At 46.9% G+C, this 71,333-nt stretch overlaps 5 protein-coding genes across 7 annotated transcripts in view; 1 reads left to right on the top strand and 4 right to left on the bottom strand.

Annotated features, from left to right (window-relative positions):
• The window catches only part of LOC147985123 (uncharacterized), a 22,291-nt gene extending 18,770 nt beyond the window's left edge, over positions 1 to 3,521 (bottom strand). The window contains exon 1 of the mRNA XM_087539842.1: positions 3,298 to 3,521. Coding sequence (XP_087395968.1) covers positions 3,298 to 3,521 — 224 coding nt within the window. The remainder of the gene's footprint in view (positions 1 to 3,297) is intronic.
• Positions 3,522 to 30,718: 27,197 nt separating this feature from the next.
• LOC125537379 (indole-3-acetaldehyde oxidase) lies at positions 30,719 to 46,503 on the top strand. 3 transcript variants are annotated; one of them, XM_048700684.2, is made up of 12 exons: positions 30,719 to 31,094; positions 31,583 to 31,732; positions 35,615 to 36,718; positions 36,825 to 38,591; positions 40,349 to 40,608; positions 40,761 to 40,970; positions 43,126 to 43,344; positions 43,946 to 44,911; positions 45,097 to 45,189; positions 45,320 to 45,418; positions 45,722 to 45,911; positions 46,092 to 46,503. In XM_048700684.2, exons 3-12 carry the CDS (start codon positions 36,559 to 36,561, stop codon positions 46,307 to 46,309), a joined length of 4,182 nt encoding a protein of 1,393 aa, XP_048556641.1. In that variant the 5' UTR covers positions 30,719 to 31,094; positions 31,583 to 31,732; positions 35,615 to 36,558; the 3' UTR covers positions 46,310 to 46,503. The 3 variants fall into 3 exon arrangements, with proteins under 3 accessions (XP_048556641.1, XP_048556642.1, XP_048556643.1); XM_048700685.2 differs by having other exon boundaries at positions 35,612 to 36,718; XM_048700686.2 differs by lacking the exon at positions 31,583 to 31,732.
• On the bottom strand, positions 33,010 to 33,813 carry LOC147985122 (protein FAR1-RELATED SEQUENCE 9-like). Its single transcript, XM_087541416.1, has one exon. The coding sequence runs from the start codon at positions 33,811 to 33,813 to the stop codon at positions 33,010 to 33,012; it is 804 nt and encodes a 267-aa protein (XP_087397542.1).
• A 1,224-nt stretch (positions 46,504 to 47,727) lies between the features above and the next one.
• Positions 47,728 to 49,968, bottom strand: LOC125537381 (uncharacterized). The gene is made up of 2 exons (XM_048700687.2): positions 49,677 to 49,968; positions 47,728 to 49,178 (listed from the first exon to the last, which is right to left on the bottom strand). Exon 2 carries the CDS (start codon positions 49,129 to 49,131, stop codon positions 47,908 to 47,910), a length of 1,224 nt encoding a protein of 407 aa, XP_048556644.1. The 5' UTR covers positions 49,132 to 49,178; positions 49,677 to 49,968; the 3' UTR covers positions 47,728 to 47,907.
• A 4,335-nt stretch (positions 49,969 to 54,303) lies between these two features.
• LOC147985121 (uncharacterized) lies at positions 54,304 to 59,026 on the bottom strand. Its single transcript, XM_087539840.1, has 2 exons — positions 58,724 to 59,026; positions 54,304 to 54,564 (listed from the first exon to the last, which is right to left on the bottom strand). The coding sequence occupies exons 1-2, from the start codon at positions 59,024 to 59,026 to the stop codon at positions 54,304 to 54,306; spliced, it is 564 nt and encodes a 187-aa protein (XP_087395966.1).
• Between the last annotated feature and the right edge of the window lie 12,307 nt (positions 59,027 to 71,333).

Below are 71,333 nucleotides of genomic sequence, written 5' to 3'. Positions count from 1 at the left end.
GAATAGGTCCCTGTTTAAAGAATTCCTCATATATTTCCCTTCTTTCATTCATGAACAGATCATTTTCATGGTCTAGCAAATATTGTTCTAAAGGATCAGTAGGAGGCACATCAATAGAAGCAAGAGTAATAATTTCAAATTTACTAGGCAATTCCTCATCACGGGGTTGTCTACGAAACTTAGCAAAATTAAACTCATGAGACATATCCCCTAAACCAACAGAAATAATATCCTTATTGCAGTCTATCTTAGCATTAACAATGTTCAAGAAGGGTCTACCAAATATAATGCGACAAAAGCTATCTTGTGGGGAACCAAGAACAAGAAAATCAGCAGGATATTTAACCTTCCCACACAAGACTTCAACATCACTAACAATCCCAATTGGTGAAATAGTATCTATATTGGCAAGCTTAATGGTAACATCGATATCTTCTATCTCAGCAGGTGCAATATCATGCATAATTTCTTTGTATAAGTAATGAGGTATTGCACTTGCACTAGCACACATATCACATAAGCCATGATAGCAATGATCTCCTATTTTAACATAAATAACAGGCATGCCTACAACAGGTCTATGTTTATTTTTAGTATCAGGTCTAGCAATTCTAGCAGTCTCATCACAGAAGTAAATAACATGCCCATCAATATTATCGGCCAAGAGATCTTTAACCATAGCAATATTAGGTTCAACTTTAACTTGCTCAGGGGGTTTGTGTGTCCTAATATTACTTTTGTTGACTACAATTGGAACTTTAGCATGCTCCTTTATTCTAACAGGGAAAGGTTGTTTCTCAACCGGAACAACAGGATCATTATAACTGATAGTCTTTTCTTCAACTTTAGTAGGTGCAACTACTTTTACTTCAATGGGAGGATTATATTTAAACCACTTCTCCTTAGGGAAATCAACATGCGTAGCGAAGGATTCACGAAAGGAAGCTACTATCTCAGAGTTAAGTCCATATTTAGTGCTAAATTCACGAAAATCATCGGTATCCATAAAAGATTTAACACAATCAAAATTAGGTGTTACCCGACTCCTTACATTCGTCGAGGTCCCAATCTTCAGAGTTGTGTTTATTTCTCTCCAATAAATCCCATTTGAATTCAATAGTCTTCATCATAAAATATCCATTACAAGAGGTATCGAGCATGGAGCGATTACTGAGAGAAAGCCGATCATAAATTTTTTGAATAATCATTTCTCCTGAGAGCTCATGATTGGGGCATTAATATAACATTGACATAAGCCTCCCCCATGCTTGAGCGATGCTTTATCCTTCATGAGGCCAAAAATTATATATATAATTACGATCACGATGAACAAGATGCATAGGATAAAACTTCTGGTGAAATTGCAATTTCAATCGCTTATAGTCCCATGATCCCATATCATTAGCCTATACCATGTCAATGCATATCCCTTCAAAGATAAAGGGAAAACCTTCTTCTTGATGACATCCTCGGGCATACCTGCAAGATTAAATATTCCACAAACCTCATCCACATAGATTAAGTGTAAATCGGGATGCAATGTTCCATCTCCTGCAAAAGGATTAGCTAGCAGTTTCTCTATCATACCCGAAGGAATTTCAAAGTAAACATTTTCAGTAGGTTGAGGAGCAACTCTTTGCTCTACTGGTTGGGGTGAAGATACCTCGAACAAGCCCCTCAAAGGATTATGTTCCATAGTAACAAGTGACAGTAAATTTCAACACACTATATAATTTTTTCCTTACCAAATTCCACCTACCAAAGGTGCTTCACTCCCTAGCAACGGCGCCAGATAAGAGTCTTGATGACCCACAAGTGTAGGGGATCTATCTTAGCCTTTTCGATAAGTAAGAGTGTCGAACCCAACGATGAGCAGAAGGAAATGATAAGTAGTTTTCAGTAAGGTATTCTCTGCAAGCACTGAAATTATCGGTGACAGATAGTTTTGTGATAAGGTAATTTGTAACGAGTAGCAAGTAATAAAAGTAAATAAGGTGCATCAAGATGGACCAATCCCTTTTGTAGCAAAGGACAAGCCTGGACAAACTCTTATATGAAGGAAAGCGCTCCCGAGGACACATGGGAATTATCGTCAAGCTAGTTTTCATCATGTTCATATGATTCGCGTTCGGTACTTTGATAATTTGATATGTGGGTGGACCGGTGCTTGGGTACTGCCCTTACTTGGACAAGCATCCCACTTATGATTAACCCCTATTGCAAGCATCTGCAACTACAACAGAAGTATTAAGGTAAACCTAACCATAGCATGAAACATATGGATCCAAATCAACCCCTAACGAAGCAACGCATAGACTAGGGTTTAAGCTTCTGTCACTCTAGCAACCCATCATCTAATTATTACTTCCCAATGCCTCCCTCTAGGCCCAAAAAATGGTGAAGTGTCATGTAGTCGACGTTCACATGACACCACTAGAGGGATGATAACATACATCTCATCAAAGTATCGAACGAATACCAAATTCACATGACTACTAATAGCAAGGCTTCTCCCATGTCCTCAGGAACAAACGTAACTACTCACAAAGCATATTCATGTTCATAATCAGAGGGGTATTAATATGCATAATGGATCTGAACATATGATCTTCCACCAAGTAAACCAACTAGCATCAACTACAAGGAGTAATCAACACTACTAGCGACCCACAGGTACCAATCAGAGGTTTGGATACAAAGATTGGATACAAGAGATGAACTAGGGTTTGAGATGAGATGGTGCTGGTGAAGATGTTGATGGAGATTGACCCCCCCCCCCCCCAATGAGAGGATCGTTGGTGATGACGATGGTGATGATTTCCCCCTCCCGGAGGGAGGTTTCCCCAGCAGAATAGCTCTGCTGGAGCCCTAGATTGGTTCCGCCTTGTGGCGGCGGAGTTTCGTCCCGTGAGCTAGCTTATGATTTTTTCTCGGACGAAAGACCTCATATAACAGAAGATGGGCATCAGAGGGCCACCAGGGGGCCCACGAGGTAGGGGGGCGCGCCCCCACCCTCGTGGACGGTGAGTGGCCCCCCTGTGGTACTTCTTTCGCCCAATATTTTTTATATATTCTGAAACGTACTCCTGTGAAGTTTCAAGACTTTTGGAGATGTGCAGAATAGGTCTCTAATATTTGCTCCTTTTCCAGCCCAGAATTCCAGCTGCCGGCATTCCCCCTCTTCATGCAAACCTTGTAAAATAAGAGAGAATAGGCATAAGTATTGTGACATAATGTGTAATAATAACCCATAATGCAATAAATATCGATATAAAAGCATGATGCAAAATGGATGTATCAGTCTTGCCGACGGAGAGTTGGCAGAGGGCGGGTTTCTGCGTCGCTTTAGGATCGTTGTTGTACTCGAGATCAATGCCGACGATCTTGTGGCGCTGGAGGCTGAGGTGGCGCTCGTACTGCATGAGGGAGATCGCCATCTGCTTCTTGTCGTTGGTGTGGATGACGTGCAACTTGGTGTTGCCGTGGGCCTCCACACCATTGTACTCGTCGGTGAACGCCATCGCCGGTAGTAGGGCTTGGTGTTTTCTATGGAGATCGATGTGATGGAGCGATTTGGTGTCAGCGCAATGGATACTTGTGTTGTTGTGGATGAGAAGGCCTTTGGCAGGGGTCTGAATTTAAGGGGAGGGCGCGGGGTGGGATGGCCGCATCGGATGAACTGCACAATCTCGCTGACGATGCGGTTGTGCAGATCGTGGGTTGGTGTTGTGTCTGTGATCGTGGGTTTGTGGCGATGGAACCGCTCGGATTGGGTGGTTGTATGTGAACGTGGTTTTATTTTATTTTTTATCAGTAAATTTTTTAACCACCACTTTCTGTGCGAATGGGCATTTGTCACGTTTATATGTATCCTACATGTTAACAGAACTGCATTGGTTATCATTCTGCACTGCATCGTCTATCAAAGAGAACTGCATTTTGTCTACAGGTGTGTACTTCACCGTTTTTTGCGTGTCCTTGCTGCAGCCCCTGAAAAAAGTACAATGTATTCCGCAATTTTACGAGTTTTTCACTGTGAACTAGACCATGTATTTATTCATGTAGGTAATCCGGAACTGAATTGCTATACCGTACTACTTCATCTAACCAAATGCACTACATTTTTCTAGAGCTGCGTACTGCATCTGTTTTTGCGTGTACTTGTTGCATTCCCTGGCATGGGAGGGGTAGGGATGGGGGTTGGGGGCCCCCTTTTTTATTGTTGTGGCACTTATTTGAAGGTAGACTTTTTTCGGATGCGTTTCTTAACACACGCATTGTTTTTTATTTGAACTTTTTTTACGAACTGCATGTATTTTATTTTGTTTTACCGTCTGAACTTCATCGTTCTTCATAGAGAATTGCATCATGTGCGTTTTGATGTAGTCTGTCTTATTTAGTCGGGCCATTTTTGGGCCGACCAGTTTTATGTGACCCTTTGCCACGCGGGCCTCCTACGTGTCCCTCCCAGGCGATCCCACCGCTCCGCTGACAAGGAGAGAGAGCGAGAAGAATCCCCTCTCCTCTCTTGCAGTTTCTCCCGAGGCATCTCTCCCTCGAGCAAATCCGTCGTCGCCCGCAGCAACTGTCGTCGCCCGAGGAACCGCCGCCCTCAAGAGGTCCTTATTCCTACATTCCGCATCGCTGTCCGCTCCGCAAGCCCTTGTCGCTGCGCTCCCGCAGCCCTTTCCTGTCCGTTACCATCACCGCCCCTCCCCCCCTCCGCCGCCGCTCATCCCCTTTTTTGTGGTACATTCCCCTTGGCCTCGGCCTTGACCGTCCCCTCGCCTAGTTTTGTGATTCTCGTAGTTGCTGTTGCTATTTTTGCTTGTGTAGTTTTTCCATAGGCAGGCGATTTTATCTCGATTTGAAGTCGATGCTCGTGTGTGCTCTGTAGGCAGAGCAAGGTGGATCTAGGGTTTCGTCAGATTTTGGCAATTTTGTTGCTTATATCTGTCGCTTCGTCCATGTGCTGTAGGTAAATTCCATGTCTTCACTGAGCAGAGTGGGAGGAGGAGTTCAGGGTATGTGGAGTGCTTATTTTTGGCTTTTGTTTATTTTGTTTGATGTTTATCTAGTTTCCTAATTCATCATGCATATTTGTTTTATGCTCTGTTAGTTGTCAGCGTTCGTTTGCATTATTTTGTCATGTGATGTTTTGCAATTTCTGTTTCTGGTTTTTTTGAATCTAGTAGGTGATTGCAGTGCTCATAATGATACACCAATTGGCTCTTGTTGTCCTGGTGGTAAGGATGATGGTGGTGAGGGAGGACATCAAGTGAATTCGCCAATTGAATCTTCTCCCATAAGTGTGACCCCTCCTTCTAGTATGTGAATGCTTTGTTTATTTTGTGCATGCTGCTTACTTGATGTTGTACAAATTGGCGTTGCCTTGCTGTATCTAGTCCGGCATTTTGTTCGGAACAAACATTAAGTTAGTGTATGCAACACTTGATTTGTTTGTATATGTGAACTCCACTATATGTATGTGTGAACTGCATTGTTGTTTTATTCAAGTTTTTTGTACAATGCATTATTTTTTATTTTAGCTTATGTATGACGCCCCCGATTTAATCGTACACTAATCATACACGCAAACGTGTACGATCAAGATCAGGGACTCACGGGAAGATATCACAACACAACTCTACAAATAAAATAAGTCATACAAGCATCATATTACAAGCCAGGGGCCTTGAGGGCTCGAATACAAGAGCTCGATCATAGACGAGTCAGCGGAAGCAACAATATCTGAGTACAGACATAAGTTAAACAAGTTGCCATAAGATGGCTAGCACAAACTGGGATACAGATCGAAAGAGGCGCAGGCCTCCTGCCTGGGATCCTCCTAACTACTCCTGGTCGTCATCAGTGGGCATCACGTAGTAGTAGGCACCTCCGGTGTAGTAGGAGTCATCGTCGAAGGTGGCGTCTGGCTCCTGGGCTCCAATATCTGGTTGCGACAACCAGGTAGAAGGGATAGGGGAAAAGAGGGAGAAAGCAACCGTGAGTACTCATCCAAAGTACTCGCAAGCAAGGAGCTATACTACATATGCATGGGTAAATGTGTAAAGGGCCATATCGGTGGACTGAACTGCAGAAAGCCAGAATAAGAGGGGGGATAGCTAATCCTTTCGAAGACTATGCTTCTGGCAGCCTCCGTCTTGCAGCATGTAGAAGAGAGTAGACTGAAGTCCTCCAAGTATCATCGCATAGCATAATCCTAACCGATGATCCTCCCCTCGTCGCCCTGTGAGAGAGTGATCATCGGTTGTATCTGGCACTTGGAAGGGTGTGTTTTATTAAGTATCCGGTTCTAGTTGTCATAAGGTCAAGGTACAACTCCAAGTCGTCCTGTTACCGAAGATCACGGCTATTCGAATAGATTAACTTCCCTGCAGGGGTGCACCACATAACCCAACACGCTCGATCCCATTTGGCCGGACACACTTTCCTGGGTCATGCCCGGCCTCGGAAGATCAACACGTCGCAGCCCTACCTAGGCACAATAGAGAGGTCAGCACGCCGGTCTAAATCCTATGGAGCAGGGGTCTGGGCCCATCGCCCTTTGCACACCTGCACGTTGCGAACGCGGCCGGAAGCAGACCTAGCCTAGTGGCGTTCCAGTCCAATCCGGCGCGCGCCGCTCAGTCGCTGACGTCATGAAGGCTTCGGCTGATACCACGACGCCGAGTGCCCATAACTGTCCCCGCGTAGATGGTTAGTGCGTATAAGCCAGTGGCCAGACTCAGATCAAATACCAAGATCTCGTTAAACGTGTTAAGTATCCGCGAACGCCGACCAGGGCCAGGCCCACCTCTCTCCTAGGTGGTCTCATCCTGCCCTGTCGCTTCGCCACAAAGATCCACACAGGGGGCCGTCGGGAAAGTATGTCCTTCCAGCCCCCAATTCGTGAATCAACTGCGGGTACTCCTTGAGCCAACCCGACTTTGGTCATCACATGTATCATGTATAAAGTATATAGTATATATCCGTGATCACCTCCCGAGTGATCACAGCCCGATAGTATAGCATGGCAGACGGACAAGAATGTAGGGCCACTGATGGAACACTAGCATCCTATACTAAGCAGTAGGATAGCAGGTAATGGTAACAACAGTAGTAGCAAGGACAGGCTATGCATCAGGATAGGAATAAAGGAAAGCAGTAACATGCTACACTATTCTAATGCAAGCAGTATAGAGAAGAGTAGGCGATATCTGGTGATCAAAAGGGGGGGGCTTGCCTGGTTGCTCTGGCAAGTAGGAGGGGTCGTCAACACTGTAGTCGAACTGGGCAGCAGCAGCGTCGGTCTCGGTGTCTAGCGGAAGAAGAGGGGGGGAAGAAACAATGAATATAATGCAAACAGATGCATAACGATGCATGACAAGACAAGTAACAGTGCTAGGGGTGCCCTAACATGGTATTAGGTGATACCGGTGAAGGGGGATAACATCCGGGAAAGTATCCCCGGTGTTTCGCATTTTCGGACAGACGAACCGGAGGGGGAAAGTTGCGTGTTCGCTATGCTAGGGATGCGTGGCGGATGAACGGGCTGCGTATTCGAATTCGTCTCGTCGTTCTGAGCAACTTTCATGTACAAAGTTTTTCCACCCGAGCTACGGTTTATTTTATATTATTTTTCAAAGTTTTAATTTAATTTTAGAATTATCAGAATTAATTTAATTAGGAAATGCCATTATGATGTCAGCATGACATCAGGGTGATGTCAGCAGTCAACAGTCAGTTGACTTGGTCAATCTGACGCATGGGTCCCACTGTCATTGTCTAACTAACTAATTGTTTAGTTAGATTAATTTGCAGGTTAATTAGGTTTATTAGTTAGTTAACAGAATTAATTAAGTTAACTAATTAAGTTAATTAATTAATTATTTATTTTATTTATTTAATCATTACTTTTTAATTATTTTTAATTTAATTTTTTTATTAAATTAAACGTTCTGGGCCATGGGCCCCACATGTCATTGGCCCCTGGCCTTAGCAGGCACAGGGTGCCGCGGGCGGGTTACGGGCGCTAGCGCCAAGCGCCCAACGGGGCGAGCCCGGGCGCACCAGCGACGGCCGACAGGGCGCCGGACTTGCCCGCGGGGAGGGGTGGTCGGCGCGAGCCCGGACCGGAGCAGGGCGAGAGGAACGGGAGCGTGCGTGCGCGGAGGCAGCAGCAGCGACGGAGGCGGGGCGGGAGCTAGCGCGAGCGGGGAGCGCGGGCGCGCCGGTGGTCAGAAGTAGCAGCGTGGCAGTGGCTGCAGGGGGCGGTGGCGGCGTTGAGAGAAGCGGGTTGCGGTGGCGCGCGACCGGACGGAGCAGGACGGGGGCGGCCTCGGCCCGGAGAGGCATTGCAGGGGCACGACGGCGAGGTTAGGCGCGCGGGCCGCGGCCAGGGGAAAGGCGAGCGCGTGTGCGGGCGGCGACGTGTGTGCGCGTGCTCACCGCAAGCACGAGCACCGGGCGGCGCGAGTCGCCGCGGGGGCGGGCGCGCGCGAGCTGGGCACGACCAGCGCGGGGCGACCGCAGGCAGGGCTCGGGCAGACGTGCGTGTGGCGATGGAGAGAGGCGTGCCGAGCGGGGTAGCAAGGAGAGGAGGGGGGCTCATGGCAGGGAGCAGGGTTCGTGGCAACGGGGGTCGGGGTGGTGGTCGGAGACGATGGCGTCGACGTAGACGAGGCAGACCGACGAGGGAGCGCTCCGGGGAGGAGCTTCGGCGGCGGCAACGTTCGGTCGCGAGGCGGCGGTTGGCGCCGCGAGCCCCGATCCGATCTGGATCGGGGGGAGGGGGCGCATCGTGGGGAGGCGAGTGGGGGGGAGCGAGTGGGGATGGGGATTAGGGTTTCTGGGGTGTGGGGTGGCCTATAGGCCAGGGGGCGGCCGGCTGGGCCATGGCCCAGTTGGGCCAAGGGGTCCAGTGGGGGGGTCTCTTTTGTTTTAGTTTAGTTTTCTGTTAGTTTGTTTTTATTTTATTTTATTTCTTTTCTTCTTTTCTGTTTTATTAAATTTCGGTGTCTATGAAAAACCCAAGTTGCACCTAAAATATTTTTAATACTTATGCCGCTACCGCAATTAACTTGGCACCTAATATAAAATCATTTGTAATTGTTTATTATTTTATAATCATTTAACTAATTGTTTTTGCTACTATTTTATTCATTTTGAGTATTTACATATTTTATACAAGTGTGGTTTCTCCACCATAATTACCTACGCATTATTTGGCACAACCAGAACATTTTAGTTTTATTATTTGAAAACTTTTATTGTTTGCCTAATTTTGAATTTGAATTTGAATCGGTTTCGAACTAACTGGAGATTAGCAACTATAAACGAGGTCACGTGGCATCATTAGCAGAGGATCACTGTAGCTTAATTACCCGGGCGTCACAATTCTCCTCTACTACAAGAAATCTCGTCCCGAGATTTAGGAGGTAGAAGGAAACAGTGCAGGGTATTCATCGCGAAGACGATCCTCGCGTTCCCAGGTGGCTTCGTCTTCAGAGTGATTCGACCACTGGACCTTGAGGAACTTGATCGCCTTCTGACGGGTGCGGCATTCAGCCTGGTCGAGAATGCGGACCGGATGCTCTTTATAGGAGAGGTCCTGTTGCAATTCGAGCACTTCATGGTCCACTGCTCGGATTGGGTCCTTGAAGCAGCGTCAAAGTTGCGACACGTGGAACACATCGTGAACCTGAGAAAGGTTGACGGAAGCTCCAGTTGATATGCCACTTTTCCACGCCTTTCGAGAATAGTGAAAGGACCAATATAGCGGGGAGCTAACTTTCCTTTGATCCCGAAGCGATGTGCACCCTTCATTGGTGTAACTCGAAGATAAGCCTTTTCGCCAGGTTGATAGACCATGTCTTGGTGATGATGGTCATACTGACTTTTCTGACGTGACTGAGCAGCCTTGAGATTCTCGCGAATAATGCGAACTTGTTCTTCGGCCTGTTGGATAATATCCGGACCGAAGAGTGGACGTTCCCCAGTTTCTGACCAGTTCAGAGGGGTTCGACACTTTCGTCCATATAGCACTTCGTAGGGGGACATCTTCAGACTAGCTTGATAGCTATTATTATAAGAGAACTCGGCATATGGAAGAGATTCCTCCCATTTCTTGCCGAATGAGATTACACAAGCTCGAAGCATGTCTTCGAGAACTTGGTTGACACGTTCAACTTGCCCTTGTGACTGCGGATGAAACGCAGTACTGAAAGATAAGTGAGTCCCCATAGCTTCTTGGAAACTTGCCCAGAATCTTGAAGTGAATAAGCTGCCATGGTCCGAACTGATAACCAGTGGAATACCGTGAAGTGAAACAATTCTGGACATGTAGAGAGTAGCAAGCTGACTAGCAGTGATTGTCTCTTTGACCGCCAGAAAATGGGCAACTTTGGAAAGCCGGTCAATGATGACAAGGATAGCATCATTACCTTTATGCGATTTGGGAAATCCAGTGATGAAGTCCATTTCAACATGGTCCCATTTCCATTCAGGAATAGAGATAGGTTGCAGAGTTCCGGCAGGCCTTTGATGCTCTACTTTGATTCGGCGACAAACGTCACACTCAGCAACATAACGAGCGATGTCCTGCTTCATATTAGACCACCAGAATCTTTGACGAATATCCTGGTACATCTTTGTACTACCAGGATGGATGGACAGAGGCGTATCATGAGCTTCTTGCATAACCCTTTTAGTCTTATCCAGGTTTTTCTTCGAACATGGTACCACTAGGCGGCCTTTGAAATACAAGGCGCCATCGTCGGCGACAGTGAAGAATGAGGGCTTTCCTTCTGCTAGATGGCGTTTAATCTTAAGGACTTCAGAGTCATAACCTTGAATAGTCTTTATACCAGCTACGAGATCTGGTATGACAGCCAGGGTATTTAGAGAACCCTTAGCAACAACAAGATTCATCTTGCGGAATTCCGGGGGAGGGGGAGCAAGTGCTCCAGGAGGAACAATATGGAGGTTCAGCTTTCTAAATTCTTCGACAAGCGAGGGCTGAACTTTATGAACCTGGAGGTGGTTGCAGTAAGACTTGCGGCTCAAGGCATCAGCCATTACATTAGCCTTGCCGGGGGTATAGGATATACCCACGTCAAAGTCTGCAACAGTCTCCATCCATCTCTGCTGACGGAGGTTCAGATCTGGCTGAGTAAACAGATACTTCAGACTTTGATGGTCAGTGAAGATCTCGCAACGATTACCGAGAAGGTAATGTCGCCACTGCTTCAGTGCATGAATGACAGCAGCCAGTTCGAGGTCGTGAACTGGGTAGTTTTCTTCGTGAGGGCGCAGTTGACGAGAGGCATAAGCAATCACTCTGCGCTCCTGCATTAGGACACAGCCTAATCCTTGACGGGAAGCGTCGCAGTAAATGACGAAGTCCTTCTTAGTATCAGGTGGAGCAAGCACGGGGGCAGAGGTCAACTTGTCTTTGAGCGCCTGAAAACTTTCCTGACACTTGCCTGTCCATTCGAACTTGACACCCTTATGCAACAGATTAGTCAGAGGCCTGGCAATCTTGGAGAAGTTCTCGACGAATCGACGGCAATAGCTGGCAAGACCGAGAAAACTTCGGACTTGCTTGACGTTCTTCGGAGGAGTCCAATCGAGAATAGCCTGAACTCGTTCAGGGTTGACGGCAATACCATCCTTGGAGATGACATGCCCAAGATAGGTTACTTCGGGGAGCCAGAATTCACACTTGGAATACTTAGCATACAGTTGATGTTCTCGAAGCTTCTCCAGCACAAGACGCAAATGTCCAGCATGTTCTTCCTCGTTCTTGGAAAATACAAGGATATCGTCCAGATAAACCACGACGAACTTGTCGAGGTAATCCATGAATATATAATTCATCAGACGAGAGAAGGTGGCTGGAGCATTCGTTAAGCCGAATGACATGACGGTGTACTCGTATGATCCATACCGAGTCACGAAGGCGGTTTTTGGGATGTCCTCTTCACGAACACGGATCTGGTGGTAACCCAACCTCAAGTCGAGTTTGGAGAACACTGATGAGCCAGCCAGTTGATCATAAAGATCATTGATTCGAGGAAGAGGATATTTATTCTGAATGGTAGCTTGGTTTATAGGACGGTAGTCTTGGACTAATCGGTTTGTCCCATCCTTCTTCTTAGCAAAGAGAGAAGGTGCTCCCCAAGGAGAGCAACTTGGGCGAATGAAACCTTTGACAAGAGATTTGTCGATTTCCTCCTTAAGCTCAATGAGTTCATGCGGCGGCATCTTGTAGGGTCGTTTAGCTATAGGGGTAGTGCCGGGTTTCAAGTCGATGATGAATTCGACAGCTTTAGCAGGGGGAATCCCCGGAAGTTCTTCTGGGAAGACATCTTGGAATTCACGAACGACGGGAATGTTTTCAATGCCCTCGAGTGGTGCAGCGTTCAATGCATTCAAGGCATAAAGACGTGCCTCGGCGTTCTGAACTAGATGAGCTTGGTAAGCAATTATTTCATCAGAAGGGTGTAGCAGATGGACGACCTTAGTGGCGCAAACTATAGAAGCAGTATGCGCTTTCAACCAATCCATTCCCAGAATGAGGTCAATGCTACAGGACTTTAGTACGATGGGGGAGGCAAGGAATTCCAGTCCTTCAATTTCAACGGGAACGTTGTGACTAACCATAGAGGTTTGACACTGGCCCGCGGGAGTGTGTACCACAATCGCAGTGTTCATCTCTTCGTATTTAATGCCATGCATGAATGCAAACTCAGCTGATAAGAATGAATGTGATGCTCCTGTATCAAATAAAACAGATGCTGGTATGGAATTTACGAGGAGTGTACCCATCACGGTAGCAGGCTGGTCTAGAACTTCATTGAGATCAACGTGGTTGGCATGAACACGACCATAAGACTTGGTACTGTTGTTGCGGGGCTGGTTGCTTCCACGGCCAGTTGCTGGAAGGGCCAGTTGATTCTGGTTCTGGTTGCATTCCCTAGCACGGTGCCCTGGTTGCCCACACCTGAAGCACAATCCATTATTGGGAGTGGGAACAGGAGCTTGTGGTGGTGGAGCTGGAAGTCTTGGCTGCCTAGTTGGAGGAGCAGGCAGACGAGGTGCAGCATAGGTCTGCCTTGGGGTGGGTGCATTCGGCTGGTACATGCTGTTGGGAATCCATATCTTGCGCTTCTGCGAGGACGGGCCCGAAGAAGAGCCCGTGTCACGGTTGCGCCTGTGAGAGCCCTGGTATTCCTGCAGACCAGTTTCGACATTGATGGCCTTGTTCACCAGGGTGGCGAAATCAGCAAAGTCATGCACTAGAAGTGCGAGCTTGATGTCAGCTTGAAGGCCATCACAGAACTTCTCCTGTCTGCGTGCATCAGTTGCAATGTCCTCTTCAGCATAGCGGGACAAGTCCAGAAACTCCCGCTGATAAGCTTCAACAGTCTTGTTGCCTTGGGTGAGGTTGCGAAACTCACGCTTCTTCCGGTCCATGACTCCCTGAGGAATGAAGCGAGCACGGAAGGCAGCTTGGAAGTCTGGCCAGGTGATGATTGTTCCAGCTGGCAGAGTACGCCTGTGGCTGTCCCACCATTGAGCCGCGGGTCCTTTTAGGAAGAAGGAAGCAAAGGTGACATAGCTGGCAGGGGCTACATCAGCAGACTCCATCTCATAGGTGATGTCACGGAGCCAGTCGTCAGCATCCAGAGGCTGAGTTGAGCTACGGTACACGGTTGGGTTGAGGCGCATGAAATCTTGCAGAGTCACTTGGGTTGGCTGCTGGTTCATATTGGGGCGAGGAAACTGAGCCATAATATTCTCCATGAACTGACGATTCAGCTCAAACTGTTGCATCATCCCAGCCATGTACTCAGGCGGTGGTGGGGCGTTGCCACCACGACCACGACCACCTGGTCTAACCATCCTGCTAATATTTAACAGGGATAGTTCAGCATTGAGAAATTTGCAAAAACAAGAATCATTCATGATGAAACATGCACAACGAAAGCAGCACGATAGATACTACATAGTAGTCGGCATATCTTACAAAAGAGATCATGCATAGAGTTCGTTACACAGTGTTCAGTACATAGGCTAAGACATCATAGGCGGCACACAGGCTCGCGGCGAATGCAACTAACCCTAATAAGCAAGTCTACGTCAGTCCCATGTGGTACTACGGAGGTAGGTGTAGCCCGACAACTGGTAGTGACGCGAAGGGAAGACCTCCACGCGAGTAGCCTGGGGTCCGCGGATACTCTGGTGCGGAACCCGATGCGCAGGTGGCAGGAGAGGGCCCAATGCAGGAGAGTAGCCTCCCACATCTGGCCAGCCGACGCCCTGGGGCATCACGGTCCGGGCAGGGTAGATCGCAGAACGCGACAGATCACCAGAGCGGACAGAGGGGTGCAACAGCGTCAGAGCACGATACAGGTGCTGACGGGTGGTGTACAACTCATGGCGAAGAGCTCGGTTAGCTCTATCCAGCCCATCAGCATGCAGAACCAGGTTCTGATGGTAGAATGGCTCTCGGGTGACAATGGAGTAGGCAGCAGTGTAGTAACCCCCCGCACCAACATCGGATGTGATAGCAATGTGCCTGAAGGGGGAGGTGTCCAACTCCTGATACTCTCCACGAAGACGTGTCAGAGCACCATAAGCAGCATCGTGGACCGCCATATCGATAGTCACTCCAACACCATGAGCAGTGTGCAGCACGGTAGTGGAGTCATACTCCCGAGGTAGAGGTGGACGATGGCACGGTACTGCTCCTGGTTGAAGTCCTGATACTCCTCATAGACGGTGTACTCAGGGTGCCAGCGATAACCCAGATAGGTCATCATCTCAACTAACACAGCAGGTGATCCTGAGGCACCAATGGCCGTCGTGTGGTGCACGACCTGCCTCATGGGTCCCATCTGAAAACAAAGATGTTTTCACAGGAGTCAAATGACAATGTGGATAATGTTCAATTACTACTCTAAAGAATAACTAGGGCTTATCCAACTTTGGGGTGAACGTGGTCACGGGATCCTAGTGTTAGAGTTAGTAAAATCGTTTAACCCGAGTAGGAGAGAGTTCAGTGTCCCAGAGTAAGGATCGAGGAGTAAAAGATCCTAATACCACCCAATGGCGACGTGGGCCCGTAAGGCACACAGCCATGTTAGTAAAAGTTTTGTAATGTCTAGACTCAACTTCGGCCAAGGAGTGTGGAAGGGGAATTCCTACAGGCAGTCGGCTCTTATACCAACTTGTGACGCCCCCGATTTAATCGTACACTAATCATACACGCAAACGTGTACGATCAAGATCAGGGACTCACGGGAAGATATCACAACACAACTCTACAAATAAAATAAGTCATACAAGCATCATATTACAAGCCAGGGGCCTCGAGGGCTCGAATACAAGAGCTCGATCATAGACGAGTCAGCGGAAGCAACAATATCTGAGTACAGACATAAGTTAAACAAGTTGCCATAAGATGGCTAGCACAAACTGGGATACAGATCGAAAGAGGTGCAGGCCTCCTGCCTGGGATCCTCCTAACTACTCCTGGTCGTCATCAGCGGGCATCACGTAGTAGTAGGCACCTCCGGTGTAGTAGGAGTCGTCGTCGAAGGTGGCGTCTGGCTCCTGGGCTCCAACATCTGGTTGCGACAACCAGGTAGAAGGGATAGGGGAAAAGAGGGAGAAAGCAACCGTGAGTACTCATCCAAAGTACTCGCAAGCAAGGAGCTATACTACATATGCATGGGTAAATGTGTAAAGGGCCATATCGGTGGACTGAACTGCAGAAAGCCAGAATAAGAGGGGGGATAGCTAATCCTTTCGAAGACTATGCTTCTGGCAGCCTCCGTCTTGCAGCATGTAGAAGAGAGTAGACTGAAGTCCTCCAAGTATCATCGCATAGCATAATCCTAACCGATGATCCTCCCCTCGTCGCCCTGTGAGAGAGCGATCATCGGTTGTATCTGGCACATGGAAGGGTGTGTTTTATTAAGTATCCGGTTCTAGTTGTCATAAGGTCAAGGTACAACTCCAAGTCGTCCTGTTACCGAAGATCACGGCTATTCGAATAGATTAACTTCCCTGCAGGGGTGCACCACATAACCCAACACGCTCGATCCCATTTGGCTGGACACACTTTCCTGGGTCATGCCCGGCCTCGGAAGATCAACACGTCGCAGCCCTACCTAGGCACAACAGAGAGGTCAGCACGCCGGTCTAAATCCTATGGCGCAGGGGTCTGGGCCCATCGCCCTTTGCACACCTGCACGTTGCGAACGCGGCCGGAAGCAGACCTAGCCTAGTGGCGTTCCAGTCCAATCCGGCGCGCGCCGCTCAGTCGCTGACGTCACGAAGGCTTCGGCTGATACCACGACGTCGAGTGCCCATAACTGTCCCCGCGTAGATGGTTAGTGCGTATAAGCCAGTGGCCAGACTCAGATCAAATACCAAGATCTCGTTAAACGTGTTAAGTATCCGCGAACGCCGACCAGGGCCAGGCCCACCTCTCTCCTAAGTGGTCTCAACCTGCCCTGTCGCTTCGCCACAAAGATCCACACAGGGGGCCGTCGGGAAAGTATGTCCTTCCAGCCCCCAATTCGTGAATCAACTGCGGGTACTCCTTGAGCCAACCCAACTTTGGTCATCACATGTATCATGTATAAAGTATATAGTATATATCCGTGATCACCTCCCGAGTGATCACGGCCCGATAGTATAGCATGGCAGACGGACAAGAATGTAGGGCCACTGATGGAACACTAGCATCCTATACTAAGCAGTAGGATAGCAGGTAATGGTAACAACAGTAGTAGCAAGGACAGGCTATGCATCAGGATAGGAATAACGGAAAGCAGTAACATGCTACACTATTCTAATGCAAGCAGTATAGAGAAGAGTAGGCGATATCTGGTGATCAAAAGGGGGGGCTTGCCTGGTTGCTCTGGCAAGTAGGAGGGGTCGTCAACACCGTAGTCGAACTGGGCAGCAGCAGCGTCGGGCTCGGTGTCTAGCGGAAGAAGAGGGGGGGAGAAACAATGAATATAATGCAAACAGATGCATAACGATGCATGACAAGACAAGTAACGGTGCTAGGGGTGCCCTAACGTGGTATTAGGTGATACCGGTGAAGGGGGATAACATCCGGGAAAGTATCCCCGGTGTTTCGCATTTTCGGACAGACGAACCGGAGGGGGAAAGTTTCGTGTTCGCTATGCTAGGGATGCGTGGCGGATGAACGGGCTGCGTATTCGAATTCGTCTCGTCGTTCTGAGCAACTTTCATGTACAAAGTTTTTCCACCCGAGCTACGGTTTATTTTATATTATTTTTCAAAGTTTTAATTTAATTTTAGAATTATCAGAATTAATTTAATTAGGAAATGCCATTATGATGTCAGCATGACATCAGGGTGATGTCAGCAGTCAACAGTCAGTTGACTTGGTCAATCTGACGCATGGGTCCCACTGTCATTGTCTAACTAACTAATTGTTTAGTTAGATTAATTTGCAGGTTAATTAGGTTTATTAGTTAGTTAATAGAATTAATTAAGTTAACTAATTAAGTTAATTAATTAATTAATTAATTATTTTATTTATTTAATCGTTACTTCTTAATTATTTTTAATTTAATTTTTTTTTATTAAATTAAACGTTCTGGGCCATGGGCCCCACATGTCATTGGCCCCTGGCCTTAGCAGGCACAGGGTGCCGCGGGCGGGTTACGGGCGCTAGCGCCAAGCGCCCAACGGGGCGAGCCCGGGCGCACCAGCGACGGCCGACAGGGCGCCGGACTTGCCCGTGGGGAGGGGTGGTCGGCGCGAGCCCGGACCGGAGCAGGGCGAGAGGAACGGGAGCGTGCGTGCGCGGAGGCAGCAGCAGCGACGGAGGCGGGGCAGGAGCTAGCGCGAGCGGGGAGCGCGGGCGCGCCGGTGGTCAGAAGTAGCAGCGTGGCAGTGGCTGCAGGGGGCGGTGGCGGCGTTGAGAGAAGCGGGTTGCGGTGGCGCGCGACCGGACGGAGCAGGACGGGGGCGGCCTCGGCCCGGAGAGGCGATGCAGGGGCGCGACGGGCGAGGTTAGGCGCGCGGGCCGCGGCCAGGGGAAAGGCGAGCGCGTGTGCGGGCGGCGACGGGTGTGCGCGTGCTCACCGCAAGCACGAGCACCGGGCGGCGCGAGTGGCCGCGGGGGCGGGCGCGCGCGAGCTGGGCACGACCAGCGCGGGGAGACCGCAGGCAGGGCTCGGGCAGACGTGCGCGTGGCGATGGAGAGAGGCGCGCCGAGCGGGGTAGAAAGGAGAGGAGGGGGTCTCATGGCGGGGAGCAGGGTTCGTGGCAACGGGGGTCGGGGTGGTGGTCGGAGACGATGGCGTCGACGTAGACGAGGCAGACCGACGAGGGAGCGCTCCGGGGAGGAGCTTCGGCGGCGGCGACGTTCGGTCGCGAGGCGGCGGTTGGCGCCGCGAGCCCCGATCCGATCTGGATCGGGGGGAGGGGGCGCGTCGTGGGGAGGGGAGTGGGGGGGAGCGAGTGGGGATGGGGATTAGGGTTTCTGGGGTGTGGGGTGGCCTATAGGCCAGGGGGCGGCCGGCTGGGCCATGGCCCAGTTGGGCCAAGGGGTCCAGTGGGGGGGTCTCTTTTGTTTTAGTTTAGTTTTCTGTTAGTTTGTTTTTATTTTATTTTATTTCTTTTCTTCTTTTCTGTTTTATTAAATTTCGGTGTCTATGAAAAACCCAAGTTGCACCTAAAATATTTTTAATACTTATGCCGCTACCGCAATTAACTTGGCACCTAATATAAAATCATTTGTAATTGTTTATTATTTTATAATCATTTAACTAATTGTTTTTGCTACTATTTTATTCATTTTGAGTATTTACATATTTTATACAAGTGTGGTTTCTCCACCATAATTACCTACGCATTATTTGGCACAACCAGAACATTTTAGTTTTATTATTTGAAAACTTTTATTGTTTGCCTAATTTTGAATTTGAATTTGAATCGGTTTCGAACTAACTGGAGATTAGCAACTATAAACGAGGTCACGTGGCATCATTAGCAGAGGATCACTGTAGCTTAATTACCCGGGCGTCACATTATGATTAGAGCACTACATTTATATGTCTAAGTGTACTGCATTTGTTCTTTTTGTGCACTTTTTAACGACCATAGTAAAACTTCATTTTGACGCAGTGTCTGTTTTCCATGCTGGGGCGCATGGGTTTGAGGAGGTTACTCAATTGATTGACCATTATTTTGCAGAGGGTGATGTTGGTGTGAGCTTTAACCAGAGACATCACGTATTGTCTGAAACACAATCGTAGTTTGTTGATGGTACAGAGGAAGTTACACAGGATTGGATGGTCTCGGAACAGCTTCGTGCATATGAGTTAAAGCAAAGCAAGAAGAAGTTGAGGTTTGAAAGTGACTCAAAAGAGTTTGTGGAGAAGGAGAAGCAGAGGAGAGCTGCAGATGGTGCCAAGGGTGCCAAATTTGCCAAGGTGAAGCAGCCTGCTTTGCAGAAGAAGAGGCTGAGTACTATTACTGAGGAAGGTGGTACTCCTCGGCGGAGTCCACGTGTTGCTGGCATGAACAAGAATCTTGGGAAGAGAACTATTGAAGCTGGTGGAAAGGATCCTCAGCGCAAGCAACTACATGTCACTGAAGGTCCCAACTCTGACAATGACGACTTTGTGCTTGCTGATTTTGTGAGGGATGTTCATACTGGTAGACGCAAAGACTGTGGTTCATCTAAGAGTCTACCCAAGCGTGCCCGTGATGATGTCGATGAAGATGTTGGTGCTGACTCTGGCGAAGAGGCGGATGTTGTTCCAAAGGTTTGTTGAAGTGGACTGCATTTGTTTCCTTCATTGTTATTCTATCTGTGTTTTCTCTATCTCTTTTTTATGGCTAATCTTCTAATGTGGACTGCATTTACCTCTACACAGAGGAAGAAGTCTAGTAAGAGCAATGCAACTAAAGATGATTCCAAGGGAGATGATTCTCGATTTAACAAGACCGTACGTTTGTCGCTTCCCACTGTTTGCAAGGCTGCTTTATTGAAAGAGGCACACTGTAGTCGTGTTCGGGATGCTGGATTCGGTGTTGTCTTTGAACTGACAGTGAAGAAAAATGTGTCGCGCATTATTATGTGCTATCTAATGGGAGTGATTGACCCTGCCACCATGATAATGGACTTTGGGAATGGAAGGGTTCTTCGAATAAATCGTGATGTAGTTCATCACATTTTTTATTTACCTATGGGACATCACACTGCACCCATGCCTATTGCCAGTGGCCATGATGACTCGTTGACTGCCCTCAAGGATGAGCTTGGCTTTGACCGTTCAAAAAGTATAGGTGTCAAGGACTTGCTTGAGAAGTTGAAGGTGTTGGTGGAGGAAGATGATCATGTGACTATTGACCTTGCTGTGAAGGTGTTCTTACTGATACTTTACCAGAATTTGCTGTGCCTCAGGCCCGCAGTTCGTTTGGGTAGAGTTGCTGCAATGGTAGAGAACATGGATTATGCGGCTATGGCACAGATGGACTTTTGCCAGCTTGTCGTTGATGAGTTGCAAACAGCTGTGGTGAGGTGGCAAACAGAAGGCAACAAGCATAACTGTGCAGAGGGTTGTGCCATTGTCCCCCTGATTATGTATCTCGACTGCTTGAAGCTTCGCAAATTTTTAGTTATGCACACGTTGACACCACGTGCGTCATACCTGACGACCAAGGACCTGATGAAGTTATACACTGAGGATGTGCTTGTGAAGGGAAAGATTTACTTGGAAACTTACAAATTTGGGAAGCTGTCGGTTAGTGCATCTGAGTTTTTAATATCATATGTTATTAAAAAAAGGTGCAACCATTATAAATCTGAACTTTTCTAGTACTCACATGTGTACTTCTCTTCGCTTCTTGTCTTTTTTTGCAGTGGAAGACGTCATGTGATATTGTGTACAACTGTCCTGTTGCAGTTATATGTGGCAGCTCTGATGCGGGGCCTAGCACTCATGCTAGGTTTTATGAGCCTATCTGTAGATAGCTTCCCGCCTGTGATGATGAGGTGCCGCTTACTCGTGGTTTCATGGCTCGACAAATGTTTGATAATAGAAGCTCTTCTAAACAGATGTTTGTTGGCGGCAAAAAACACGAGGAGATTTATGAGCCTCTTCTGAAGGTTTTGAAGTTGACTGAAGATTTGCCAACCTCTGGTGACACGTTGAGGACACTTGCTGGTTTTTTCCCTATTGTCCATGGCCCACGAGATTAAGATATTGTTGCTGCTCACAATTTTGATTGCGGTGTGATTGAAAGCCTTAAGATTGCAGTGACGAATGTTCGGTCTTCATACGCTCAGTTGAGACATTCACGGGAAGAAAAATGCGGTCGGTATGAGAAGGATGTTGAGCATATTTTGGATAAAATGAACCATCAGGACGCTGGCGTCGGCGCTGATAATGTATGCTCTATGTCTTTTTGTGCCTTTGAACCTTTTTGTGTATTATGTGGACTGCTCCTCACTATTTTTGTTTTTTTGTGCCTTTGAACCTTTTTGTGTATTATGTGCGCTGTTCCTCCCATCCTAAGCCAACTCAAGACCACAATGTAAGTATATGCATCATAGTCATGTGAATGAGAAGTTCTTGCTGATGTACATACTGTTTGCAAGGACTCATGAGAATGAAGGTACATTTCTCACATTCACATCATTTGCTCAGATGCATATAGCCAAGATACATGTAACACATTGCTTACTCTGTCATGTTTACGCATTCACATGCTCCTATATTCAATATTCACATGATTGCATACATGTAGGGGGAGCCTATGCATGTTACATGTCTTTCCAAAGCTTTACTTGCTATTCTCCATATCTTTATCTAAAGCTTTGATGTATGTTGTCATCAATTACCAAAAAGGGGGAGATTGAAAGCACAAGTGCTCCCTGGGTGGTTTTGGTAATTAATGTCAACATATCTCTTGTTGGACTAACACTTTTACCTAGTATGTTTCAGATAAGTTCAACAATGGAGTGGCATGGACTAGAGGATGTTGAACCCCTTCAAGATGCTAAGGACAAAGGATTGGCTCAAGCTTCAAGATCAAGACTCTACATTTTATATTTTAGTGATCCAAGATCACATTGAGTCTATAGGAAAAGCCAGTACTATCAAGGAGGGATGAGGTGTTGCTTAATGGCTTGCTTGCTCAAAGTGCTTAGTGATATGCTCCAAAATCCTCAACTACTCTTCCACATCCACATATGACCTAAACCAAAATTCAAACTCGGCCCCACCGATTCTTTCTATCCGGCGCCACCGAGTTTCAAATGTCATAGCCACTGCCACAAACCCTAGCAAATCGATTTCACCGATAGGGATCTCGGTCTCACCGAGATGAGATTGTAATCTATCTGTGTATGTCCATTACCAAAATCGGTCTCACCGAGTTTGAGCAATCGGTACTACCGAGATTACAATGCAAACTCTCTGGTTAGCTTATTACCAAAATCGGTCCCACCGAGTTTGTGTAATCGGTCTCACCGAGTTTGCCTGACCAACTCTCCGGTTAGCTTATTACCAAAATCGGTCCCACCGAGTTTGTGTAATCGGTCACACCGAGATTATGTTATGCCCTAACCCTAACCATATCGGTCCTACCGAGTTGCATCTCAGTCCCATCGAAAATCCTAACGGTCACTAGGTTTGCTGAATCGGTTCGACCGAGTTTAAACATTCGGTCCCACCGAGTTTGGGAAATTGTGTGTAACGGTTAGATTCTGTGTGGAGGCTATATATACCCCTCCACCCACTCTTCATTCGTAGAGAAAGCCATCAGAACATACCTACACTTCCAATACACATTTTCTGAGAGAGAACCACCTACACTTGTGTTGAGGTCAAGATATTCCATTCCAACCATACGAATCTTGATCTCTAGCCTTTCCCAAGTTGCTTTCCACTCAAATCTTCTTTCCACCAAATCCAAATCCCGTGAGAGAGAGTTGAGTGTTGGGGAGACTATCATTTGAAGCACAAGAGCAAGGAGTTCATCATCAACACACCATTTGTTACTTCTTGGAGAGTGGTGTCTCCTAGATTGGCTAGGTGTCACTTGGGAGCCTCCGACAAGATTGTGGAGTTGAACCAAGGAGTTTGTAAGGGCAAGGAGATCTCCTACTTCGTGAAGATCTACCGCTAGTGAGGCAAGTCCTTCGTGGGCGACGGCCGTGATGGAATAGACAAGGTTGCTTCTTCGTGGACTCTTCGTGGGTGGAGCCCTCCATGGACTCGCGCAACCGTTACCCTCCGTGGGTTGAAGTCTCCATCAACATGGATGTACGATAGCACCACCTATCGGAACCACGACAAAAACATCCGTGTCTCCAATTGCGTTTGAATCCTCCAAACCCTTCCCTTTACATTCTTGCAAGTTGCATGCTTTACTTTTTGCTGCTCATATACTCTTTTGTATGCTTGCTTGATATGTATTGTGTTTGTTAAACTTGTGCTTAAACTCCACTTAAACTTAAGAATATTAAAAACTGCAACTTTTGGCACTTTGTGTCTAATCACCCCCCTCTAGACACCTCTTCTCGATCCTTTCACATCATCATCTTGTGCTTGTGATCTCCATCTCTGAAGCACCGTCATGATCACCATTGTCACCGGCGCGACACCTTGATCTCCATCGTAGCATCGTTGTCGTCTTGCCAACTATTGCTTCTACGACTATCGCTACCACTTAGTGATAAAGTAAAGCAATTACAGGGTGATTGCATTGCATACAATAAAGCGACAACCATATGGCTCCTGCCAGTTGCCGATAACTCGGTTACAAAACATGATCATCTCGTACAATATAGCATCATGCCTTGACCATATCACATCACAACATGCCCTGCAAAAACAAGTTAGACGTCCTCTACTTTGTTGTAGCAAGTTTTACGTGGCTGCTACAGGCTTAGCAAGAACCGTTCTTACCTACGCATCAAAACCACAACGATAGTTCGCCAAGTTAGTGTTGTTTTAACATTCCCAAGGACCGGGCGTAGCCACACTCGGTTCAACTAAAGTTGGAGAAACTGACACCCGCCAGCCACCTATGTGCAAAGCACGTCGGTAGAACCAGTCTCGCTTAAGCGTACGCGTAATGTTGGTCCGGGCCGCTTCATCCAACAATACCGCCGAACCAAAGTGTGACATGCTGGTAAGCAGTATGACTTGTATCGCCCACAACTCACTTGTGTTCTACTCGTGCATATAACATCTACGCATAAAACCAGGCTCGGATGCCACTGTTGGGGAATGTAGTAATTTCAAAAAAAAAATCCTACACACACAGAGGATCATGGTGATGCAAAGCAACGAGAGGGGAGAGTGTGTCTACGTACCCTCGTACACCGAATGCGGAAGCGTTAGCACAACACAATTGATGTAGTCGTACGTCTTCACGATCCGACCGATCCAAGTACCGATCACACGGCACCTCCGAGTTCCGCACATGTTCAACTCGATGACGTCCCGCGAGCTTCGATCCAGCAAAGCTTCACAGGAGAGTTTCGTCAGTACGACGGCGTGGTGACGGTGATGATGATGCTACCGACGCAGGGCTTCACCTAAGCACCGCTACGATATGATCGAGGTGGATTATGGTGGAGGGGGGCACCGCACACGGCTAAGGGATCAATGATCAATTGTGTGTCTATGGGGTGCCACTACCCCCGTATATAAAGGAGCTAGGGGGAGGAGGCGGCCGGACAGGGAGAGGCGCGCCAAGGGGGAGTCCTACTCCCACTAGGAGTAGGACTCCTCCTATTCCTAGTAGGAGTGGGAGAAGGGGAAGGAAAGGGAGAGGAGGAGAAGGAAAGAGGGGGCCGACCCCCTTGCCCTAAACCAATTCGTTTTGGGCCTTGGGGGGGGGGGCCCACACTCCCCTTGCTGCCCTCTATTTCCACTAAGGCCCATGTAGGCCCATTAAGTCTCCGGGGGGTTCCGGTAACCCCCCGGTACTCCGATATATGTCCGAAACCTTCCGGAACGTTTCTGGTGTCCGAACATAGTCGTCCAATATATCAATATTTACGTCTCGACCATTTCGGGACTCCTCCTCATGTCCGTGATCACATCCGGGGCTCCGAACTACCTTTGGTAGATCAAAACACAAAACTCATAATACCGATCGTCACCGAACTTTAAGCGTGCAGACCCTACGGGTTCGAGAACTATGTAGACATGACCGAGACACGTCTCCGATCAATAACCAATAGCGGAACCTGGATGCTCATATTGGCTCCCACATATTCTACGAAGATCTTTATCGGTCAAACCGCATAACAACATACGTTGTTCCCTTTGTCATCAGTATGTTACTTGCCCGAGATTCGATCGTCGGTATCTCAATACCTAGTTCAATCTCGTTACTCATTCCGTAATACATCATACCACAACTAACTCATTAGTTACAATGCTTGCAAGGCTTATAGTGATGTGCATTACCGAGTGGACCCAGAGATACCTCTCCGACAATCGGAGTGACAAATCCTAATCTCGAAATACGCCAACTCAACAAGTACCTTCGGAGACATCTGTAGAGCACCTTTATAATCACCCAGTTACTTGTGATGTTTGGTAGCACACAAAGTGTTCCTCCGATAAACGGGAGTTGCATAATCTCATAGTCATAGGAACATGTATAAGTCATGAAGAAAGCAATAGCAACATACTAAACGATCAAGTGCTAAGCTAACAGAATGGGTCAAGTCAATCACATCATTCTCCTAATGATGTGATCCCGTTAATCAAATGATAACTCATGTCTATGGCTAGGAAACATAACCATCTTTGATCAACGAGCTAGTCAAGTAGAGGCATACTAGTGACACTCTGTTTGTCTATGTATTCACACATGTATTATGTTTCCGATTAATACAATTCTAGCATGAATAATAAACATTTATCATGATATAAGGAAATAAATAAGAGAAAATTCCTTATTTGACACTATCTTAAAACCTGCTTCCTTATTTGACACTGGAAAAAAATTCCTTCCCTATTTGACACAAGTTCTAAATTTTATTCCCTGTATGACATTTCCGTTCATTTTGAGCCTAAATGACACCTGAAAAGACTCTTTTGCCCCTCATGTGGTATGTGCGTGGGGGGCAATAGCACACACACGCAGCACCAGTGCGAGGGCAGGAGCACACACGCAGCAACACATACACATGCACCAACACACACGCACGCGCACACACATGAAACAACACGCACGCGCACGTGCACACACACACACGCACACACACACACACACGCAGCAACACACATGCACGCGCATGCACGCACGCAACAACACACATGCACGCAACACACACACACATACACAAACACGCAACAGCAGCACACACGCAGGCAACACATAGGCACGCAACAGCACACACACGCGCGCGCATGTACACACGCAGCGGCACACATGCACACACACATGCAGTAGAAGCACACATGTGCGCGTGCACCCACACACGCAACAGCACACACGCGCGCACACACATACCGCATGAGGGGCAAAATCGTCTTTTCAGATGTCATTTAGGCTCAAAATGGACGGAAGTGTCGTATAGGGAATAAAATTTAGGACTGGTGTCAAATAGGGAAGAAAAACTTTTCCAGTGTCAAATAAGGAACCAGATTTTAAGACAGTGTCAAATAAGGAATTTTCTCAATAAATAATGACTTTATTATTGCCTCTAGGGCATATTTCCTTTAGCAGTTACCCGCTGCAAAAACTACCACGCGGACGCGCCGAGAATCCATGCCGCCCGGCCCCCTTTTATTCCTGCGGCCATTTACCTTCATCTCTCGTCTCACATGACACAATAAGCACACCACGAGGACATATACAAAAAGGACATCCAACAGTTTCAATGGCGCTCCCAGCGGCCGACGATGACAACGGCGGGCAGTTCACCACGCAACACGTCGTGGACACCCACGTGAGGGGGAAGGCTCTCTTGGTGGTGTACACGAACGTTCCGGTCTTGGTGGAGAGCTCCATCCAAACTATGGAGCAGTTCCTTGCCGAGGACAAGTACCAAGTGGTCGGCTTCGACCTTGAGTACACATGGGTCGTGTCGGGCACGATCAAAAGGTTGTCATCGCCCCGTTGTGCATGCGACATGACGTCCTCGTCTACCACTACCACTTGGCCACAACGCCTTGTGAGCATTTCTCCAGGTTTATCAACAGCTCCGACTACAGTTTCGTTGCGGTGGACACCACCAATGATCTAAAAGCGCTCAAGGTTTCGTGCTTGAAATGTCCGAATCTTGCCAACATCCAGCGCCACTACAAGGTCTGGGGCAACGACAAAAACAAACTAAACTCCCTGGTTGACCTCGCCTCGGCCATCATCGACCCTTACTACATGAAGATGAAGAATGAGATCAATAAGGATGGGAACGCCTGGCACAGTGTGTGGCATGAGAGACTGGATGAACGACATGTCAAGTACGCGGCCATGGATGCGTACACAAGCTACGAGATGTGGAGGCGGATCGTTGACATAAGGAACTGTCTTCTTCCTAACCCAGACGGGGGATCGAGCCACATAGCAGTGGCAGAAGCGTCACAAGAAGTAGATGACTAGACGATCATTTCTCCTACTTTAGAATGCATGTAATTATTTATTGAGGTGTGTGCGAATAATCTGTATAGTCACTTATGTAATTGGATGTTTATTTTAGTTATATATATACATATTATTCTACTATAGACAGAGCAAATCACACGGCTTATTAGCAGCAATCGTCTGTGTTATTATTGGTCTTCGCACACATTTCTGATTACGGACCTGTTTGTCGCGTATCACACACATCTTGTTCAGTTGAACCGTTTCCATTGTGTTGCCTAATCACACACAGTTCATCCTAGTGAACCGTATGCTATATATCGCACACGCCTTCATCTGGTTATCCGTTTCTTTTGTTCCTCCTCATCCCAAACAGTTAATTAAACTGAACCATATGCCCTGCATCGCACACGCAACTAAAATCTGAACCGTGTTTGATGCATCCGTCATCGCAAACATTTTGCACCTTTTTGATGGTTTTTTACACCCCCGTTTGCGATTATGGCATCGCACACAGTTTCGTCGAAGGGTCTCTGATCGTAGTGTCGCGTTTGGACCATCCTGCAGTAGTGATTTATCCTCAATGGACGGCATTTGTGAAGACTATATTTGATCCCTATGGTAGGAAATAATGTCTCTTTGCACAAATGCAAGAAGGTGATAGGAAGAATGTGGAGAGGGCATTCGAAGTGCTCCAAGCTCGTTAGGGTATTGTTCATGCAGCTGCAATGATGCGGGAACTGGAGACACTGCAACTCATGACATGACTGCACAACATGATTGTGGGGAAAGAGAGTGAAGGGGCACCCCCCCACACATATGATTTCGAGAAGACCTGAGTTTAGATCTGTCTCCCGGAACAAGAGGCTGAACCTGTTGTCAATTTTCTTGATACACATCGATAACTTTGAGATCAACAAGTGCACATGTAACTTCTCAATGATCTTGTAGAGCACATGTGCATCCACACCAGAAATCAATGAACTATGTACTTATGTTTCAATTATGCATTGTGAACAAATTTTATATGTTTGCACTATTCATTTTTGTGTGTAGTGATTGAATTTCATGGATTTGAGATTTCAAAAGTGGGGATTATAGTTATAAATAATAAACAAGGATATTTAAGGGGCATATCGTCCATCAGGGGTCCGGACGCGCCCAAAGAGGCCTAAATTTGTGAAATCTGTAAGAGCATATCTACAACCGGATATATCTAATTCAACCCCTCAAACTCCCACAGACGTGCATATGCGTCTCCGCGGGCATTGACCGGGCACCTCTCATTTGGTTGCTTCCACAACTGTGTCCCTTACCGAACCCCCAAATCCATGCAGCACATACGACACTACATAGATGAACACACTTAATAGCAACAAACAGACTAAATTTCACATACTACTTAGCAATTACATTAGTCATCCGACACGACATTGTTGAGGAAATCGTTAACTGGTAACTGCTCGGTTGGCTGGCGAGTAGGGGATTAATAGGCTAATCGACAAGTTAATCGGCCATTTAATCAATTAATCGGATGATTTATCAGTTTATCGGCTACTCGGTGACCCTATGAGTAGGGATTAATCGGCAAGTTAACTGGTTAATCGGATGAATTCTTGAATAGGGCGACACGATCAAAGTTCATCCCAGATAGTCCTAGGCCAGCCGGAGCGCCCTCGCCTTGCCTGCCACCTTCGCCGTTGCTTCGCGCTCTAATTGCTTGATGGCTAGCTGGAGCACTTTGGCATTTCTACAGTGGAGCCACGATGCGTTGGTCTCCACCAATGTGGGGGAGCGTCGTAGGACCGACACGAGCAGTGCATCCTCCGGATCCACCAATGCGCGCATGACCAACTCATCCCTTGCCGCTGTCCTCTCCCTCGCCCGTTACCGCTTGCGGTGTGCGGCCCGCAACTCATATTCAGGCGCCCTCATCTGTGCCGGCATCGTCGAGGGGACGAGTACAAAGTGGTGGTTGGGGACGCTTTCCGGCGCTGGTAGAGTAGGATCTTACGAGCGGCATACCTGCATGGGTGCAAAGCGACCGGGGTACGCTCGGACGCGGTGACGTCGCCCTCACTGCGTAGCCGGGCGACGGGTGCCGGCGCGGAGCCTGAGCTTCCGCTACTGCCGCCCCCGGTCAAGGGCCAACCGGCATAGCGCGGTGCAGAGGGCAATCTCCTCCACGTCGTCGTTGGCGGCATTGCCGCCGTCGCTCGCCATGGGACAGACGAAAAGAGGAGGAGACGGATATATATATATATATATATATATAGAGAGAGAGAGAGAGAGAGAGAGAGAGAGAGAGAGCGAGAGAGAGCGAAGTGGAGTGGATTGTGGTCTAGAGTTCGTCCGAATTTGGGATTTATGTGGCACCGAGGTGGGCCACGGCTAGCCGGTCTAGCGTGACGAACGTGCCCGGGCCTTCGCAAACCCTCCTTAGATTTGGGCGGGACAACCCAGACGACCAGTTTGAGAGACACACCTGGGTCAGATTTTTTGACCGGTCAGTGACCGTGCCATTTGGAGGGGGGGACGCCCGGATGTAGATGCTCTAAGTCAGATCACACTTTGATTTGCGACACTTGACGGGCGGAGTACCATCTCCTTTGGTTGTAGGAATTCTATAGGATATGATTCTCAAAAGAAAAATTCTTGTGAAACCTTGTAGGAATGAAATTTTATTTTGTACTCTCTCCGTTTCAAAATAGATGACTCAACTTTATAGAAATTAACCCTTCGCATTTTAAAGAAAGAAAACATTAGCCTTGACTCGATGAATTTTTTTTATTCTATACATCAATGCTTTTTTTACTATAGAATTTGAGATACATGTCATTTTATCTTTTATAATATTTCTATTTTTATGATATTTCTATTTTATGAACCAAGTAAGGCCAATATTTAGGCTTTTGTCGAGTGGGATTGGTCGCGGAGGTGGACGTCGTCACGTGGCCGGAGCGGACGAGGCTTGCCTGCTCCCGTCCGGTGCTCCCATTCGTGCTCCGCTTTCACTCGTTCTCGATCGAACGGCTGGGCCAGTTTTCGTCTCCCACGTCCCTTTTCTGGCCCAAAAAAAAGTCGCCGTGCTCCCGTATTTCCCCTGTACCCAATACGTTCCCCTCCTTCCCCTTTCTCCTCACCTTCCGACAGCCGAGCGTGGGCAGCGGAGAGATCCAGTGAGTCAGTCGACGCCGTTCCCGTCCCAGATGTCGTCCCTCTCCTGCCGCAAGGCAGCCTCCGCCTCATGGTACGTTCTTGCGCCAAAGATCGGGTCTTGGGGTTGCCTGTGATGGGGACGGAGATGGTGGAGCTCGGGGCGGGGATAATGGAGGTGGTGATAGTGGAGGTCGTGGCCGCGGCGGCGGCGGCGGAGGCCGCGGCGAGCGACGAGGGTGTCCCCCTTCTAGCGGCTATTCCAGGCTTGTGGCGCCGTCTTCGGTGCCGGTGGCACCATTCCCGTGCCTGCCGAGGTTGGCTTGCCCCGCTCCCTCTCTTCCTCCTCTGTACTTCTGCACAATTCAGATGTCTAGTCTGATTTCTTCGCCATTTAGTCTCTGATCTGAGCTATTTTGTATGTAACTACTGGTATTTGAGCACACAAGCACAAGGGGATATTGCAAATTAATTTGGTCCATACAGAGATTTCTTAATAGCTCAACTTTTGTTGTGCAAAATTGTAGATCGAAATTAGCTTCTACATGTCCTGGATACCTAGCTAGCTGTGTTTAAATTGACAATTAATTTATATCATTGTTCTGTGCGTACTGAAGGTGCTCAGCTTGATTTATTTTTTCTAACAAGATGGTTAATTTTAGGATGCAACAAAAGGAAAGCATAGTTTAAATGCAGTGGATTCAGTCTTGGAAAGGTCTTGCATTGCACAAAATACTAATGATGTTGTGTACTGATTGAATAAACTGAAATTTAATTAGCTAGTGGTGGTGATGTTTGCATACAGGATGAGGCCAGAAGACGGTTCAGTGAAGTGAACAAATTACTCCTTTCATCGATGCATGCAAAGTCATATTTTTGGGTTGATAGTTCATACTGATCTGCGTGACAGTGGCACTTCATTACCGCAGTGATCGACTACTGGTCTGCTTGTCAGGTTAGGCAAAAAAATGTTGTTGGTAATATGTACAGTTTATACCTGATGCAAACCAAGCCTAACTGCATCTTGGTTCACATTGCTTGTATAGCAGTATAGAAAGTAGAAATCACAATATTCCTATTAATCTCATCCAATCTGAGGGCTACCTTTGTTTTGCAACTTGTCTATAATGAGTTGACAATAATTACAACAGATGAAAAGTGGAAACGTAATTCCTGTGTTCCATTCATAGTCCTTTAAGCTATGAACAGATGGTAACACAGAAAATAAGTGAAATATGTTTAATTAATATAGATAGTATCCTTCAATCCATGGTCGTATACTCATAGTTTCTAATATAGTTGCAAGCAAATACATGAGATAAAACTCTATAACATCGATTAAGCAGGCTTCTGTTGGAAGAATGGTAGATCTTGTCCTGGCATCATCGTAGGGGTAAAGGCACCGATGGTGAGATTATTTTCTTGGAAGGATGATAGATTCTGTCCTAGCATCATCATAGGGGTAGAGGTACCACTGGTAGGAGTCTGTTGTTGGAATAATGATAGATTTTGTGCTGGCATCATCGTAGGGTTAAAGGTACCACTAGTAGGATTCTGTAGTTGGAAGAATGGATTCTGTCCTGGCAACATCGTAGGGGTAGAGGTACCACTGGTAGGACCATATTGTGCCAAATAGGGGTATAGATGATTTGGCAGAGCTCCCAGATGACCCTATGCAAATAAATAGCAAAGCTTAGGTCGTTGAGGATTAAAAAAGGAGAAAAATTTACAAGTAGCCTTCTTATACCATTTGGGCTGGGTTGTACTGTGGTAGATACCCCGGCATTTGGTTTGTCAAAGGCATTCCAGGTTGTAGTTGTAAAGAATCGGCGGTCTTCTTTTTCTTCTTTTTTTTTTGCTTTCTCCAACTCACCAACGGGTCTTGCTGATCCTGGTCCAATATTTTCTCCCAAATGACCCTATGAAGATTAATAGCAAGCTTAGCAACACTGGAGTTTGAAAATAAGAAAGTTAAGAAGGGCAGACTTCCTATATACCAATAAGATTGGGTTATACATAGGCATTTGAATTGTGAAAGGCATTTCAGGTTGTAGTTGTAAAGAATCATCTGTCTTCTTTTTCTTATTTGTTTTTGCTTTCTCCAAGGCACCAACGGGTCTTGCTGATCCTCGTACGGTCTTCTCCTTGACCTTCATACCTCTTGGCCTGCATAGCCCCTCGTTATGTTTTGAAACTCTACTAGAGTCGATGTTCGGACCTGCAACCATAAAGTTAAATGTAAGAATCAGTTTGAAAAGACTCCATGCAAGTAGTAGTATAGTATATACCTTCTGAAACAGAGGAATTACCCACATCTGGGTTTGGATCTGGATCAGTTCTATTTTTCAAGCATTTCTCCACATCTCGTGCTAGCTGCTCTGCGCATTTAGCAGCCATGTCATATGTTTCATCGGACTCTGCGGCACGAGCAGCTATGTGGATAAACATTCTGCACAAGTCTTTGTAGAAGTTAGACATTCTTGCTTTTAAATCCTCTTGCAGATTGCGATTGCTTGTTATCTCTAGCACTTTGGCATCAATTGTCCATCTATTCAATACATACTGTTTAGGGATATGCTTGATATTATTAATATCAAGTATCTTTAAGCAATGAGAGCAGAGGATTCCAGCAAATTCAAATTTCTTGCAACTACAATTGACTTTCTCTTTGTTCGGGTCAAATCGGACAACATGCTCACGTTGTGTGCCATGAAATTTTACTGTATAAACCTTCTGCTCTTTGTCACTATCATCACAAAGAAATGTGTCATAGTTGAGGGTCCGAAGCACTTGCTCCTCAAACATCTTGAATATTTCTGGAGTATACGTAGTTGCAGCTTGCCTTAATACATAGCTATCTACTGCCTTCAGCTTGGGAGTAGTTTGTGACGCCTTGAAGTCACACTTCACCTCTACAAATCTTTTATCTGCAACTAGCCGCTCAAAATGCTCGAAGAAAGTAAGCATGTCATATTTAATACTAATGTACCGCTTCAGCTCATTATTCATGTTTTCACTTCTTTGGGTAGTGCTCATGTGGGCTGAGAATGTATTTCTGCCATACACTAGTGCCCATTGCTCCCTTTTCTCAAACAGCCTTTGCAGCCATGTATTGTCACGTAGACCATATCTGTCCAGCATTCTATTCCATTCATTTATAAAATCGTCTTCTTCCTCAATATCATATATACAATGCTGAAAATCAGCATTGAACTTCTTATATTCTTCAACAACCTCAGCAAGGTGCTTGCAAGCATTTTGATTCATATGCCACACGCAAAGTCTGTGCTGAGACCAAGGCAGGACTACACTGATTGCCTTGGCCATTGCTGCATCTTCATCGGTCAGGATTGTCCTTGGATGTTTCCCAGACATAGCTGTTCGAAATGTTCTAAAAAGCCAACCAAAACTTTCAGCTGTTTCATCATAGAGAAGTGTGGCACCAAAGACAGTAGTTTTCTTGTGATTATTGACCCCAACAATTAAACCAAATGGACGCCCATCATCTAGTTTCCTATATGTGGTGTCAAAGCATATAACATCACCAAATAATGAATAGTCTGAGATCATTTTGAGTCAGCCCAAAATATATTAGTTATCAGATCATCCTTGTCAATTTGAATTGAATAGAAAAAATTGGGATCTTCTTTTACCTTCTTCTCCATGTATTCTAACACTCCCCCGGTGTCACCTTTCTTTGCTTGCAGTGTTCTCTTAGAGTACAAACGATTTTTCATATCTTCGGGTGCAAACCCAAGATTTGGAAGTCCACATGCTTCTTTGGCCATAAGATCAATAGTTGCTTTATTCGAAATGCCTACAGACTTTGCGACCTCAGCGTTTGCTATTTGTGCTTCCGTCACTTTCCTTTGGGACCTTAAATATAAGGCCATGTCTCCAGTGGCAAGATTATGGTTGTGTGCAGCCTCAAATTCGTAGACATAATATAATCCGCTTTTCAGACTTATCTTCATATGGCCTTCACAACCACATCGTGTTTCAGGTCTACTGTAACTGAACGAATCCTCTCTCTTATCTTCTGCTCGGAATCCTGTCAATTAAAATAAGTATCTTGGTGAAACCAAAAGTAATATAACTAAAACAAAATACAAGCAGCCCATACCTTGACGGGAGCATGTAAATGTCCGTTGCTGTATGACGGAAGAATTCTTTACTTTATGTTGACTCCCTCTTCGGATGCTAAAACCGATAGCTTTTGCATACTTGTTATAAAAGGAGTAAGCTTCCTCTTCAGATAGAAATTGCATGCCAACCTTTGGTACCCTTTCATCGATGCAATCTGTTGCATTGCTAGGAGCAGTTTCATGCACATCCTATATGAGTCAGTATTCACTTTAGTTAATACTCATATGGTTGACAGTTAGATTTTTCAAAAACGGTTCACAAACAGATTACCTTTTAGTTGCCCTTGACACAAGTAATCAATTCATGTCGCAGTTTTGTAGTCTAACCATTCAGTCCTCATAATCATACTACATTTGTGTCTACATGGCCACACTACTGGAATACTACTTGTAAACTAAATTGTTGTACAACTATTTGAATCTAAATCATCTGTAAAAGATCATAATGTTGATTTTGTGAGACTAATATTGATTATGGATAAAACAACAATTAGACATCGGATTTTATTATGTACGGCAGGCCGTGAATAACAGATTCTTGTATATATAAGGTTGAAATAGCATGAACGACCTGACTAAGTTGTGAAAAACTGCTATTCCTTTTGTTCCTACATGGTTGTACAAATGTTGAAATCAGATTTGCATAGATCTTACACGATCATGATCAGTATTTTTGATTTGTTTGTCAGCAGGAGAAAGTAAGTAACCAGTTCGACAAGAAGGACAAGAACATTGAAAAGAGATCAAGAAGAATATGAGTCAGATTTCTTACTTCTGGTCCTGGAGATCCATTGACGTGTTCATGGTTCCCATGATCACTGCTTGAAGAAGCCATACGGGGCAATAATTTCCTTTGTTTAAACCTCGGATGGCTTGATATTTGCAGACTTTGCTATCTGCCTGAAATTTGTTCGTTGGATGCAGTCAGGCTCCAGATTGCAAATATCCTTCCGCCTGTGATTTAGGATCTAGCGTTTGTGAGGGTTTGGCTCATACCTCGGTTTCTAAGTTGGCGCGCAAAATAGTTAGATTGGCGGACATTTTCCCTCCAGAATCAGTTGCGAGTATTACGTGAGGGAGAGAGAGAAACGGAAATACGTCGATTCCCTTTTTTTGGGCGAGAAAAGGGACGTGGGGTAGGAAAACTGGGCCAGCCGTTCGATCGATAATGAGTGGAACGGGAGCATGGATGGGAGCACGGGACGGGAGCAGGCAAGACTCGTCCGGCCGGAGCATGGTCGAAACCACCGCGCGTGCACCGGGACACCCGCTTCGTCTTCGTCTTCGCCGTGACGCCGTCCCTCACGTGTTATTGCAGTTAAAATATTCATTCAGTCAATCAAGTGATCCCAAACAACTCCACCCCATGCGCCGTCCATCGTATTCGTTGGCCCCACCTGCAGCTGCTACGACACGTCTCTCCACCAACGCCGCCGGGGTCGGGGGAGGCGACACATGCTCTCGCGTGTCACCGTCGGTTGTTCTCTGTTTGGAATTTCGCGAGCTCTCGCAGCCGAGGCAGACAGTGACGAGACTGCGACACGGAAGGGTGGAAGGCTCACTAAGATAAGGAGATCGAGCACATGGGAATCGGATTCCGGCACGCAAATCTCTCCCCCCTTTTCGCCTCCGCGCGATGGCTTCCTCGACGCCGCAGCCGCCGCCGTCCGCGGCGGTCTTTGCCGTCAACGGCCAGCGCTTCGAGCTCCGCGGTGGCGACGACCCGGGCGCCACCCTCCTCGACTTCATCCGCACCCGCACCCGCTTCACCGGCCCCAAGCTCGGCTGCGGCGAAGGTGCGCACTACCACTTTGCACTTACCCCCTCCCTCTCCTCCTAGGCAGAGGCCGTCGCCGTCGCCATTCGAGGTTAATGCGGGTTTTCATTCGGACTTGGTTGCAGGTGGGTGCGGCGCGTGCGTAGTGCTGCTCTCCACGTACGACGCGGCGGCCGACCAGGTCTCGCACGCCGCCGTGAGCTCGTGCCTGACCCTTGTGCACGGGCTCCACCACTGCGCGGTCACCACCACCGAGGGCCTCGGGAACAGCCGCGACGGGCTCCACGCCGTGCACGCGCGATTCGCGGGCTTCCACGCCTCGCAGTGCGGCTTCTGCACGCCCGGGATGTGCATGTCCCTCGCCGCCGCGCTAGCCGGCGCAGAGGGCAAGGGGTCCGGTCCGCCTCCGCGGGAGGGGTTCTCGAGGCTCACGTCGGCTGACGCGGAGCGCGCTGTCGTGGGTAACCTGTGCCGCTGCACGGGGTACCGCCCCATTGCCGACGCCTGCAAGAGCTTCGCGGCAGACGTCGATTTGGAGGACCTTGGTCTCAACTCCTTCTGGAAAAAGGGAGACGCTCATGTCGACAAATTGCCACCGTACAAGGAGGGGAGCATTGGTGCTTTCCCAGAATTTCTCAAGGCTGAGATCAGAGCCTCTCTGAGGATTGATAAGTGTATGTCGGCTACGGTAATGGCAGGAAGCGAGAGCTCTTGGCATCGACCTCGGAGTGTGGAGGAGTACTACAGGCTGATAGCTTCCGATTCATTTGATGGAAGTGGCACAAAGGTGGTCGCAGGCAACACCTCTTCTGGTGTTTACAGGGAGGCAGAGGTGTATGATAGGTACATTGACTTGAGAGACATCCCAGAGTTGAATTCAGTATCCAAGGATTCCGAGGGTGTTCAAATTGGAGCTGCAACATCGATCTCTCGGGTTATTGAGATTTTAAGACGAGAAGGTGATGACTGCAAGGATGTCATCTTTGGTAAGATTGCTGATCACATGGAAAAGGTGTCCTCTCATTATGTTCGGAACACGGCAACCTTGGGTGGAAATTTGGTGATGGCTCAAAGGGACGAATTTCCCTCTGATATTGCAACTATTCTTCTTGCTGCTGGTTCGTCAGTGTGCATCCAGGTATCATCAGGAAAATTGAATGTCACGTTGGATGAGTTCCTGGAAATGCCACCGTGTAATTACAAGACACTACTGTTAAGCATTTCTGTTCCTCATTGTACTCCTGACAATGTCTCATCAAGTGCTGGGGCTGTAAATATGACAGGAGATAAGACAGAAAGTTCACTGCTATTTGAGACATACCGAGCTGCTCCGCGCCCTCTTGGAAATGCAGTTGCTTACCTTAACTGCGCTTTCTTTGCTCAAATCTCCTCTGATGAAAGTTCAGGAAGCTTAATACTGGAAAAACTAAATTTAGCTTTTGGTGCATTTGGAACCCGACATGCTATCAGGGGTAGAGACGTTGAGAAGTACTTAGTTGGTAAACCCATTAGTGCATCAGTCCTGCTTGAAGCATGCACCGTTCTTAAGAAAAGCATTGTTCCAAAAGAAGGCACAACACATTCTGCTTACAGGTCAAGCTTGGCAGTTGCCTTTCTGTTTACTTTTCTTTACCCAATGACCAAACGAAATGTGAAGCCTGCAAGATCAGCTCGTCTAAATGGCCATGCTGCTTCTGATACCAATGGAAATCCAAATTGTCCACCCAGTGCAGATATTGACTTGTCACTTAAGGAGACCAATAGTGTGAAATCTGGTCTGCATAACAATGACCACATACTTGAATCTTGCAAGCAGATAGTTGAAATCAGTAAAGATTATCTCCCAGTTGGCATACCAGCGAAGAAAGTTGGAGCAGAACTCCAAGCCTCTGGTACGAGCTTCACATATTTCTTGTTGTAGCCATTGGTAATCTTGAACTTAGGTAAGGGAAAAGTATATTTTTCGTCCCTGAATTCTCTCGAAAGTATAGAAATGGTCCCCCAACTCTAAAACAGGCAAATATTAGTCCCTTAACTTCTCAAACCAGATTAGTCCCTTCACACGCAAAAGCGGTTTTCATGCTGACTTGGCATGGTTTTGACCGGTCGTCACCTATGTGGCAGCCTTCTTCTTCCTTCTCATTGTAACTCAGCTGGACATTTCGTCGAGCAGTGGGCGCACACTGAGCAATAGGAGAAGGAGGTAGACGTGAAGCTTGTGTGGCTCACGGCGGTGCACGCAAAGGGTGCAGACAGCCGGGGAGCTGTGGCACTACGAGGCTCGCTAGCAGCAGGGAAACACGCAGCAGATTGGCCTTGGCGTAGGCGAGCTCCTAACACGGCGAAGTGCTGCTCGTGTTACCATCCTCGTGCTCATGGTATGCCTCCGCCATTGCTGGCGACGGTGCCGATGATGTCTCTGCGTCGCCCTGAGCCTATATCACAAACATGTGTTGCCCCAGGTCGTCTGGCGCTCTTCCTCCTCCAGCACACGTGGTTTCCATGCTCGGAGCTGGGGGCAATCGCACCGTCTTGGCGTCACTGTGGGAGGTCCCTCGGGTGGCATCATGGTCCATGGCGATGCCGGGTGCATGTCTTCTCCTCCCTTTGGGACGCCGACGTGGTGGTCACCGGAGTCTGGCTCAGTGGCACAGAGCGCCCCTGTCGCAGCACGCCTCCGCCTCGTGCACCTGTCCTGGGCACCCCTGCTCGCTGTTAGCGCAGGCCGTTCCGCCGAGTAGCTTTCGGCGTGGACGACAACGGCAAAGCGAGGATGTCAAGCGCTATCGCGGTCGAACTCGACGAGGCACGGGCGCGCCAGCAGGATTGAGATCCTGATGTCGCAATGTTGAGGCATGTGTTGCACGCGGTTGTGTTCATGCGCGTCACAGAGGGGAGAGCCCACTTGCACTTGCACACGCCTGCAGCATGGTGCCGCAGCTTCGCCGCTTGCTCGTGGCCACTGGCTGCCATTGCGGTTCGCCACCGGTTGTGTTGGCCAGGCTCGTCTTGCTTGTGCCGATGCAATTCGTCGACTTGTCAAAAAAATTTAAAAAATTGGCCTAGTGTTGAACGGCTCGCTCTAGCAAAGCTGCCTGAGTGAGTAGCATTGGCACTGTTCTGTATGTGCTAGCTTTGTATGCACATGTTCCTGATGCCACGAGCCACACAAGATACATGCCTACCTCATTCTCCTGTTGCTCATGCTCAGCTGAGTTAAAATGGGAAGGAAAAAGATTGCCACACAGGTGACGGGTCAAAACCATGTGGTGTCAGCATGCAAACCGCTTTTGGCGCATGAAGGGACTAAACTATTCCGGTTTGAAGAGTTGAGGGACTAAGGTTTGCCGGTTTTGGAGTTGAGGGGCCATTTCTATACTTTCGAGAGAGTTTAGGGACAAAAAATATACCTTTCCCTATTTATATAGATAACTTAGCAGTTGTTTTATGCAGCATGTTGTTTTTCTTGCTAGTGTTGTTTACTGACATGGTTTATCTTCCTTTCTTCCATCTTATCTATACATTGATGATTCCTTTCTTAACATTTCTTTCAAGTTTATTTATGTGTCTATTTTAATCAGTGGAAGTTACATACTCTCATCTTGCATAAAGTATACTGTAGTGCTGATAACAGAAACATTATGTATAGGTGAGGCTGTATATGTGGATGACATCCCTTCTCCAGAGGGCTGCCTTTATGGAGCATTTGTATATAGTACAAAGCCTTTAGCTCATGTGAATAGCATAGAGCTCGACCCTTCTCTCGAGCAGCTGAAAACTGTGGCAGTTATCACTGTTAAGGATATTCCAAAGGGGGGTGGCAATTTTGGGGCCAACACTATATTTGGACCTGAACCTCTGTTTGGCGATCCACTTACTCAGTGTGCTGGGGAACCTCTTGGTATCGTGGTATGGCTTTTGCTCTGATGGTTTGGATTTGAAGAAATCTGCAACAGTTTTCAACAAAAAGAAAAAATATGTATCCTTTAATGAAGTTTATATTTCTGACAACATGAGTTAACGTTAAATCCAGCTATTACTGAAGATTTTAGCATTTTTAGGTTGCAGAAACACGAAATTTTGCCAATATAGCTGCCAAACGAGCTGTAGTCAACTACAGCACAGAAACTTTGGATAGCCCAGTTTTATCGATAGAGGAGGCAGTTAGAAGATGCAGTTATTTTGAAACCCCACCATTTCTTCTTCCGCAAAATGTTGGTGATTTTTCCAAAGGGATGGAAGAAGCCGATCAGAAGATCTACTCAGCTGAGGTACACCTCATATAATTTTTAATGCTAAGTTGAATCTTCTTGATACCCATCCAAAGTCTGTGGATGAACTGATTCTTATGTCAGGTAAAGAGTTTCAGCTTGGGCTAACATTAGTATTCATTGGTCGCATGTACACCTGTTATATGAGATGGTTCTGTGGCAGACTGGTAGGTGTTTGGCCCATGAAGAGTGATGAACTCGTAATTTGATATTTACTACACCTGTTCACTATTATAAGATGTTCTGGATATTTCAATATGGACTACATATGGACTGAAATGAGTGAACAAACACACTGAAACATGTCTACATGCATCCGATTTAGAAAAAAGTGAGAACATCTTGTAATAGTGAATCGAGAGAGTAGCTAAGTACTTGTGCATTGCTACGGAATAGCTATTAAATATGCACAATCACCATTGATTATAAAGGGTTGTTTCATACAAGTACCTGATGAAAGCTTGCCTAAGATTATCAGCATATACAGCTTCAACGACGGTCTGGCGGCAACAGAGCTTGAAGGCTCGGCGCTTGGCAGACCTGATCTGCGCGGCGGAAGCTATGCGGCCTTGTGCTCCTCGTTGGCGATGCACGCGACCTCGGCACGTGCCCTGGCCCGCCTTGCAGTTGTACCTCATAGGTGTATGGATGCCGCAGGTTTCCCGCCTCGTGCGCGTACCCCCTGCGCAGCCGCTCAAGCCGTGGCCACGCCTCCTGTGTGTCGCTGCTACCCGTGGCAGCCGTGGCAGTGGTGAGATCCCCCAGCTTCTGATGTAACCGCTGGGCTGCGAAACCTCATGCAGGTCTGCCGGCATGGTGGTTTGTAAGGCCTTGTACAATGCGAGGTGCTTAGAAAAATAAACCCGTTTTTCTTGAGCACCGGTGCTTATTTGTAGAGGGTAGACGCTTAATTAGGCACCCCTCCTGTAGAGATAAGCACTGATGCTTGAGAAAAACTCGATTTATTTTACTAAGCATCTTCCTAAGCATCTTGCATTGTGCAAGGCCTAAACAGACAATGAGGATGTCCCCGATTATAGCATGCATAAAGTGGGAGTTGTGGGTAGGAAGAGGAAATAGCTTTTTTTTAGAGACGTGGAAATATTGGATCGCATCCTGGTTTATTCTCAGCAGAGACATGCGGGGGGGATGGGAGACATACGAAGACAAATGTTAAGAGGGAACACTTACCAAAGGAAACACGGTAACCACTGTAAAAAAAAGGAAGCATGGTAAAAACGGAAACGTCTCTGGGGTATGGATAAGGAAACAAATCGGTGTGCATGGAAAATGACAAGACTATCAGTAAGGGGGAAGATCGGTGGAAGGGGGATCGGTGGGGAATAAACCAAGACAAAAGGGGAGGCTTCACCAACCTATATACAGACACCAGCTCCCCTTTAATAGTAAAAGATATAATAAAGATTATTTATTGCTGCAATGCTGAATCACCCTTAGTGCCCCTAGAGTACAACAACAACAACAACAAAACCTTTAGTCCCAAACAAGTTGGGGTAGGCTAGAGGTGAAACCCATAAGATCTTGCGACCAACTCATGGCTCTGGCACATGGATAGCAAGCTTCCACGCACCCCTGTCCATAGCTAGTTCTTTGGTGAGCCACCACACCCGGGTTCCGATGTGGCGCGTCGCTGAGAGGGTTACGCCCCAACGGAAATCTTTTGGGTTTCATCTCCATAAGAGTGGCTGAGTTTTTACGTTGGCTCGCCAAGCCTATCACAACCCTCCTCCTTTACCCGGGCTTGGGACCGGATATGTTGAGACAACATAGGCGGAGTTTTAGTGCCCCTAGAGTAGTTTACATTAAATGGATGTTGCAAGTGTGCCTCCCTTTTATGTTCCCTTTTCCTCTGATTTGTGTCTCCCTACTTGTGGGTTGTTTCCTTGTCTAACCTTTCAATCTCGACCCCCACAATTATTGAACAATTGACATATCACCCCCCACCCCCCTGATAGGTGGTTAGTCCTTTCTTATGTACTCCCTCTGATAAAAAAAAAGTGTCCTGGTTTTAGTTCAAATTTGCACTAAAACCACGACACTTTTTTTGGATCGGAGGGAGTATCTTTTTATAAGATTCGGTTATTCTTTATATATCTTTGATATTGTCGCATTGTGCTACAAACACTTGGTGCAGGTGAAGCTTAACTCACAGTATTACTTTTACATGGAAACACAAACTGCTCTAGCCATACCTGATGAGGATAATTGCATGGTAGTGTATAGCTCAAGTCAGTGCCCTGAGGCAGCACAAAATAACATTGCAACATGCCTCGGTTTACCTTGTCACAATGTTCGTGTTATCACTAGAAGAGTTGGTGGTGGCTTCGGAGGAAAAGCTGTTAGATCATTACCAGTAAGTGTCGATACCATCATTTCTTACAGCTTTTGAAATGCTGCAGACCATGTCTTATTTTTGTCAGATTATGCTTAGCACTTTCTGTGAAGTACAAATGGTAAATCAGCTAAGTGCTGTTGCATGTTCAACTCTGCTGTGTTTACCAACTATCAGTTGTGCTTTAAAATGCAGACGCTGTGATCCTGAAATTTTGAGTATCCTCGCACCCAAATAAGAACATAGAACATCTGCACATATCTTCACCTTATAAGCATAACATACAGATTGCTTCAGCTGTAACACAACTAAAAGCGTATTGTTTCCTCTTGTGACATTGTTACACTGAATATTGAAGCCGAATTGTCTCTTTTAACAAGATTCACTCTGATCTAGCCATTTTCTTAATGACATACTTCATGTGAAGTTTTCAAGTGCTACATATAGGAGGAGGCAGGGGTGGCTGCAGTCTTGCTGCTAAAGTGCTAAAAACTTGAAGACCATACTCATTTAAACATTGTTAAGTTCGGTGCTTCACGAGCCTTTTAATCTGCAGTTTTGTTTAACAGTTTATTGAATTACATAAAGAACGGAACACTTATTATATGTATGTTAATTATAGGTGGCGGCGGCCTGTGCACTTGCAGCATTTAAGTTGCGTCGTCCTGTTCGAATGTATCTTGATCGCAAGACTGACATGATAATGACTGGAGGTCGGCATCCCATGAAAATATGCTATTCGATAGGATTCAAATCAGATGGGAAGGTCACAGGATTGCATGTAGATTTGTTCATAAATGCAGGAATGACCATGGACATTAGCCCAATTATTCCTCATAATTTCATAGAGGCACTGAAGAAATATAATTGGGGTGCCTTTTCATATGATGCAAAGATTTGCAAAACAAACATTTCAACACGGTCTGCAATGCGGGGCCCTGGAGAAGTGCAAGGTTCTTATGTTGCTGAAGCTATTATTGAGCATGTCGCGTCAGTTCTCTCTACTGATGCTAATTTGGTAAGGCAGAGAAATATTCACACAGTGGAGAGCCTTGCTTTGTTTCACAGTGAGTGTCTGGAAAATGCCTTGGGGTATACACTTCCCTCTATCTGTAATCAGTTGACTGCATCAGCAAATTACCAATATCGTTCAGAAATAATCCAGACCTTTAACAAAACCAGCCAGTGGAAAAAGAGGGGACTTTCTTTTGTTCCGATAGTGCATAAAGTGTTATCTCGACCGACACCTGGAAAGGTGTCTATTCTTAACGATGGATCCATTGTTGTTGAAGTTGGAGGCATTGAGTTAGGCCAGGGACTTTGGACAAAAGTGAAGCAGATGGCAGCATTTGGTCTTGGACAGTTGTGGGCTGATCGAAGCCAAGACCTGTTGGAAAGAGTACGAGTTATTCAAGCAGACACGTTAAGTGTGGTACAGGGAGGGTGGACCACAGGGAGTACCACATCAGAATGCAGCTGTGAAGCAGTTCGACTTGCCTGCAATATCATGGTTGACAGGCTGAAATCACTCAAGGAGCAATTGCAAGAAAAGCATGGCAAAGTTTCATGGGATGGACTAATTTCACAGGTATTGATAAGATGATAACTTCAGTTAATAGCAACTATTATCAGGATGTTATTGTGTTGTTCTCACAAAAATTAGTCATCCGTAGAAATTTGTGCATCATTGGCTTCTATAGTTATGTGTGCCCAATTACATTACTCAGTAATGTAGTCAATGACCTTAAGGTGTCGCGACGTTCCGTTGTGCAGGCAAAAATGGTTGGTGTGGATTTGTCAGCAAGAGAATATTACATTCCTGGGGCTTCTGGTTCATACCTAAACTACGGAGCTGCTGCTAGTGAGGTATCCTTACAACTTAGTTTACTTTAGTTGTTTAGTTTCAGATATGCCAGTAAGCTGCTGCTATAGATGTACAAATTTGAAATACACACGCCTTTGCATACATTAAGATATTCATAGCGGGAATTTACAGGCAGAGATTGATCTTCTCACGGGAGCAACTACAGTTTTGCGCAGTGATCTTATATATGACTGTGGCCAGAGCTTAAATCCTGCTGTGGACATGGGGCAGGTGGGTATAATTTGTCTCACTCTACTCTAACCTGTCTATATTTGTTAACTTTCCAAAGATGCATCTTCGAGTCATTTCAGGTAGCAGGTCATCAATTAATTACAATGTAGTTTCATGGGATGCTACAGACCTACATTATTTGTGTTTTATGCTATCTTCTAGTATTGGTTTACTGTCTAGTGCATTGATTGCTCATTTCTTTAAGTCCACAGAGATGGACATAGAAACCCATTTCATTCTGATGTTGATTTGCATTAATGGTGTTTTAATATCTTTTGTTGCTGTCCTATTATGGCACTTCAGGTGGAAGGGGCCTTTGTTCAGGGAATTGGTTATTTCATGAGTGAGGAATATGTGACCAATACGGATGGGCTGGTTGTCTCGGACGGGACTTGGACATACAAGATCCCAACCGTGGACACCATCCCTAAACAGTTTAATGTTGAGCTGCGCAACAGTGGATTCCACAAGAAGAGAGTGCTGTCTTCAAAAGGTATTCGGTTTCTCCCCTGTTGTGACATCTATGGGCATATAACAAACGGATAGTTGTATTTTGCTTTCTAGGCTCCTAGCAGGGATAAGATGGTATTAAGTTCAAAAAAAAAAGAACATTTGGTAGAGATCGTTTATGATTTATTTATCTTTTGCCTTGTTGACTTGGTGTTTGTCACAGCATCTGGGGAGCCGCCTTTGCTCCTTGCAGCTTCAGTTCACTGCGCAACAAGGGATGCAATTGCCGCAGCAAGGAAGGAACTCCACTGTTGTGGGTCTGGACCGTCTTCACCTTCGTTCTTTGAGTTGGAAGTTCCGGCAATCATGCCTGTGGTGAAGGAGCTGTGTGGCTTGGACAATGTGGAGAAGTATTTGGAAACTCTAGTGGGTTCCAAATAAATACAGACGAATTTCACATTTGGCAAAGTAAATTATAATGATAGCATTATAAGGTATACTTCTTGCATAGTACTCTGGGCATACTAGAAGGTACTGATCCACTTGTTAACGCATGTACAATTCGACTATAACAGAATTTTGTTTGGTTGTGCCACATTTGTTCGATAATTTCATTCAGGCACGGACTTACAGTACATAGTTCTTAGGTAACATTTTGTACTTCCTCTGTTCCTAAATATTTGTCTTTTTAGAGATTTTAAATGGACTATCACATACGAATGTATATAGAGTTATAGACATATTTTAGAGTGTAGATTCATTGATTTTGCTCCGTATGTAGTCACTTGTTGAAATCTCTAGAAAGACAAATATTTAGAAACGGAGGGAGTACTAGACTGATGGATGGATACACGGTATTTGTGACTCAAATAGGCAAAACGATGAGAGTAAACAAATGGAAGATGTATACTTGGAGCATAATGAGACATGGTCATGGGACCTCCCTATTTGTGTAATGTAATGTAATGTAATGTGATTCATAGTTTGATAATGTTTTTTTTTCAGAAAAAGCAAGTTAAAATGTAGTCTTTCGGTTTACCATCCGTGGATGCTCTGTTCTTAAATATAAGATGTTTTGGTAGTTGAAATTGAACTGCCAAAACATCTTATATTTAGGAAAAGAGGGACTAATTTTATTTAGGAACAGAGGAAGTATAATTTTATTGAGATAGTTGAAATTGAACCGCCAAAACATCTTATATTTAGGAATAGAGGGACTATAATTTTATTTAGGAACAGAGGGGGTATAATTTTATTGAGACTGATAGAGCGCAACGAGATAATAGAAAAAATCATGATGCTAGGAGGTGCATACGTCATATAATTCAACCTGTGATGGTCAAGAAAGAAAGAAAAAGAAAATTCATCACAATGCCAGGTCTCATTAGTAAGGTATAAAGCGCAGAACATAGGTAGAGAGTACAAGATATATACTGACGCAAGTGTCGCTGCTGGGTCAATCAGTGAAGACCAGAGCTTTCATTTTCTTTTCTTTTCTTTTCTTTTTTCTTCTTTTTACCGGGGAGAAGGGAGTTTTTATTGCACTGTCAGTGCTACAATTAAGAGGCCACAAATCCTCAATACAAGGTGGAATCGAGTGTACTCACATAGCTGTGGTTCTCTCGGTGCGGCTATAATTGGCCAACCGATCTGCAACACTATTCTCCCTCCTACTCATCAACTCCTTATCTCCAGGATTAACTGACCATACGCTGATCTTATGAGACCATTGCTAGATAGAACTGAAAGAGCTTCAGCCGAGTCCGACTGCACTACCACCGGGTAGAGATATGCAGCGGAATTCCAGCTACAAAGAACATGTTAGCAGATGCATAACGAAAGGACCAGGGGAGCAAACATGTTCAATGGGTTCATTTTATTTTTCTGGGCGTTTATATTGTTACACTCAAGCTGTATATGTATATAGAGAGAGTTCTGTACCGCACACAGAAACGTGTGCACGTACCCAGATCAGAAATTATTCGCGTTACAACCATAAGATCACAGCAAGTGTCAACAAGTCAAAGATTTCCAGAAGATTAGGGTGCAGTAACAAGATCATCTTCCTTGGACTTGGCCTTGCCACTCGCTTCCACTATCTGTACAGGCTTCTTCTCTTCAGTGGTCATTCCCTCTTCGAGCTCCTTCAGCTGCCTTAGGATGTCTTCCTTTTCAGCATGTAGGTCTTGTAACTTTGCGTCGATCTTCTCCAGCTTCTTCTTAAGCTTTGCCAGATCGTCGGTCTTCTCCTTGCCGCCCTTGTCTTTCTTCTTCTCTTTGTCTTTCTTCTTACCTTCTTCCTCCCCATCCTCACCATCCTTCTTTTTCTTCTTAGTTTCTTCCTTGTCGGTCTTATCTTTCTTCTTCTCCTTCGCTTCTTTGTCCTTCTTACCTTCTTCCTTCTCATCATCGCCATCCTTCTTCTTGCCTTCCCCCTTCTTGTCGGTTTTATCTTTCTTCTTGTCCTTCTTCTCTGTATCTTTCTTGTTACCTTGTTCGTCCTTGTCACCGATTTCCTTATGTTCATCTTGCTTCTTCGCACTGTCTCTCTTTCTTTTATCCTTTGCTTTGTCCGTGCCATCCTTCTTCTCTTCAGAAGCATCAGTTTCTTTCTTCGCCGACTCATTATCTTGTAGCTTGATTTCTCTTGCCTGACCCACTTCTACATGCTTCTTCTTGTTCTCATGTTCCTCCTTCTCTTTGTCTTTCTCTTGTTTTTCATCGCTTTCATCCTTCTTCTTTGCCTTGTCCTTATCCTTCTTTTTGTTCTTGGGGCTACTGTCATCTGCATCAGCTCCAGTCTCCTTGACGCTAATTTTATCCTTCTCTTTGCTCTCGCTCTTCTTATCTTTCCCTTTCTTGGCCTTCTCCTTTTCTGAGCCTTCGCCATCTTCTTTCTTTTTCTCATCCTTCTCCTTTTTATCCTTCTTACTAGTCTTCCCGTCATCTTCATGCTTCTCTAACTTCTTCTTTTCCTTCTTACCATCTTCATGTTTCTCTGCCTTATTTTCCTTCTTCTTACTCGCCTTCTGATCGTCTTCATGTTCATCTACATGCTTCTCTGACTTGTTTTTCCCTTCTTTTTTGGTTTCCTTAACTTTGCCTGCAGACTTTGAACCATCACTGGACACCTCTTCCTTCTCCACAACCTTGGCGTCGATTTCTATCTCGATCTCCTTCTCGTCCTCCTCATTCACCGAGGACTTGTCCTTACTCTTAATCTTGAGATGTAACTCATCCTTTGACTTCTTCTCTACCTCCATATCTAATTCGAGATGGGCTAGCAATAACCTCCAAGAACCAGAATGACCTGCATTTACAACGTTCTGTCACTATCAATTCAATTCGCTACATGATGGAGAATCATATAGTCTGTTCAACCAACAACTGCGCCAAGGCTATCGGTGATTTCAGGGATGAGCAAATGGAACCAAAGCCACAGGGTTGACGAACCATAGGCTACATAGACACATTCCAATCAGCATAAAATGCAACGCTAGAATATACTAGGAAATATATACTATACTTATATGAAGGGAAAGGCAAAAACGGAGCAACTAGCTGACGAACTGTACTGTCATATACTCCTACTGGAGAGTAGAAACTAGACAGAGTGAAAATATATAAATTAAGTACAGCTAACTTGTGCACCAAGATCGCAAGGCTGATACATGCACACATTAGGGGAACCACATAGAACTGACACGATAACATGATAGTAATACCCGAGAGCTAATGATGATAAATTTCCTCTAAGATCCGCATAAGCTTGGTTGGAGGTAGCAAAGAACAAGATAGAGAAAATGACCTATGCCAAGGTCCACGGATCCGATCCAATCAGGTTGTGCCCGGCGCCGGTCGAGCTGCGACCTCCTCGGACGGCGAGGTAATCAAATCTGGCGCTTCGTTTCGGAGGTCGCGCAGCAGAGTGGGCTACCGACGGTATGCGTGGTCGCGCGCTCTCGTGGGTACAGCTTGCTGAGTGGTGGAGTAGAGTGGGTCAGCTCAGATTCGAGGGGAGCAGGAGCGGGTGAGGTTAGAGAAGAGAAGCACACAAGGGGAAGAAGAAGAAGAAATAAGAAGGGAAGTGGAGATCAGCCGCGTCCCGGGCGCTGGTACAAGGGAAAGCGACGCGCGGGTGCGGCGTGGTGGCCGCGTGGCCGACGTCGGCACTCACTTTGCCCTTCTCAGACATGATAAGTGTGAACATGTTAAGGCCCCTGTTTGGTTTTAACAAATACTTAAGTCAGGTGACCCCTGTTTGGTTTTAACAAATCACCTGACTTATAAGTCAGGTGACTTAAAATCAATGATTTATAAGTCACGTTGGTTTAGTTGTTATCTGATTTATAAGTCATTTGATTATACTTTTTTATTTTGTTTTTTATGTAAAGGTGATAGGATCCATGTAAAAAGGATGACTTATAAATGCTGAGTATAATGTTTATTAAGAAAGACAAGATAGATTGGAATTTGTTCTGACTTGTATTATACTTCAAGTAGATGATTGTACTTATATATGCCCATGAGGCTCAAGCAATACAACAACTATTTCATCAATTATTTCTTCCTTCTAACATGATATCTATTGCAAGTCAATTCTAAACCCTAGCCGCCGCCGCTTATGCACTTGCGTGCCGCCCTCAGGGCGGTCGGCCTCCATGACCGCCGCCAGGGGCCGCGCGCCGCTCGTACCTAGGGTTCGTCCGTCGACCGTGTTGGTCGGCTGTCCTAAAGAGTCTTTTTTTCTCAGCCCTCATTCCGGGTTTTTTCGCTCTTTCATCGGTCATTTTGATCGGCGTCTTCTTTTTGGTTTTTCGATCTTTGCTTGATCAGTTTGCGTCGCCCGCCACCGCCGTTGACATCCCGTGCATCTACTTCGACACCGGTCGGTCGCGCCACAGGCGATCCCTCAAGGCTGTCGTCCGCGCGCCGGCTCGCCCGTCGTCCTGCGCCGGTCGTCACTGCCCTGCTCCGACCGGGACACCTGCATCGCCTATATCCGGCAGCCTCGCGCCATGCGGCGGCCAATCATAGCCCCCGCTTGCGCGTCGGCCTGCCAATCGATCCACGCCACCCGTCTCCGCCGTGTCTGCACGGCGGCACTGCGGGTTGCCTCGCCGGCCTCGTCCCTGGTTGCGTCAGGCCCGTCAGCTGCCTTGAGCTCGGGCGCCGCTGCTCCATTGGTTGCTCGGGCCTCACTGCCCTGGCGCCGACGTTACTTTGGTGGCCCGGGTACCGTTGCTGACGTGCTCGTTCGCACGTCGTCCCACGCCGTCCATCGTCGCCAGGTCCATCTCGGACTCCGCCGCCACCCCGTCTCCACCGAGCGGCGTCCCCGACCTCGCGCGCAATCGGATTGATCACCCGCCTGCAGCCGCCATCCGCTTCATCCACGTCGTGCGACCGACCTGACCCGTCGGTTGCGCGCGCCTCCGCATGCCTTGTGAAGACGGTCCCGAGTTCAGCGCGTCCCTCTACCGATCAAGCAACAGGTTGCCGCTACGTCGCCCCATCAGGCCGCAGCGACGTCGCCCCGTGGTTCTTCTCCCGGCTGCACCGACCCGCGTCACCGCTGCATCGCCCGTTCAGACCGTAGTGCCGCGGCCCGCGGTCCCCCGCCGCCCCGGGGCCGTCCGCTCCAGGCCGTCCCCGTGGCTGTACCGACCCTCGCGCCGCCGCTGCGTCGTCCCGTCGGGCCATAGCGAGCGTGCCACGCGGTCCACGCCGTCGTCCCAAGGTCGTCCCCGTGGTTGCACCGACCTGCGCTCCGCCGCTGCACTGCCCCTTTGGGCTGGAGCGCCACGGCTCGCGGTCCCTACGACCGCCCCGAGGTCTTCCGCCGTTGCCCTGACCTACCCGCCGCCGCTGCATCGCCCCTTCGGGTCGTAGCGTCGCGGCCCACGGTCCACTGCCGTCCCTGCGCGTCGACTTCTCATGGTATGCGTCGCGCCGCCTTCCTTGGCGCGGGAACACCATCGTCCACGCCGGTCTTCGTCACGCTGTTGGGTTCTCCTCGCCTACTTCGAGCACCGCCGCCGCGCTCCTAACCTAGCCGTCGCCGCCATCGTCAGGCCGCCGCCACCGCTCTACTTTGGTTGCCGCCGTGGCTACCCCCGTAGCCGCCGCCCGTCCACGTCATTCGTCTTCGTCCAACACCAGCCCGTCGCCAGTGTCGCCGTCATCTACCCCGACCACTTCGTCTACTCCGACAACCGCGGGCGACATCGGCCCCGCGCCGATTGGCGCCGCAACCGTCGTCGAGTTCTTCTCTGTTGGCCCCTCCGACTTCTTCGACATGGCGTACAGCTCGTGCAGGTCCCTCGTCTACGCATGCTTGGTGCTGGCAACACCGATGCGTGCCTTCGTCCACGACGTGTCCCTGGGCCTGGCAAGCCTGGTGCGATGCTTCGTCAACTTCGTCTTTGTCCGTCTACGCATGCCCGGTGCTGGCAACACCGGTGCGTGTCTTTGTCCACGACGTGTCCCCGGGCTTGGCAAACCCGTCGCGACGCGTCGTCAACAACATCTTCATCCCGGCGCACCACTACTTCGACACCACTGCGCCCATGCTAACTCGGCGCCCCCTTGCGCCCGCGGCTCCACGGCGACTTCCTCAACACCGACTACCCCGACTTGACATCGACCACATCATTCTTCGCATGGCTACCTCGACCACGGCTCCACCACATACGTTCTCGGCTACATCGACAAACGGCACAAAGGGCTACCGCCTTGCTTGAGCAACCTCGTCGGTTTCTACTCCACCCAAGACTTCCGCGATGCGTCGACCGTTACGACTGTGTGGGAGGGTGTCCATCGGCTTGCCTTCGAATTCTTCTCCAGTCTCACTGTCCGCGTCACTACCGTTGTGACTGCGGGGGGGGGGGGAGCTGTTGAGTATAATGTTTATTAAGAAAGACGAGATAGACTAGGATTTGTTCTGGCTTGTCTTGTACTCCAAGTAGATGATTGTACTCCTATATATATGCCCACGAGGCTCAAGCAATACAACAACTATTCCACCAATTCTCTCTCTCCCTTCTAACAATAAGTTTTAAGTTAGGATGGAGCAACTTATGATTTATAAGTTGGGGTGACTTATAAGTTGGGCCTGTTTGGCACTTTTTGACTTATAAGTTGGTGACTTATTTGGAACCAAACAGGCCCTAAGTACTAGTATATGTAATCGTAATTGTTTGGTAGAAATGCATGTGATGACACATGCTTTGTTTGGTAGCCTGCATATGATAAGACATGCTGAACTTAGACTGTATGTAAGGTAGCCTGCACTGATGATATTACATTCCCACCAACATTTTGACACTTCACTAATATTTTCAGCAACAAAACATAACATTCCAACATTTCAACTACTAACTCATTAATCCATCAATAAAACATCATCGTTTTAACATAATCTCATCAATAAAGCATCATAAATTGTATTAGTTCATCTCTAGATTCATATTACTACCTCCGTCTTTGTGAATAAGTCATTCACGTAGTTCTAGGTCGATGATTTAACTACCTAAATATGTATTATATATGATAAATATATATATATATATTTAGAAACTGCATCAGTGTAGAAATCTAGTGATATACTTTTCATGACATATAACACATATTTAATTCCACAAATCGATGACCTAGAACTACGCGAATGACTTATTCACCTAGACGGAGGTAGTACATAAGCAAACCAAATAATAAGGGCTCATTTGGTAGCCAGGGGATCCCTGGAGGATCCCGGGCCATTCCCTGGGTGGAAAGCCCGTGCGCAAAATCAGCCCCGGGCCAGGTGCTTGGACATTTGGACGCTAGAATACATGAGGTTTTCTCGGGCCGTTCCCTATGATTTCCCCGGGATAGGATCCACGACCCACGACATCGGGATGGAATCCCCTGTCTCGCTTGCTCTCGTCACCCGTCTTGGGCAGAGCGGCCGCCGCCACTACTAGAGAAAACCTTACTAGTGGCGCTAGTTTTTTACATACCAGTAGCGCAGGCACCCGCGCTACTGCTAGGGCGCTAGAGCTATTATTTAACAGTAGCGCGTTTCTAAACAAGCATTGCAGCTAAAATACTTAGTAGTAGCGCCTCTTTCTCTACCAACGCTACTACTATCATCACGTAGTAGTAGCGCCCTATTTTCTTCCCACGCTACAACTAGGTAAATAGAAATTAAAAATAATAAAAAGAAGTCAGATGCAATATTCATGGAAATCAAGACAAGTCCAGTGTAAATAAACTAAGTTCACAAAACCATCTCACAAACATTAACGACAACACCACATTTAATATAACCACACAATCTCACAAACTCATATATAGTAGTCAACAATGCATGGATAGATCATAGTTGATAAGTCTACTAGGTAGTCATACTAGCATATATATGGTTCAGCAGCCACACGCATGCATATGTAGTTCTAGATGATATCGATGACGATCATCATCCTCAAGCCTGGGCGGTGGGTGTTCCTGATAGTAATTAGGATTTTCTGTCCAACATGAAGATTCTTGCCGACGAGGAAGCTCTTCCACCCAACCGAGTTGAAGTGTGTGCGACCGTCCGTGTCCACGCCGTATGCATAGGTGGTGACGGAGCCCCTCGTGGTAAGGCGTATTCCATCAGAGCCTTCTTCATCAGGCATGATACCACAACTCTCAGATAGGCTCTTTGGCAATTTCTGAATAAGAAAAACATATCAATTAATAAGTAGCCTCACACATTCTACACTATCAAAAGACAGTACTACATTTCTACTAAGCATGAATTCTACTAATAAGTATATATGGATTCTACACTATTAACAGTTCTTTGGATTCTACATGAAGCATATATATCATCGGATTCACTAAGCATATAGATCATCGAATTCACTAAGCATATATATCATCGAACTCTACACTAAGTATAACAATAGATCATATATATCATCGGATTCACTAAGCATATAGATCATCGGATTCACTAAGCATATACGATTCACTAAGCATATATATCATCGAACTCTACACTAAGTATAACAATAAAGCATATATATCATTGGATTCACTAAGCATATAGATCATCGGATTCACTAAGCATATAAGATTCACTAAGCATATATATCATCGGACTCTACACTAAGTATAACAATAAAGCATATAAGATTCACTAAGCGTATATATCATCGGTGTCGGTGTCAAAACCGGCGGATCTCGGGTAGGGGGTCCCGAACTCTGCGTCTAGGCCGGATGGTAACAGGAGGCAGGGAACACGATGTTTTACCCAGGTTCGGGCCCTCTCGGTGGAGGTAAAACCCTACATCCTGCTTGATTAATATTGATGATATGGGTAGTACAAGAGTAGATCTACCACGAGATCAAGGAGGCTAAACCCTAGAAGCTAGCCTATGGTATGATTGTTATATATGGAGTTGATGTCCTACGGACTACAACCCTCCGGCTTATATAGACACCGGATAGGGTTAGGGTTACATAGAGTCGGTTACAATGGTAGGAGATCTTGAATATCCGCATCACCAAGCTTGCCTTCCACGCCAAGGAAAGTCCCATCCAGACACGGGACGAAGTCTTCAATCTTGTATCTTCATAGTCCAGGAGTCCGCTGAAGGTATAGTCCGGCTACCCGAACACCCCCTAATCCAGGACTCCCTCAGTAGCCCCTGAACCAGGCTTTAATGATGACGAGTCCGGCGCACAAATTGTCTTCGGCATTGCAAGGCGGGTTCCTCCTCCAAGTCCTTCATAGAAGATTGTAAACACCAAGAGTAGTGTCCGGCTCTGCAAAATAAGTTTCCACATATTGCCATAGAAAGAATAATATTAACACAAATCAAATCTGTTGACGTATTCCGCAGTGCGTCATCACACTACAGCCAAGTCCTTTACTCGAATCATTTTCACTTTTCCACCTCAGCGTGTTTTGTGAGGCGGTTTCCTTGGCACGTCTTGTCAAAGCAGAGATCGTGTACCCCCCCTTTTACGGGATTCTCATCAATACGGACGTGGGTAACGCAACCGCGCCACTTATCACGGCACTTGGGAGGCAAGCGAGTTTTACTAGGCAGGTGGGGACGCACAACCGCATCCGCCCATATAAGGGGACAAGGATCCACCTTTTTACCTACGCCTTCTTCCTCCTTTGCCTATCCATCTCCTGCGCACCCGAGCTCCAGCGCCCAAGCCCGCACTTCCCACCTCAATCTTCTCCATCAATGTCCGGAGCGGGAGGCAAGTGGATGGTCTCCTCCGCCACGGAGGGAAGTCAAGAAGCTAAGGAAGGCCGGATACCTGTCCAAGGACATCGCGCACCGGCTTCCCGAAAAGGGGTAGCTTCTCCCCACCCCAAGGCCCCATGAGAGGGTAGTATTTCTCCCCCACTTCCTCCGCGGACTGGGTTTTCCACTCCACCCATTTGTCCGAGGGCTCATGTTCTACTACGGCCTGGATTTCCACGATCTGGCCCCGAACTTCATCCTCAACATCTCGGCGTTTATCGTCGTGTGCAAGGCTTTTCTCCGCGTCCGCCCTCATTTCGGCCTCTGGCTCAAGACCTTCAACGTCAAGCCCAAGGTGGTGCGCGGCAGCCAGGCGGAGTGCGGAGGCGCCATGGCGGGCAAGATGGCCAACGTCCTATGGTTCGAGGGCTCTTTCGTGGAGACCCTAAAGGGATGGCAATCCGGGTGGTTTTATATCACCGAGCCGCGCGATCTGAAATGGACCGCAGCCCCCGAATTCCGATCCGGACCCCCCACGCGGCTCATGTCCTGGAAGGAGACGGGCCTGTCGTGGGGTGACGAAAAAGAGGTGACCGGATTGCAAACATGCATCCAATCCCTGGTGAACAAGCCAGTCCAGCTTGTTAATGTAATCCAGGTTATGCTCGTCCGCCGGATCCTCCCGTGCCAACAACAGGATTTTAATCTATGGGAGTTCAACCCGGCGCTGCATCAAACCCTCAGCAGGCTCTTCGACACGACGAACGAAGACGCCTGGAAGATGCTATTCAAGGGCGCCGAGGCTCCCGCATCTGCCTCCGAGGACCGCGGATACAGCTCGCAGCGTCACGCTAGCGAGGTAAGCCATCTACACCTTTTACAGGATGTTAAGCTTTTTTCATAGTTTGACTCTATGCGGGATCTAAACTCCCTTACCTTTGACAGGCTTGGCGGGCGATATCCGGACCGATTAACTGTCCGGCTCCGCTGCCCGAAGACCCAGCCCCAGCTCTACTAGTGAAGCTGCTGGTTCCGGCGCCTTATGTGGTGCCGGAGAAGAAGGCCAAGAAGAAGAAGACCACGGGGACTCGAAAGAGTGCCCGCAACGTGGTGGTGTCGGACTCGTCATCTGACGAGTCCGAGACGCCCTCCTCCCGCGAAAATGAGGAGGAGGAAGAAGAAAACTCTCCCCCCATTGGAGGGAGGAGAGAAGAGGAAGGCGGCCCCAATGGGGGAGGCCGAGGGGTCTAGGAAAAGGAAGACCCCTCCGCCGGACTACGCCCCCAACGCCGAAGAGGGTAAAGAGGAGTGGCCAAACAGGGCCAAGCGTCCGGCGAAATCGTAAGTTCGGATATCAGAGTAACTCATGATGTTCCTTTGTTGCACGGCTTTCCCTAATGTCGAATGTAATTATGCAGTCCGCCCCGGGCCGAATTCGACGAATCGTCGGGCGGCTCCCTGGACTCATCGGACGTGAACTCAGTTCCGCCCGCTGTCTCCCCCCGCACTGCAGACGACGCCGAAGTGGCGTCGCGACAAGCTCCGGGGCAGGAGGAGGTGGTCCCGGAGGAGCCGCAAGGCAACCTCCCGGACTCCAGGAGTGAAGGGGATAAGGCTCCCCAGGGCTCTAAGTCCGGCTTTGTGCCGGACACCGCGCCAGAATCAGTTCCGGACCGCGGTAGGCGAACTCCTTCCAAGAGGAGCAAGCCTTCTGAGCTGGCGGCCTCCGTCCAACCGGAGGTGTCGGACAATCTGCTGGAGGTGCTTAACGACGCCTCCATCGACGAGGGGCACCGTACTATTATGAGTACGGTGATCCAAAAGGTTCAGTCCGCCAAGAGCGGACTGACTGAAGCTTGCGCTAGCCTTCTAACAGGCTTCGGGGTAAGTAAAAATATGTAAAAATATTACCGCATAGACAGTAGCCCCTGATGCTCTGTTTGGCGTTCAGAAAGAAAAGCCGAATAGAGGATCTATTAGATTTCGTAGGAGTCTAAAAAAGAGTCAATATGCGTATGCAGGCTTCGCTGCTATCCACCGCCGCACTGACTGCGGAGGTGGGTGTCCTGAAGCAGTACCTCGAGCGGACCGAGCAAGAGCTCGGCCTTGCCAAGCGGCGGCTCGAGGAGGAAGAAGGTAAGAAATACCTTACAGAAGAAGTGCCTATAAAAAGGCTTGATTGCAAAAAAGAGTAACAGGATTGTACTGCTTATTGTAGGGGCCACGACTGAGGTGGCGACCCTTAAGCAGGCGCTGTCTGAGGCCGAAAAGAAAACAGCCGCGGAGCGCACCGAGCGAGACAGACTTGGGGCTCAGGTCGGCGAGGTGCAGCAAGAGCTGCAGGCTCTCATGAAAAAACATGAGAGTTTGGAGCTGGAGTCGAAGGCGCAAGCATCCGAGCTTGCAACGGCCCTAGAGGCTGCCAAGTCTGCCAAGGCCGAAGCCCAAAAGGCCCTCCAAGAGTTGGAGGAGATGAGGAAGAATGAGTTGGAGGAGTTGGAGGAGATTGAAGGTATAGTCCGGCTACCCGAACACCCCCTAATCCAGGACTCCCTCAATCGGACTCTACACTAAGTATAACAATAAAGCATATCATCAAATTACTACAGTAAATGCAACATACCATGATATGCCGATCAACCATGGCACTTGTCAGGCGGGTCACGAATGGCACCCCGACGAAGTTAGCACGTGGCGGAATGATGTCCCATAGGTTGCACACCTCCTCCTCGCTCAACCTCATTCTTTGAGCTACGATGGCTTCATCAAGTGGGTCGTCATCATCTTCATCATTTTCGGCTTTGTTAACATAAATGACGACCAACTTAGGTCTTTCTGCTCTGAAGGAGAAGCTGATCAACTCACCACCGGTGATACACATGTGGGTGATGAAACAGACCCATCCATCTCCTCCCACGTGCGTCATATTTCGTCCTTTCTCGACCTCCATAGTGTAGGGGCCCCAAGGAGCCTCAAAGGTCACAGAGTCTCCAGTCAGCTTGTTGAATTCCGACCTCACATTGCATGGGACGATCTATGTACAAAAAGCAAAATGATATATACACGATGCATTAATGCTAATAACACTAAAAACAAAATAGTGGTTACTAGTTTCATATAATTTATTACCGCCGCATGAAGAAAACTAGACTCGAAGTAGATGCCGAACAGCGTGCCAGTTGCAAGGCTGCTGGCGCACCTTGACTTGCACCGTCAACATGGTGGTGGTGGTGGTGGAGCCATTTCCCTAAAGCAATATGATTAAAGGATTAATGATCCAAAAAGTAAACATAAAGTTTTCAATACACATCAGGTTTTGAATAATATACACATCAAGTTCACATCATAGAGAATACACACCAGGTTCACATGGCAAGCAAAATAACAACTAAATTGTAGTTCACTTCAGACAATAACCTAATAGAGATCATGTAACCCAAACAGAGCCTAATAATAAGATAAATGGCATATTGCCATTATTGCACAAGCAGACAAGCAAAAGTAGTTCAATCCAGGGGAACACTTTATCTATTCCCACATCCAAAAGTTGAACCAGCTTAGAATCTTTCAAAAAAGCACGACACAAGATTCACAAAACACAATAAGTAAACATCCATTCCACCTTTGGCATCAGATGCACAATAATTAAAACTATAAAAGGCAAACACCCCCCTTTTAGATTAGATACAACTCTCTGTCTCTCTGTGTTTTCTTTTTCCTGAAATTTACCAAAAATGGGCTCACTAACACATCAGATGGATAGTGATTTGGGTCCATCATTCCATTAACGGACGAGTGCTTCCCTTTGCATCAACCGCTCTGGCCTCTATCTAATATGCCTGCTCTAGCCCAACTCAGGCCTGGTCTGCGCCTTTGCGGCCCCTCCCCTTCGTCGAGCGGCGCAACACTAAACAAAAGCCAAGGCAGGACGAGAGAGAGAGAACCCCTCTCTAAACCCTATAACACTAGGCACTGCCGCCACCACCACTGCTCCAGGGACAGCAGCCAAGGAAGAAGAAACCAAGCCTCCGCCCTTCTGCTGCCCTTAATCCCCCCTTGCTCAGGTCAGTTCACTCGCTCCCTTCTGCTTCCCTCAATCCCCCCTCTCGCTTCTACCCGCTTCCTTTTTTGTCTCCTGGATTCGACCAAGTTTGGCTGACCAAACTTGTGCATCTGGATTAGTTCCAACAACCAGTGGTGTTCATATATGTGCTAAACTACTAATCAAGAATTGAAACCCAAATTTCAGTGAGCAACAAAAAGCCTCTACTTCTCTCACCTAACCCCTCTCTCTACTCTCTCCCAATCACGCGAGGAAACAAGCCTGGAACACGTCGCATCAAAGCGCGGAGCCACCGTGCAATCCCTAAATCCCTTTCCCCCACGCGAAATCCCAAAACATGGCGAGCCACCGCGGCGAATCGGTCGGAGCCTAGCTAGTGGTGGCGCGCGCAGGGAGGAGGAGATCGAGGGGGACTTACGGGGTTGGAGCGTCGGAGGAGGCGAGAGGCGACCGCGCGTGGTGGCGACGCACGGCGCCGTCGACGGGGGTAAGGCGGCCGGGGAGGAAACCTAACCGCGGCGGCAGCAGTGGGCGGAGGGGGGATCGATAATGTGAGAGTGAGGGGTGCGGGGGGCGCTCAGGCCAGTTTTCTTTTCCTCTAGTAGTAGCGCTGGGTAGAGGTCGGCGCTACTGCTAAGCCCACCAGCTGTAGCGCCTGTTCGAAACAAACGCCACAGGTAACTGGGCTACCCTTTTTACCCTGTGGCCCATGTAACAGCAGTGCGGCCCAAGCTAACAAACGATGTTGTTATTTAGTAGTAGTAGTGTGTTTTGTACCAGGCGCTACTGGTAAATACCAGTAGCGTGGGTGCTTAAACAGGCGCTACTGCTAAACTTCTATCTATAAGCATTTTCCTAGTAGTATGCCTCCCTCCCCTACCACACCGTTGGTTCTGAGGTTGTGCTTCCTCTCCTCTCGTCCTCGGTCTCTGGCTGCTTCTCGTACTCATGCCTCTCCCTCTGTCGTGCTCACCAGCCGCAGCAGCAGCGGCATCATTAGATCTCCTCCCAACGGAGTTATGTCTCCTGTCTACTAGGTCGCGCCACCAGGGAGGCTGTCGGCGGCGGCGACTGCTGCTGGTGGTGGCAATCAAGATAATGATAAAGGCGGTGATGGGGCATGGTATTTTCTTCAGTTCATCATATTTTGATTCTGCTTCAGTTCTATGTCTTTTCTCTGTAGCGGGTGAGCCATATGATGGTGCCAATTTTCCACGGGACTTCTAGTTGGCCAAAGAAATTTTCAACCCGGGCATCTATTCCCTGGAAATATCCCTCCTAGCATCCAAACGAAGCCTAAGTGTCACACATGTGGCACGAAGCACTCCGGCCCTGTCGTTTTTTACAACTAAAGTTGTCATCCGAAAAGAAAAGAAAAAGAAAAAACGAAACTTGTCATCAGAAAAGAAAAAAGGAAACTTGTCATAAGAAAAGAAATTGTCATACTTGACAACTAAAGTTGTCATCCTCGTGTCAGTAAACTTGCCATAAAAAACGTTCGGATTTGCCATGTGTTTGTGCCACACGTGTGGCACTTATTAGGGTCCCATATGCAATAAACCATCATAAATTGTACCAATACATCACTAGATTTACATTACATGGCCTTATTCGAAATTCAACTTATAATGGGGTTTACAAAAATAGTTTCTCATTGGGAAAGGGCCAAGCAGAACAAAATGTACAAATCAACGGGCGGTGGTAGTAGATTGGACGGAAAGGAGGACAAGCTGGGATGTACGGAGGATTGGATCTAGATCGGCACCAGCAGGGAGCAAGGGCACCGATGGCAAGGAGCAGGAAGGAAGGAAGGAGAAAGCGGGTAGGGGAGATGGGGGCGGACAGATGAGGTAAACCATGGGCAGGGGCGACCATGACCGGCGGTGAGCAGGGGCGACTGCGAGGTAGACTACGGGCAGGGGGCGTAGACGAGGGGCGACGACCGACGTCGGCCGAGATCAGGGTTCAGTCGCCATTATCTCCTGGTGCGTCGCGCGTGAGAGAGATGTGAGTGCGTGGCGGCTAGACCATGAAAAGTGGTGAGAGGGAGAGATGCAAGGGGGTCGTTCGACGGAGCGGTGGGTCATTGGGGGATTTTTCTAGGGGTCGATCTCAGGCCCAGTTCTTTTCACGCAAGATCTTGCAGAATCAAGATTCTGGAAAATTCTCCTAGAACCTGTCATCGAGTTCTTTTCTGAGATTGTAGTTTGAGATTCTAGAAAGAGTTGTGTGTTGAAATGTCTGTACTACCTTTAGACAGAAATTGTTTGAGGAATTGTTAACACTTTGTTGTTTCTAACAATATCTAGTCGAATGAGTATGAAAGTGATTTACGAATGTCATAAAAAGTGCTAAATATTACTGAAGGAAATATGCCCTAGAGGCAATAATAAAGTTATTATTTATTTCCTTATTTCATGATAAATGTTTATTATTCATGCTAGAATTGTATTAACCGGAAACATAATACATGTGTGAATACATAGACAAACATAGTGTCACTAGTATGCCTCTACTTGACTAGCTCGTTAATCAAAGATGGTTAAGTTTCCTAACCATAGACATGAGTTGTCATTTGATTAACGGGATCACATCATTAGGAGAATGATGTGATTGACTTGACCCATTCCGTTAGCTTAGCATTTCATCGTTTAGTATGTTGCTATTGCTTTCTTCATTACTTATACATGTTCCTATGACTATGAGATTATGCAACTCCCGTTTACCGGAGGAACACTTTGTGTGCTACCAAACGTCAAAACGTAACTGGGTGATTATAAAAGTGCTCTACAGGTGTATCCGAAGGTACTTGTTGAGTTGGAGTATTTCGAGATTAGGATTTGTCACTCCGATTGTCGGAGAGGTATCTCTGGGCCCACTCGGTAATGCACATCACTATAAGCCTTGCAAGCATTGTAACTAATGAGTTAGTTTCAGGATGATGTATTACGGAATGAGTAAAGAGACTTGTCGGTAACGAGATTGAACTAGGTATTGAGATACCGACGATCGAATCTCGGGCAAGTAACATATCGATGACAAAGGGAACAACTTATGTTGTTATGTGGTTCGACCGATAAAGATCTTCATAGAATATGTAGGAGCCAATATGAGCATCCAGGTTCCGCTATTGGTTATTGACCAGAGAAGTGTCTCGGTCATGTCTACATAGTTCTTGAACCCGTAGGGTCCGCACGCTTAAATGTTTGTTGATGATATAGTACTTAAGAGTTATGTATGTTGGTAACCGAATGTTGTTCGGAGTTCTGGATAAGATCACGGACATGATGAGGAACTCCGGAATGATCCGGATAAAGTTTGATATATGGGATAATAGTGTTTGGTCTCCGGAAGGGTTCCGGAATTCACCGGAAGGGGTTCCGAATGTTTCCCGAAATGTTTGGGTACGAGAACACTTTATTTGGGCCAAAGGGGAAAGCCCACAAGGTTTTTGGAAAGCGCAAAAGGAAGTTTTACGGAGTCCAGGGGCCAGACGCCAGGGTCCCTGGCGTCTGGGTCCTGACGCCGGGAACCCTGGCGTCTGGCCCTGGAGTCCGAGAAAGACTCTTGCCTTTCGGGCGAAACCGACTTTGTGGAGGCTTTTACTCCAAGTTTCGACCCCAAGGCTCAACATATAAATAGAGGGGCAGGGCTAGCACCCAAGACACATCAAGAAACACCAAGCCGTCTGCCGGCAACCCCGTCCCCTCTAGTTTATCCCCCGTCATAGTTTTCGTAGTGCTTAGGCGAATCCCTGCGAAGATTGTTCTTCACCAACACCGTCACCACGTCGTCGTGCTGTCAGAACTCATCTACTACTTCGCCCCTCTTGTTGGATCAAGAAGGCGAGGACGTCATTGAGCTGAACGTGTGGTGAACGCGGAGGTGTCGTACGTTCGGTACTTGATCGGGACGGATCGTGAAGGTGTACGACTACATCAACCGCGTTGATAAACACTTCCGCTTTCGGTCTACGAGGGTATGTAGACATACTCTCCCCTCTCGTTGCTATGCATCACCATGATCTTGCGTGTGCGTCGGATTTTTTTTGAAATTACTACGTTCCCCAATAGTGGCATCCAAGCCTGGTTTTATGCATAGATGTTATATGCACGAGTAGAACACAAGTGAGTTGTGGGTGATACAAGTCATACTGCTTACCAGCATGTCATACTTTGGTTCGGCGGTATTGTTGGATGAAGCGGCCTGGATCGACATTATGCGTACGCTTACACGAGACTGGTTCTACCGACGTGCTTTGCACACAGGTGGCTGGCGGGTGTCAGTTTCTCCAACTTTAGTTGAACCAAGTGTGGCTATGCCCGGTCCTTGCGAAGGTTAAAACAACACTAACTTGACGAAGTATCATTGTGGGTTTGATGCGTAGGTAAGAACGGTTCTTGCTCAGCCCATAGCAGCCACGTAAAACTTGCAACAACAAAGTAGAGGACGTCTAACTTGTTTTTGCAGGGCATGTTGTGATGTGATATGGTCAAGACGTGATGCTATATTTTGTTGCATGAGATGATCATGTTTTGTAACCGAGTTATCGGCAACTGGCAGGAGCCATATGGTTGTCACTTTATTGTATGCAATGCAATCGCCCTGTAATTGTTTTACTTTATCACTAAGCGGTAGCGATAGTTGTAGAAGCAATAGTTGGCGAGACGACAACGATGCTACAATGGAGATCAAGGTGTCGCGCCGGTGACGATGGTGATCATAACGGTGCTTCGGAGATGGAGATCACAAGCACAAGATGATGATGGCCATATCATATCACTTATAGTGATTGCATGTGATGTTTATCTTTTATGCATCTTATTTTGCTTTGATTGATGGTAGCATTGTAAGATGATCTCTCACTAAATTTCAAGATAAAGTGTTCTCCCTGAGTATGCACCGTTGCAAAAGTTCGTCGTGCCGAGACACCACGTGATGATCGGGTGTGATAAGCTCTATGTTCATCTACAACGGGTGCAAGCCAATTTTGCACACGCAGAATATTCGGGTTAAACTTGACGAGCCTAGCATATGCAGATATGGCCTCGGAACACTAAGACCGAAAGGTCGAGCGTGAATCATATAGTAGATATGATCAACATAGTGATGTTCACCATTGAAAACTACTCCATCTCACGTGATGATCGGACATGGTTTAGTTGATTTGGATCACGTGATCACTTAGATGATTAGAGAGATGTCTATCTAAGTGGGAGTTCTTAAGTAATATGATTAATTGAACTTTAATTTATCATGAACTTAGTCCTGGTACTATTAGCATATCTATCTTGTAGATCAATAGCTTGCGTTTAGCTCCCCTATTTTATTTTTGATATGTTCCTAGAGAAAAATAAGTTGAAAGATGTTAGTAGCAAAGATGTGGAGTAGCTCCGTGATCTGAGGATTATCCTCATTGCTGCACAGAAGTATTATGTCCTTGATGCACCGCTAGGTGACAGAACTATTGCAGGAGCAGATGTAGACGTTTTGAACGTTTTGACAAAAGCTCGGTATGATAACTACTTGATAGTTTAGTGCACCATGCTTTACGGCTTAGAACCGAGACTTCAAAAATGTTTTGAATTCCATGGAGCATATAAGATGTTCCAAGAGTTGAAATTGGTATTTCATACTCATGCCCGTTTTGAGAGGTATGAGACCTCTGACATTACTTTGCCTACAAGATGGAGGAGAATAGCTCAACCAGTAAGCATGTGCTCAGATTGTCTGAGTACTACAATCACTTGAATCAAGTGGGAGTTAATCTTCCAGATAAGATAGTGATTGACAGAGTTCTCTAATCACTATCACCAAGTTGCTAGAACTTCATGATGAACTATAATATGTAAGGGAAAACGGAAATGATTCCCAAGCTCTTCGTGATGCTGAAATCGACGAAGGTAGAAATCAAGAAAAGCATCAAGTGTTGATGGTTAACAAGACCACTAGTTTCAAGAAAAGGGCAAAGAGAAGAAGGGGAACTTCAAGAAGAACGGCAAGCAAGTTGCTACTCAAGTGAAGAAGCCCAAGTCTGGACCTAAGCCTGAGACTAAGTGCTTTTACTGGAAAGGGACTAGTCACTGGAAGCGGAACTGCCCCAAGTATTTGGCGGATAAGAAGGATGGCAAAGTGAACAAAGGTATATTGGATATACATGTTATTGATGTGTACTTCACTAGTGTTTATAGCAACCCCTCGGTATTTGATACTAGTTCAGTTGCTAAGAGTAGTAACTTGAAACGGGAGTTGCAGAATGAACAGAGACTAGTTAAGGCTGAAGTAACGATGTGTGTCGGAAGTAGTTCGAAGAATGATATGATCATCATCGCACACTCCCTATGATTTCGGGATTGGTGTTGAACCTAAATAAGTATTATTTGGTGTTTTGCGTTGAGCATGAATATGATTTGATCATGTTTATTGCAATACGATTATCATTTAAGTTAGAGAATAATTGTTATTCTGTTTACATGAATAAAACCTTCTATGATTATACATCCAATGAAAATGGTTTGTTGAATCTCGATCGTAGTGATACACATATTCATAATATTGAAGCCAAAAAGATGCAAAGTTAATAATGATAGTGCAACTTATTTGTGGCACTGCCGTTTAGGTCATATTAGTGTAAAGTGCATGAAGAAAATCCATGCTGATGGGCTTTTGGAATCACTTGATTATCAATCAGTTGATGCTTGCGAACCATGCCTCAAGGGCAAAGATGACTAAGACTCTGTTCTCCAGAACAATGGAGCGAGCAACTGACTTATTGGATATAATACATACTGATGTATGTGGTCCGATGAATATTTTGGCTCGCGGCCGGTATCGTTATTTTCTCACCTTCACAGATGATTTGAACAGATATGGGTATATCTACTTAATGAAACATAAGTCTGAAACATTTGAAAAGTTCAAAGAATTTCAGAGTGAAGTGAAAAATCATCGTAACAAGAAAATAGAGTTTCTACAATCTAATCGTGGAGGAGAATATTTGAGTTATGAGTTTGGTCTACATTTAAAACAATGCGGAATAGTTTCGCAACTCACGCCACCCGGAACACCACAGCGTAATGGTGTGTCCGAACGTCATAATCGTACTTTACTAGATATGGTGCGATCTATGATGTCTCTTACTGATTTACCGCTATTGTTTTGTGGTTATGCTTTAGAGACGGCTGCATTCACGTTAAATAGGACACCATCAAAATCCGTTGAGACGACACCTTATGAACTATGGTTTTGCAAGAAACCAAAGTTGTCGTTTCTTAAAGTTTGGGGTTACAATGCTTATGTGAAAAAGTTTCATCTTGATAAGCTCAAACCCAAGTCGGAGAAGTGCGTCTTCATAGGATACCCAAAAGTAACTGTTGGGTACACCTTCTATCACAGATCCGAAGGCAAGATATTTGTTGCTGAGAATGGACCCTTTCTAGAGAAGGAGTTTCTCTCGAAAGAAGTGGGTGGGAGGAAAGTAGAACTTGATGAGGTAACTATACCTGCTCCCTTATTGGAAAGTAGTTCATCACAGAAATCTGTTTCTGTGACTCCTACACCAATTAGTGAGGAAGCTAATGATGATGATCATGTAACTTTAGATCAAGTTACTACCGAACCTCGTAGGTCAACCAGAGTGAGATCCGCACCAGAGTGGTACGGTAATCCTGTTTTGGAGGTCATGTTAATTGACCATGATGAACCTACGAACTATGAGGAAGCGATGATGAGCCCAGATTCCGTGGAATGGCTTGAGGCCATTGACGGTGTCCTGGACTAGGGGGTACTCAACACGTCATCTCCCGATCTGATAGATTGGGCCGAGGACCCCCGTGGTCGTATACTCATGGGCCAGTTCGGACAGCCGCCGCATACAAAGAAGATTCCACAAGACAAGGACTTCTCCCCACCGGTGTATTCGGCTAGGACTCTTATTAACCTAGGCCTCTGGTGCATTATATAAACCAGGGCCAGGCTAGTCGATAGAACATACAGAACAACAATCATACCATAGGCTAGCTTCTAGGGTTTAGCCTCTCCGATCTCGTGGTAGATCTACTCTTGTACTATCCATATCATCAATATTAATCAAGCAGGACGTAGGGTTTTACCTCCATCAAGAGGGCCCGAACCTGGGTAAACATCGTCTCCCATGCCTCCTGTTACCATCGATCCTAGACGCACAGTTCGGGACCCCCTACCCGATATCCGCCGGTTTTGACACCGACATTGGTGCTTTCATTGAGAGTTCCGCTGTGTGATCGACAAAAGGATCGATGGCTCGCCTGCAGATCAACTGCGACTTCGGCGTCTTCGTCACCAGTTCGACTGGTCACCTTGGTTCGACCAAGAATTGCGCCCCGTGTTCGGATCACCATGTTCAGACGAGGGCCTTCATAAAACATCAACTCCGATCTCTATCAAGATCATGGAGGAATCATCTATGGAGCTCGGGGGCTCAACGTCAACATTGCCCTCACCGTGCTGTTTTTTTGGACAGCGAACTCGTATCTGCCGCCACCACCTCCTCGAGTATCGCTTTGACGATCGCTTTGGTGGAATTGTGCGGAATTGAGTCTATAACAACCCTGGAAAATTTTGTCGAGTTCCGATGGAGGAATCTCTGGCAATCCACGATATACCGGAGCCCTGTCAAATCTGGATGGGAATTTGGATGAGTTTAGGGCGTGGTGTCCAGCTTCTAGCTCGGACGTCCTTTGGAAGATCCAACCGTTGATCGGCTGCGGAATTCCTATATCTACCACCCCTCCAAATGTCAGCTCGATCCAATGGTTCAAACTTCGGGAAACTTCCGATGAGTGGACCAATTTCGGATCTGTTTTCTGCACGAATACGGATCCGACCCAAATTCATGTTTCTTTTTTATAAACGTGATATTGGACAACCTTTTTAAAGGAATTTTCTTCTATGGTATTGTGCGTTGTTTTTAAACATGTACCCATAAAATTTTAAGCCTCCTTCGAGGTAATCTTCACCATCACGCTGGTGTCAAACCAGTTCGGTGATATTGCTCCACGGCTGCCGAGCTGCGCTAGACACGTCGTCGCTTTATTGAGCCGAGCTCAATTCCTTCGATCATCATCTCGGCAAGCCGAACAAGAGTTCGGCATCGCGAAGGATAAATCATCACCAACATCACCGCCCCACGGATTACACGGAGCGGGCATACCGGCATCGCCGCACGGTCACTTCATCAAGCCGGCATCGACCACGTCACGACCTGCATCGGCAGGGCCGCACTATTGCTTCTTCAAGCTGGTGTCCATCACGCCGACCTACTTCGACTCATCGGCTGACATTGAGGCTTCGACATGTCGGCTGGACCGGGGGCTTCGCCATCTCTTCATCAACCTACTCCGGAGACTTCGGCGTCACTAGCCGGCCAGCTCCGTCATGTTAGCTGGACCGAGGGCTTTGCCTCGGCGAGCCAACCTTTGCCAGCATCGCCATACCATCGCTTTATTTCCATTCAGGCAATGGGTGTGCGGATCGAGTCTCAATTTTGGGAATCACCTTTCTTCGGATTGCTACAACAAATAAACCAGGTGCTATTAATCCTAGTATTTTTTTTGCTTGTTTGGGTTTATTTTTCCCAAGGAATTATTACTCTGGTTCGTTCATCATCTGTACACAGGTCTATCAAATGATGGCCGCATTAACGACGGTCGCGTGGTGGTTCGGTCAGTTTCCGTACATAGTCCGGCGAACGCCGCATCCGGAACTCGGACCGGCCTGTGAATTCAAGCTTTGCCACGCCTTTACCGCATCACAACGACGCCCTGCATCGACATTGACTTCGGCGCCAGGCCATATTTCTTTTATTACTCACTTTGCATAAATTATTTATTATGCAACAATTTTTTTTAATTATTATTATTACTATTATCTCCGGTTTGCACTACTTTTTGTGCACAGGAAAATGATCCGGGGACTTCGGCATCACTCTGCCGGTCTGCATTGACCGTGCTATGTCACCACTTCGGCGTGTCGAGCTCTCCGCTCCTCCACCTCAGGACCGGCTTGGGGGATGGAACCTTGTCCCGCATCAAGCTCGGACCGCGTCATCAATGCCGAACACATTAACCAGGTAAGTCGCTTTCATGTTCACAGTTTTAATTTTTAACTTGTGATCGGTTCGACCAAGCATTATACTTTTTTGGAAAAAAGTTTCTTGTAAAAAATTTCCTTGTCCAAACTTTGTTTGTGACACACATATTCAAGTACCCTGTTTATTTGGGGGCTTCCTTTATGAAGCTTTTCCTCTTGCATATGATTATACTTGTACGGCTTCGTTCCTTGTTCGTGTATTACGCCACAATATGCACCAGATTGACTTAAGCGATTTGCAAGCTGGGTTGCCTCACTCATGTGTTTACCCCTACGTTCCCGATTGTTCGGATGGGGAGTAAAGGGAGCACCTCTGCGATTGTCACGATCGGGTCACCGGAGCCGGACCTCAGACTGGGTGAAGCCGAAAGCTAGCACTCTTATTGTTTTCAATTATGGTCGGCACACAACGGAACTCATGAGTACAAAAAATCTATTGCACAAGTCTCATAATAACAATGAGCACCGAAGAAAGGTATCAGTGGGGGTACTATTTTCTTCGAAGATGCTTCTTACACTTCGCAGTAATATAACATAAGTTCCCTGAGCGCGCTTTGTCTGTTACAGCCTTATGGCCTGATTGCCTGGTTATTGGAAACACCGTCGATATTCTCGATAGATGGAGTACATAACACTTTTCGGTCCTTGACCGAAGAGGGAGAAGCCGACGGTCGGTTAAGACGCGTTTAAAGTTCGGTTGAACATAGAAATGATATAAGTACTTGAGTACATGCAATCATTCTTTTACCCAAGTCACTTGGGGGCTCTTAAATTTATTTGAGCCGTTTTATAATAAGTGTTCTTCTTCTTAGTTGTTGCAAAGTTTTATTATTATTATTATTATTATTATTATTATTATTATTATTATTATTATTATTATTATTATTATTATTATTTATCACTCCTTTTTTCGACACGAGTGTGTGGTCACTAGCCGGGGAGCCTAATTTGTTTCTCAAAGCCGTTCGAGTTTAGTTCGCTAAACTGGTCTAACGAGAAGTACTCCGCCTTCAGGATAGGAGGTTGAAGCCGTAGGCTGACC

This window comes from Triticum urartu, chromosome 2A (genome assembly GCF_056163025.1).
Source record: "Triticum urartu cultivar PI428250 chromosome 2A, HENAU_Tu73, whole genome shotgun sequence".
Lineage (NCBI taxonomy): Eukaryota > Viridiplantae > Streptophyta > Magnoliopsida > Poales > Poaceae > Triticum > Triticum urartu.
The sequence above is the reverse complement of the archived record's forward strand: the minus strand, read 5'-3'. Positions and strand labels throughout refer to the sequence as shown.

Bases quoted from the DNA above. Each gene is read 5' to 3' on its own strand.
- LOC125537381 (XM_048700687.2), bottom strand. From the start codon at position 49,131: ATGGAGGTAGAGAAGAAGTCAAAGGATGAGTTACATCTCAAGATTAAG.
- LOC125537379 (XM_048700686.2), top strand. From the start codon at position 36,559: ATGGCTTCCTCGACGCCGCAGCCGCCGCCGTCCGCGGCGGTCTTTGCC. The intron at 38,592-40,348 runs GTACGAGCTTCA...CATTATGTATAG, and splicing joins AGCAGAACTCCAAGCCTCTG to GTGAGGCTGTATATGTGGAT. The intron at 43,345-43,945 runs GTAAGTGTCGAT...TGTTAATTATAG, and splicing joins AAGCTGTTAGATCATTACCA to GTGGCGGCGGCCTGTGCACT.
- LOC147985121 (XM_087539840.1), bottom strand. From the start codon at position 59,026: ATGACGCACGTGGGAGGAGATGGATGGGTCTGTTTCATCACCCACATG. The intron at 54,565-58,723 runs GTATGTTGCATT...TTTCTTATTCAG, and splicing joins TGGTTGATCGGCATATCATG to AAATTGCCAAAGAGCCTATC.
- LOC147985122 (XM_087541416.1), bottom strand. From the start codon at position 33,813: ATGAGCACTACCCAAAGAAGTGAAAACATGAATAATGAGCTGAAGCGG.